General features: G+C 39.0%; 2 protein-coding genes across 4 annotated transcripts; one reads left to right on the forward strand and one right to left on the reverse strand.

Moving 5' to 3' along the window:
* Positions 1-17,122: 17,122 nt before the first annotated feature.
* LOC133814821 (uncharacterized) lies at positions 17,123-41,838 on the reverse strand. Its single transcript, XM_062247735.1, has 4 exons — positions 41,165-41,838; positions 40,059-40,824; positions 39,002-39,253; positions 17,123-17,179 (listed from the first exon to the last, which is right to left on the reverse strand). The coding sequence occupies exons 1-4, from the start codon at positions 41,836-41,838 to the stop codon at positions 17,123-17,125; spliced, it is 1,749 nt and encodes a 582-aa protein (XP_062103719.1).
* A 17,366-nt stretch (positions 41,839-59,204) lies between these two features.
* On the forward strand, positions 59,205-63,316 carry LOC133792577 (pentatricopeptide repeat-containing protein At2g30780). Of its 3 annotated transcripts, none has more exons than XM_062230496.1 (3): positions 59,205-59,844; positions 60,298-61,547; positions 62,453-63,072. In XM_062230496.1, exons 1-2 carry the CDS (start codon positions 59,410-59,412, stop codon positions 61,429-61,431), a joined length of 1,569 nt encoding a protein of 522 aa, XP_062086480.1. In that variant the 5' UTR covers positions 59,205-59,409; the 3' UTR covers positions 61,432-61,547; positions 62,453-63,072. The 3 variants fall into 3 exon arrangements, with proteins under 3 accessions (XP_062086480.1, XP_062086472.1, XP_062086483.1); XM_062230488.1 differs by having other exon boundaries at positions 59,206-59,844; positions 63,045-63,316; XM_062230499.1 differs by having other exon boundaries at positions 59,209-59,844; positions 60,307-61,547; positions 63,045-63,316.
* Positions 63,317-72,089: the final 8,773 nt, after the last annotated feature.

Genomic DNA, 72,089 nt, shown 5'->3' on the forward strand with positions numbered 1-72,089 from the left:
TCGAGGTAGGAAGGACTTTACCTTCATCCGAATCCGAGCTCGAGGCTTCATCATTAGCCTCATTCCCAGACAGCGGACTCCTCGGGCAAACTGGAAGTGGCAGCCTCGTTTCTCTCCTCGGAGGAAGGGTGCCTGTGGGCAGTGGCACCTGCTCCCAGTGTTCGTAATTTTTATTGGACCAGTCAAAGGTGGACTGGCCCTCCCCCAAAAGTCCGCACTTTCAGAGCTTATCCTCGTGTAGAAGGTATAAGAGGGACCTCCTGCCATGTGGGAGTTGGAGCAGGGTCTCTCTATGCTCCTTCATTGTATCGTCGGGAGTGGGACACTGAAAATTGGCTGAAAGACAACATATTTCTACTAAGTACGGATCTGAGAGCTAAAGTCACGAGCACAGAAATAAAGATAACAAGAATACTTACAAATCCGCCTGAACGAATAGTGTCGAGACGGGGACAGACCGTCTGTCCAGAAGAAGGCCCTTTTGAAATCGGGCGGATGATTGGGAAGATCTTCAAAGACCTTCTTCTCCTTGGGATAGCTCGAGAGGTAATAAAAGCCATCCCCTCCCCGAGCTTGGGAGGGGTTACTTTTCAGACAAAAGAGATACAAGATCTCTTGAGGCGAAGGTCTTTTCCACCCCATCTCGTGGTATAAGGACCTCAGGGCAGACAGTACCCTGTAAGAGTTGGTGTTGAGTTGGAACGGGGTCAACCCAATGAAATCCGTGAAGTCCTTGAAAAAAGACTTCAAGGGCAACAGAGCTCCTGCCCTCATATGTTCCTGGCTCCAGGCCGCGTATTTCACACTGGCGTCGCGGCCCCCAGGGGTGAAACAGCTTCGTTCATGGGCGACCGGAGGTCGAAACTTCAAGGAGCCTGACAGGCTAAGGCCGTGGAAAGCTAGGATGTCAGTTATCTGACTAGTTATGGTAACCGAGCTCCAGTAGTGCTCGGCCTCAAACATTTCTCTCCTCGGCTGCGAGGAAGAAGGCTCCCCCATTAGTGAAAATTTGAGCTCTCCTGGATGGTATGCGACAGTAACCTTTAATGCAGGATCGAGAGGAATCGGCCTAGGTCCTGAATAGGGTTCCGGATAGAGGGCCTCCCGAAGAACTCTCCTCTTCCCCTCTATGACCTCGTTTATCTGGCGGCGGTAGTGAGCTCGAATGTCCTCTTGCTCGCGCGCAAGCTCGTATTCTCTTATCCGACATTGATTCCAGGCGAACAGCGATTCTGGGCTCGGAGATTTTGGCTCGTAAGGGATTGCCAGCAACGACCCCCACCGTCTTTCCAGATTCTGTGACATCTAGCGAGAAAGAAAAAATGGTGAGGGCCATGCATGCAAGAGTCCCGAGCTCGAACTTATGAGCTCGGGGTTTTAGGAGCAAAACAAGCTAAATATTAAGACCCTTATTGAAGAGTCAGGGCGTGTGTTCCACGAAAAAGAAAGGAGCGTGGATAGTTTTTTGAAAATCCCAAAAATCAAGGGAAAAGAAAGTGTGACGGTACAGTTCTCAAAGAAAGTAGTTCAAAAGTTTCCTTCTCTTAGGATTCGAACAAATTTCAAGATGTTACACCCAGATTTCGAGCTATGTTAAGTATGACCTCGAAAGTTGGTTTCGCAAATAAGTGGACTCATAAGGTTGGAAACATGCTCCAGGATTGAATGTCGAGCTTGCAGGACATAGACGACCTCGAGTATGGTGACCTCGAAGTATTCATGATCTCGAAAGATAGCTCCGGGGACGCTCTCATCTTCAGGGATGACCTCGGATCAGGGGTCCCGAGCTCGACGCACACACGATCTCGAAAGCCATGTGGCCTCGGGAGATGTTTCTAGCTCGATAGATGACGGGAAACCTGGGAAGCTAAAGCCTTAGAGATACGTGATAACCACCTTGGATATCTACAAGTGTTATAAATACGAGATGTAATCCTCATTTATTATTTTAAATCCCCTAGAATCGCGGGATATTATTTGGTCAGTTATACGTCCCCTGGTCTTCAGGGGACGTTTCCTTTTATATCTGATTATAGGCATTTAAAGCCATTTATTTTATTTATACAAAAAGAGTAACTACCCAAAATATGTGGGATAGTATTCTGCAACCTTCTCTATAAATAGAGAGGCCATGCACCATTGTAAAGGACCGAAATTCTGATCCTGGAGAGAAAACTCTGAAGAATTCATGCTTAAAGAATTTTCAGAGATAATCTTGAGTTTAATAACAGAGACTCGTGCACTAGGCAGATTTAACTGCTGAACCACGTAAAAATCGTGTGTTTGTATTGTCTTATTTCAATTGGCCATCATCAATTATTGTTTATGTGCTCTTCTTTCACTGTTTGACGAAAAACGGCGTCAACAATCTTAGAGCAAGACTATCCTCTACCCAAGTTGTAAACTCTAAAAGGCTTGTGATTCTGGCAAGCCTTCTTCAATACAAATGACTCATGGACTAGGCCACGTTAACGGCCGAACCACGTAAAAATCTTATCAATTCTTTTATTATTTTCTGCAAGCACTCCTTTTAATTTTGTATTTGACAAAAATTTGGGTGAACACTATATACAATTCACAAATCTGACACAATCCACCAAGAACATCCATGGGAGGAAGGAGTGCCAAACCTTTCCATGAGGGGGGACAGCAACAACAACAATACTACCACTAAGGGGGGCCAACACCACTACCAATGGAGGATCAAATACTTGTGTATATATATACAAATGCACATGTCGGGCTTCAAACCATGCACCTCTTTGATAAAGAAGGGGTGCCCCCACCACCACACTAGCCAAGCGATGGTAACATTAAAATATATTTATGTCCACCAATTACTCTTGTTAATTAATTATATGTGGGTCTCACATATTTATAATAGAGGGAACTCTAAACCTCATATGTTTAAATGAGTTTAATGAGATAAAGTAAATCACATATTTTTAGGGTTAAAATAAAAAACTAAAATTTGTAACAAACAAAATAATATTTTGAGCTTCTGGGCAGAGAAGTAAAATGCACATCCCTTCTTGGCAAAAGGTCTGCCTCCCTAAAGCCTATGGTGGACTGGGATTCAGAGATGGAGCTAATTGGAACCAAGTTGTTTTAGCAAAGTATGTTTGGGCTTTATCTGCTAAACCAGATTTGCTTTGGGTTAAATGGATCAATTCCATTTATTTGAAAGGAGTCAATATCTGGAATTATGAATTGAAAGGAGATTGTAGCTAGTATTGGAGGAAGCTTTTTCGTCTCAAGGACCATTTTAGACCTGCTGCAATCTTATATGCTGGTGTTCAAGGGAAGTTTCAGACTTCTCGTTTGTATAATAGCCTTCTGGTCCAGCAAAGGGTTAAGTATTATAGGCTTGTTTGGAGTAAACTAATACTCCCTACACACAGATTTATGCTATGGCAGGTGGTTAACTCTCAGCTGTTAATAAGGGACAATCTCAGTAGGCTGCATGTTCATATGATTTCAGTGTTATGTCCGGTTTGTGAGAGATGTCTTGAGAGTCATTCTCATCTGTTTTTTGATTGCAGTCTCTCTACTCGGTTGGTTAATAGCATATTTAATTGGTTGGGGTTCGTTGCTTGGCCTCTGGATTTTAATAGCTGGATGGTGTGGCTGGCTAGAGCTCGAAGTGGAGTTAAATCTAATATTGTTAATATGGTTTTTGCTGCTGTCATTTACAGTATATGGAGAAACAGGAATAGATGCTTTCATGATTGCTATTCCTCAACTGTTATGAATCTAGTTCAGGAAGTTAAAAATACAACTAAATATAGGCTATACATAGTGTCCAATAGTTAGAAATCGGTTCAAGACCAAATGTATATTCGGCAACTACATTGTAATTAGCTGCTTCTGGTCTGTTTTGTGTTTGGCAGGTGCCCCTGCTTGTGTTTGAGTCCTTGACTTCTATTTGTATTGTTCATTTGTTCAATGAAGTTCTTTTATTCTTCTTGATAAAAATATATATATATTTTGAGATTTTCATTCACATATCAAAATTACTCCATACTAAACGAGAAATGATAAATATTTATTTTGATAAAACATATAATATATATTTTTGAAATATCATTTTATCTATATATATTATATTTAGGTCATTTACATGAGATGAAATAATGACCAGCAACACGTTTCGTATTTTATTATTATTATTTTTTTATGGAAGATACTTCTCATGCTTTTATTTTGATAAGAAGATGGCATTTTCATATCAACATGTCCTTAACTATGTTGTTGCTCACTACATGTTAAAACCACATTGTCAACATATTTTTGGTTTGACTACTTTTGCATGCCACTACTAGTAACAACAATACAATGTGTTATGTAAGTGCATCTGTTTTGTCATGCACTGAACATCATTTTTAGATATGCATATGCATGTTAACGTTCTAGAAGCTCATTTTATCAATCTCGTGTTTTTCATATTTTGAATATCAGGTTAAGACATGCTTTTGAATGATGAGATATCGAAAACACTAAAAACGTGATTTTAATTTAGCACGTATCCTGATGAGCTGCCTTTCCATAATTATGCCCTAGTATATATATATTATTTTTGTGCGTGTTTACCCTACCTTTTTTAGCAGCTAAAAATTTATTTCATCAAGAAACATTATCTACAAAGGTCTGAAGCATTCATTACTTTATTGTTCATTGGCCCATGGCATTTTGGTGAAACTTCACCATTCATTTCAGGTTTTCTGATTTAAAGCTTGAAATGAGTTCAAGCTGAGTCTCAAGGGCAACTCGAGCTAAAGCTGGAGGGAGTCTAGCAATCCATTATATCAGCGGGAGGTTGGTTGCTTGAAGATTTTCATTAAAATAGGAAGTTGAATGCTTGTGTTGTAAAGCAATTTGAAAGGGAGTTTTAAATTGTGTTTATTGCATTGTCACTTGTAATAACTCTGAGTTTTGTTAGTGGATTTGCTTAACCTCTCGACAAGGTCTCATGGAGTAGGTTGTGAGAAATCATGGCTGAACCATATAAAAATGAGTGTGTCATTTTTTATTTTCTGCACAATAATTTTTACTTAAATCTTAATGTTAGTGTTTAATACTTATGAGTAATTAGTAGGAGTAGTTAATCAATCTTTCAAATGGTATCAGAGCTTGTGTGGTGATCCTTGCTTCTTCTTGGTTGATTTTGTTGCTTTTATTATTAGTTTTTTGTTCTTGGGTTGGTTCCTTAAGAGTTGTTAGTATTTGTTTTTTTTTCCGCATTTTTTTTCTTGCTACCTTGTGTGTGTTTGATGGATTGCTTTAAAGAATGTGGGTCTACTTCTAGACCTCTCATGCTTAATGGAACCAACTATGCTTGTTGGAAAGCTCGAATGAGAGTTTTTCTCAAAGACATTGATGAACGTGTGTGGAGTGTCGTAGTTGATGGTTGGACTCCTCCTACCTTAAAAGATGGTAAGGAGACAAAAAGAAGCTCGTGTTTGACTGGATTACGGCTGAGATAGAAAAAGCTAATTGGAATTCCAAAGGATTTCATGCCATCTTTAATACAGTTTCTATGAGTCAAATGAAGGTTATAACCAATTGTGAAATAGCCAAATATGCTTGGGATAAGTTACAAATTAAAAATGAAGAAACTAAAAATGTCAAAAAAATCTAGATTGAGATCTCTCATTACTGAGTTTGAAAATATGACTATGAGTGATGATGAATCCATTACTGAATTTCATGCTAGATTATATGATATCACTAATGAATGCTTTGCTCTAGGTGAAACTTATTCGGACTCCAAGATTGTGAGAAAGGTTCTCGGAACTCTCCCTTGGAAGTCCAAATCTAAAGCTATCTCCATTGACGAATGCCATGATGTTGATACCCTTAATTTGGATGAGCTTATTGGTTCATTTCAGAACTATGAACTCACTATGAAAATGTGGTCCAAAGAAAAGAAGGAAAAGAAAGTTTCGAATGGATCTGTCTTATCACACAAAGTTGCCAAAATTCTTTTTGTGGGAGAAACTCTTGAGAATTTAAATGAAGAAAAAGTAGCACTACTCATAAAAAAATTATGCCAAGTTTCTGATAAATAATATGAGAAAGGACAGTAGTGATTTCAGAGGTGAAAACTCAAGGAAACCACCTAACTTTCCTCGAAAGCCTACTAATATGGGTGAAAAGAAGAATCCCAAGGGTATCCAATGTCGTGAGTGTGAAGGCTTCGGGCACATATAGGCTAAGTGTGCAAACAACTTGAAGAAAAAGGAGAGAGCTCTGGCTGCAACCTAGAGTAACAGCAAAGAGGATCAAAATGCTACTGAAGAAGATATTTCTGACTTAGAAGAAAACTACGTTGCTTTCACTTTCAAGACATCAAAAACACCAAGTTTAGACACTGTCACTGATAAAGAGTATAGTGATGAAGATGACTTGGACCAGCAAGCTGCCTATGAACAAATGTAAAATCAGTGGCTCAATAAAGAAGGCAAAAAGGCTGAAGGTTAAAGTGGGATAACTTGAAGAAGAAGAAAGGAGAAACTTGCTAGGTAAAGTGGAATTTCTCACGTTGGACATTGAAGAAAAACGGATTTTTCTAGAAGAGATGCAAGTGAAGCTAGACTATGCTAATAAACCATTGAGACTTGTATTGTAGGTCAGGCTTTGTTTGACAACATGATGGGGATTGGACATTATGCTAGAGAAAAACCAGGTGTTGGTTTTAATCAGCCATTGGTGATCAAAAGGAAAGAAGAGCTTCCAAGTACATCTCAAGATGTGGCTACCTCTTGTCCCTCTCAGCTTGTTGCTTCTACAATACCTTCCGTGACTAAGAAATTCATTCCAATCTGTCATTTATGTGGAAAGAAGGGTTATATATGCCCAAGATGCTACAAACTAAATTTCTACTTGTCTAAGCTTATGAAAGCCTCCAAAGACAAACCACGTGTCTCTTTTGCAAGAAGAAAACAATGGAGGCCAAAAAAGCTCAAACCAATGCCTTAGTTTTCCATACCACATTGTTGGCTTGTAATAACAATCAATGGTACTTTGACAATGGATTTTCTTGCCACATGATGGGGAATAAATATCTTCTAACAAACCTCATGTCTTATGTTAAGGGATATGTTACTTTTGGTGATGGAAGCAAAGGAATGATAATGGGAAGAGGAAAGTTGTGTTTACAGGATCTTCCTCCTCTGGAAAATGTTCTATGTGTTGAAGGCCTGAAGGCTAACTTGATAAGTGTTAGTCAAATATGTGACGAAGGGTGCATAGTTCTATTCTCCAAGACTGACTATATTGTTGGTTCAACATCTGGAACACATATCTTAACAGGGATGAGGTCCGGTGACAATTGTTATCTCTTGAGCACTAACTTAGTATGCAATGCTGCAAAGACTGATGATATTGAATTATGGCAATACAAGTTCGGTAATTTTAACTATAGAGATTTTAGTAAACTTGTGAAATTAAAGGTTGTTCGAGGTGTTCCTAATTTGTCTCCCTTTAAAGACAAGGGTGGTCCTTGCCAACTTGGAAAACAAGTCAAAAGTAGCCACCCTCCTTTGAAGTTTTTGTTTACTTCCTAAGTTCTAGAGTTGCTACATGTTGACTTAATGGGGCCTATGCAAACTGAAAGTCTCAGTGGTAAACAATATGTTATGGTGTGCGTGGATGATTACTCTCAATTCTCTTGGGTTAGATTTCTTAAAGAAAAATCTTATTCTTTTAAAAAATATAAGGTTATGTGTCTCTTTCTTCAAGTTGAAAAATAAGAAAAAGTTAAAAAGGTGATTCGTCTTTGTAGCGATCATGGTAAGAAATTTGAAAATAATGCCTTTGCTGATTTTTACAACCAAGAAGATATAGCCCATGAGTTCTCATATCTGGAACACATATCTTAACAGGGATGAGGCCTAGTGACAATTGTTATCTCTTGAGCACTAACTTAGTATGCAATGTTGCAAAGACTGATGATATTGAATTCTAGCACTACAACTTAGGTCATTTGAACTATAGAGATCTTAGTAAACTTGTGAAATTAAAGGTTGTTTGAGGCGTTCCTAATTTGTCTCCCTTGAAAGACAAGGTTTGTGGTCCTTGGCAACTTGGAAAACAAGTTAAAAGTAGCCACCCTTCTTTGAAGTTTCAGTTTACTTCCTAAGTTCTGGAGTTGTTGCATGTTGACTTGATGGGGACTATGCAAACTCAAAGTCTCAGTGGTAAACGATGTGTTATGGTGTGCGTGGATGATTACTCTCAATTCTCTTGGGTTAGATTTCTTAAAGAAAAATCTGATTCTTATAAAAAAAAAAAAAATTAAGGGTACGTGTCTCTCTCTTCAAGCTGAAAAATGAGAAAAAGTTAAAAAGGTGATTTGTCTTTGTAGCGATCATGGTAAGACATTTGAAAATAATGTCTTTGCTGATTTTTACAACCAACAAGGTATAGCCCATGAGCTCTCAGCCACCAAAGCTGGTCAACCAAATGGAGTTGTGGAAAGAAAAAATTGAATTCTTCAAGAGATGGCCTTAGTTATGTTGAATAAAAAGAAATTGTCAAAGAGACTTTGGGCTGAAGCAGTCAACACTGTTTTCTACATAAGCAACCGTGTGCATCTCCGTCCTAGCACCACAAAAATAGCATATGAATTGTAGAAAGGTAGAACACCAAACTTGGCTCATCACCATGTGTTTGGTTGCAAGTGTTATGTTCTAAATGATAGAGAAAAACTTGGTAAATTTGATGCCAAGAGCGATGAATGAGTCTTCTTGGGGTACTCTATCGACAGATGTTCTTACATAATTTACAACATTAGGACTCAAGCAATTATGGAATCAATCAATGTTGTATTTAGTGACTTGGAAGACTTTTCCAATTATTCAGAAGATTAAGAAATTCACACGCTTGTTGACACATCAGTTATGCCTGTTGCATCACAAACTAGAGATGAACCTAGCTCGTCCAAAATCCAAGAAATTGATGCTGCCACTGAAACCTTTGAGGCTTCTAATGTATCTTCCATCCCAGAAAATGTTGTTCCAGCTAATATTGAAATTCATCAGGAAAAAGGGGCCACCCACTTGGATTCCCAATGATCATCCTCCATCCTCCCTTATTGGAAATCCAAATGATGTAACGGTGACTAAGTGGAAACTTGCGAATGAGATTACTAATGCATGTTATTTGTCATCAGTGGAACCAAAATCAGTCAAGGAAGTGTTAGGTTTTATGCCCTAAAAGCATGTAAAAAGACATTTTATTGATTTAAATAAAAGTATAATATTATTATATTTGAATGTTATAATTATTATTTGAATAATTTATATAAATATCAAGAAAAATTCTTATTCATTTATGAGGATATGATCTTGTATTAGTACGAGAGATTTAAGATCATATACAATGAATAAAATAGTCACTAACATATTAAATTATGAAAACTTTAATGAATGGTTACTAGTACAATTTACTAAGCATACAGGATGCAAGTAGTTTTGATTCGGATTACTAATGTGGATAGACATCTTGGTAAAGGTGTTGTACATAATAATGATTATATATGACAAGACTGATATGAATTAACTATCTTTATAAACTAACATGTTTGCCATAAGATTTAATTCTTATCATAATAGATGATAATTTGTAGATCAGTCTAAATTCAAAGTGACCATGAAAATTGTGTGTGCTTATTGGATATTTTGATTCAGTCGTTAAGGTCTCTTGATGTAATGAGGCTAGTGACTTTTGTTTTGGAGATTCAATATCATAAATGGATGGGAACATGATTTTACAATAATGAAATCCATGCTTTCCTAGCGGAACGAATATTGGTTCTCTTAAGGGTTAATTCTGGAATTGAAAAGTTATTGAGCTCAAATCTATAATTTGATTATAGATTAATTATTTTCTAGTGAATTAATGGTACTTAAGGAATACAAGGTAATTATTAGGGTAAAACGGTAATTTTGACCAGCTCTAATTAATAAACCAATAAATGGAGGGCATAACTACATTGATTGATTATATCACAAGAGAAAACTCTGTAAATATAGTTCTATAAATACTTAGAATGCAATTCCATATTTATAATGGAGTAATCATGGAATTAATAAATAATCTTATTGAATTAAAGAGTTTAATTAATAATGTGGTTTATTGGAGCTTCTTATTATAGGTCCATGGTCCCCAGGTCGCCTATGTCTTACACTATCAAGGGTAAGGATGTCACAAGGAAGATTCATAGAGAGAATGACTAAATTGCAAAGGAATTAATTTTCCAGGGCAAATAAATAATGATGGGCAATTAATTAATTAACTATATAGTTTTTATTTTGAAAAACTTTATGTTTAAATAAATATTAATCATGTTTGGATTAATATTTGGGAGAGTTTAATTATTATCTTATTATAAGATAGTTTATTTAAAACAAATAGTTTTTTAAGATAAAGTTAATTTTGAAATACTTGATATTTATTTTGGGATAAATATCTTGTCTTAAAATTAATTAAACAAACAAATTAAAAAATCAGGGATATACCCTTGTGGCTCACGCCACTCACATGTAGATATTTTCTATCATTGGAATTTGAATTTTGAATATCAAATTAATTTGTTTATTTAATTATTTAATTATTCCTTTTTAAATATTATTTAAATTAAATAATTAAAAAGGTTGCAACTGATCAGTTTTTATTTTAATTAAATTAGTTAAGTATCTTTATAAACTTGAAAAGAATCGATTCTTTTCTAAGTCAGTTGTTTCTAAGGTTATTAGACTCTCTCAAAAGAAAGAAACGATAGAATTCTCGATACTTGAAATTCTAGAAGTTTCTATAGCCTCTCTCTTCTCAAACCTCTCTAGATCTCATGTGTTGAGTACATCTAGAGAGCCTAAAATCAACATGTGAATCATAGGATATATATTCTTTTTGTGCGTGTTTACCCTACCTTTTTAAGCAGCTAAAAAGTTATTTCATCAAGAAACATTCTCTACAAAGGTCTAAAGCATTCATTGCTTCATTGTTCATTGGCCCATGGAATTTTTGGTGAAACTTCACCATTCATTTCGGGTTTTGTGATTTAAAGCTTGAAGTGAGTTCAAGCTGAGTCTCGAGGGGAGCTCGAGTTGAAGTTGGAGGGAGTCCAACAATCTATTATACCAGCGCGAGGCCGGTTGCTTGAAGATTTTCACTAAAATAGGGAGTTAATTGATGTGTTGTAAAGCAATTTGAAAGGGAGTTTTAAATTGTGTTTACTACATTGTAACTTGTAATAATTCTGAGTTTTGTTAGTGGATTTGCTTCACCTCTAAACAAGGTCTCGTGGAGTAGGTTGTGAGAAATCATGGCTGAACCATGCAAAAATGAATGTGTCATTTTTTTTATTTTCTGTACTATAATTTTCACTTAAATTTGAATGTTAGTGTTTAGTTCTTGTGGATAATTAGTAGGAGTGGTTAATCAATATTTCATCATGTTCATTACAAGTTAGCCCCGTGATTGTTTATTTATTTATAAACATAAAAAATGAAAACTTGGACCTCTCGTAAAATTGTATGTTTTATGAGAAATATCCAGAAAATATTGATTTTAATATCACTTTTATATTTTTACAATTAGGTTTAAAAATTTCTCATATTCTTGTATTGTTAACTTTCTAAATATACAACTAATTCAAAAATACAAAATCAAAAGTGAACAACTATTAGGAATAATGTCCTTAAAGTATATGTAACGGACAATATTTTTAAGAATTATTAAAAGATGAATTTTTACATATAATAATTTTTTTATATCATTGTTCGAATAATATTATATAAATCTAAAAAAAATCATAAATTTATTAATGTGATTACAGTCTTGTATTGTTACGAGATGATTAAGATTGTAGGGAACAAATTTAAATAGTTTATAAAGAATCTTTAGACTATATACTGTTAGTACGATATACTAATATAATGAATACATGTAATCTAGATTCAGATCACTAATGTAGTAGGATATCTTAGTGGAGGTGCTATGTATAATGAGATTATATAGAACTGAATCCGACATGTTATTAATATTTTAGTAAATACCATTTTTTCATAAAAAAATTAATTAAATATGTCAACTGAAGATCATATACATATCGATATGAATCATGAAGTTATTTTGAATTCCTGTGTAGCGCACCAAATTTTTTTTTATATTTATTAATTTTGTGCTTTGTTTTTTTTTTTAAATAATTGTTATGTATTAGGAATTATTTTAATTGTTTGAATTGTTTGGTAGGAATTGTGTGAATTTAATTGTTAGTTGTTTTATTTATTTATTAATTTAATTAATAAAGAAAATGAGCTTTGATTGAATGCACCAAGGTGCATGGTAGGTAGTGATGCACATTAACACTTGTGTGTGTGCATGTGCATGATTGCATGGTGAGCATGCAATAGATTTCCTACACACTATTTTCTTTTATTTGATTTAATTAAAAATAAAATAAAAGAAGAGGAAAGAGAGGAGTAGGCGTGTGGACTATAGTGGGAAATAGAGGATTTTTTTTCCTTTTTGATTTGGAAATTTAGTTAATTGATTGGATGATTTTAGCAAAAATAGGAAGAAGAGTTGTCATCTTTTATGCACTCTTTATTTCCTCTAATTAATAAAATCAAATAAAAATAAAGTGAATGAAATAAAGACAAAGAGGAAACTTACCATTTTTCCATTAAGACTAGTTATTGCATTAGATTAGATAAAAGGGAAAGAAAGAAAAGAAGAGGCCATTTTATGCTTGGGTGTCGTTGGCTAGGAGGAGAGTGTAATGACCCAACTACTCTAGACTTTTGGACCATTAGCGAAAACTATACATAAACACTAATCCTTAGTAAAACTTACAAGTGAAAAGACCTTAACTTTATTTAAGAAACTTGTAAAAATAAAAGTTAAACTTACATAAAATTCAAGTTAGGATATGGGATCCCATTATTTTAAAATCAAAACATGACATAATTAAAAAGAGATTTACATAACAAAATGCGGAAAGATACATGTAAAAACCATAAGAAACAAAACTACATCCTCGAATCGAAACGCTCGGCTCTTGAATCCATTCCGCCTCAATACACATTCTCTAAGCTTCCAAGAACCTTCCCCGCCACTAAGACCTATTTTCCTGCACATATAAACAAAAAGGAATGAGCCTAATGCCCAGCAAGGAAAATCTAACATATAGCCATATACATAAAAATTCATAGTGCAACATAAAAAAAAACATACCATAACACATATATCACATACTATAATGGCCATTATTACTTGGGGTCCCATAGACTAAACAAGTCATATGCCCATTAGATTAGTGGGGTCCTACTAGCTAAGCAGGTCATATGTCCATAATCTATTTGGGGTCCTACTAGCTAAGCAGGTCATATGCCCATAATCTATTTGAGGCTTGTTAGTCATATGGGTCATATGTCCAAGCCTACAAACATACATAGCATAACATATTTCATAACATAAAAACCATAAGATAACATATAAAGCATATAGCACATAAATCCTATCCTATTTTCCTTACCAATATACCGGGATGATGAGAACAAAGTCGGGATTTTGGAACACTCCTAAAAACCATAATATAGAGGTGAGTATACTAAAGAAAAGAGATGGAAAGAATAAACTACACCATCGAAACGATACTTACCAATGAAAACCTTGAATGCTTCTATGACCGAACTATACCTCGAAACCGAAATGCACTATAACCTTACTTCCCAAGTGTTTATTAAGCTTATAATGATTAAGCTTATAATTCCCAACCCAAGTGTTTACACTCTCACAATAACCTAGCAACTTGCAGCCTCTGAACTTAGCTTGATGAATGAATGAAAAATGCTTGGTGCTAGGTCCTATTTATAGAGTTCTAGGAATAAAAATCTTCTTTTTGGCTTTGAATAAAAATAATAAATTTAATTGAAAATATTTGAATATCCTTCAGCCAAAGGCTTAGGAATTGTTAAAAAAATTTAGAGAGATTTAAGGATTCAAAGCTAGATTTTTAAAATAATAAAAACAAATAGAATCCTAACTTCTAACTCCCTAAATCTCGTAACTCTAAAATCCCCTTCAGTAAAATCAATATATCTGGAGCTGTAAAACTCCGATTTGGATTCTCTTTATACCGTTAGAAAGCTCATTAAATTATCTACAACTTTTAAGAAATACTATTTTTCGAAATTCCTAATATAACTGGGTCAAAAACAGGTCGGAAGTTACAATACCCTAAAGTTACGAAAAATCTATTTACAACCTTATTCACAAATAAATAAAATTGTGACAAATGTCATACTCCTATCAGATTTTGGTGAAGACTAAGTCTTATATTTATCTTATTTTATCATTAAAATAATAATTTGTTGATAATCATACATATGATAAGTGTTACTATCTTATTGGGTCTATCTAAACCTTATAATATAATAAATATCACCATCAATATCAGTCATATTAATCAAAACTTAGGTTAAAATTAATATAAACTATAGGTTAAACTTAGAAAATCTACAAGTGTTACTATGAGTGTCCAATTAAATCCCGGTCTGAACCAAAATCTACTAGTAGTACTACTACTACTACTACTACTGCTGCTGCTTCTTCTGCTGCTGCTGCTACTGCTGCTACTAGCTACTAGCTACTGCTACTACTGCTGCTGCTGCTACTACTACTGCTACTGCTACTGCTACTACTGCTACTACTAGCTTCTAGCTACTACTACTACTACTAGCTAAGTAAATTATGGGACTCTACAGAGAGAGAGAGAGAGAGCGTGTGTCGGGGCTAGAGAGAGAAAGAGAGAAAAGAAGAAAGAAAGAAGAAGAAGGTTTCGAAAAAGGCATAGGTTGGTGTTCTTGATTCTTAAATTATTTAAATCCTCTAATCCATATCCTCATCTTTTTTATTTCTAAGCTTTCATGTTAATATTTTGTTCTTTCTTTATGTGGGTTTCGAAACCCTAGGCTTGAACAAGTGGTGGCCATAGAATGGATCCACTTTTATTTTTCTTGTGTTTGATTTGGTGTTAATGATGGTGTGTGGTTTTGAGTATGGATTGATATTGATAAGGAAACTATGTTGATCTCTTGTTATAGGTATTGTTTGATCTTAGACGCGTGAGCATAGTGATATTCAATGTTATGACACCTAGGGGTTTTCCCTAAGATATGATGCTATGGCGTGTTTGATTTAAAGGTTCTATGTAAAAGCATGCAAGGTTTTTGGTTTTGATCCACTAAATATGATGGTTTTGGTATTTTATGTTTATGACCATGAAAGTTTAGGCCAAGGCAAGGATTTCATGTTGGGTTTTGTATATGTATCTATTGATGTTCTCTGAACTTGGTCATGTTATTTGAGAAATAGGAATATGCTTAGGGTTTGTGATGTTTTCTTTCATGTTCTTGTAAAATGCAAAGAGAAACATGGGATGATGATGAGGATTTCGGCTTATAGGGTGTTGATGCATGTTGTGTTGTTTTTATTTTGTATCACCTATACTCATTAGGAACATGCTAGGTTAATTGGTTAAATTGAGAATTTGTCTTGAGTCTTTTATATAAATGATAATTTAGTGATACATGAAGGTTATGGTTTGAACATCTTTTTAGAAAAGCATGAATCAAAGATGAATTTCATGTTAATTATGCTTGCTGATATTTTTATATAATTGGTGAGTAAATTGGTGAAACAATGTTTTAAAATGCACATGTGATGCCTCTAGTGATATTTGATTTTAAATAAATAAAAGAGTATTTTATTTCACATTTAAATGGTGTTTTTATTATATTAACACATGCTGATTTTTACGAAGAAAATATGATTTTAATCCAAGTTTGTGATTTTGAATGAATTATTAATTGTTGGAATTTTTTATTAAAAATAAGAAATGTCTTTTTAAATGAGATAAATAATGTTAGTGCATCAAATGAATTATACCCTAAGTTATGTATTTGTAAAAGTGATATTTTTAAAATATAAATATGAATTTTCACATTATTATTTAGGTGCAGTTTTTCTTTAATGAGAAAATATTTTGGTTTAAATTCATTTATGATTTTTAAACAAAATAAATAGTTGCTGAAACTTTGAGTTATTAAACTAAAATAATTATTTTGTTTAAAATTAATGGGTTTTACACCTACATAATTCAAGTTTCAAATAATATAAGTGAAAATATAGGTTGCGTTTGGTAAAATTTTTGTTTTTAAATTTTTTAAACTCAAAAATAAAAATATATTTTTGTTTTATGTTTTTTTATTTTTATAAAATAAAAATGTGTTTGATAACCATTTTTGTTTTCTGTTTTTTTAAAATAAAAATAAAAATGTGTTTGGTAACTTTTATTTTTATTTTTTGTTTAAAAAAATAAAAAATAAAAAACATGTTTGGTAAATATATTTTTTTTTAAATTTATTTTTTATTTTTATTTTCTAAACTAAAAAATAAAAATATTTTTTGTGATCACTATTTATTATTTTAAAATAAAAAATAATAAAATTATAGTAAAAAAAGATCATATTAATAATATTCAAATAATCTCAAATTTCAAAACTTAATATCTATCCACGAGATAATACAAAATCAAGAAAGTTTACATAGTAAAATAAAGATCATATTTCCAAGATTGCTTGGTGAAGGTTGTGGTATTCTTATTTTCCTTTAAGACTTCTTCTTCCATAAGTTCAATGAAAATTTCTTCATGCTTTTGAGTCTAAACAGAAGTCTCATCGGTATTCTCAATAATAAGAACTTCATTATCAACACCTGCCATCTAGGTAAGACCTAAGGATTCAATAAGAATTCTAAATGCAAATACAAGACTATTCCTAAAGAAACAACCATTTCAAGAACAATAATAAAAAAACAACTCAAAGCCTCTCATAAAAAAACACAACTCCATAACATCGATACATACAACTCAAAGCCTAAGGAATGAAACACACAAATTGCCAAACTAGATATTCATCAAAGTCAAAAGTATAAATCATATACTAAATATACAACAAAATTAACCAAACAAAAGGTCTCAAAACAATGGATCATAATTAATCCTTCAGATTAGTGGGAATTTAATCAACATAATTTATAATAATATACCTCAAAGTCACCAAGCCAAACTGTCTGAAACACTCAAAGCCACCAATCCACCAAGCCAATCAATCTGAAACAATCAATACATAAATTGGTTAATTAAATCCCATAACATTTTAATATCACATATAAAATATGTAGCTAATAGTTTTCAGTACACAAATAATGTTTTACTTTCAAGACATGGTAGTTTTGAACTAATATATATATATATAGATAAATCCAATCATAACATAGTTGCTGGAAAAGAAAAAAATGTTTACACCAAATTGAAGGGACAATATCTAGCAAGATAAAACAAATAATCAAATTTGTCCGTATTTAAACTATGAAAGTAACAATGAAGTGAATATATAATATATGTACCATAAAGTAGTATATAGACCACAATACATAGGGCCTACATAGGGCCTAGAAAAGTATTGGTTTCCTACATGTTCAATTTACACAAATTCAACAAACAAATAAGAAGCTACAAATATGATTCATTTTAAAAACACATTCAAATAACAGATATATAACTTAACCAAACCCTCAACTTGTTCTAGAAAAATCTTGAAAAGAATGTTCACTATCAGTTATTGATAAGATCTATTGAACAAAAAAAAAAACGTCACCTAGAAGGAAAGTCGGCCATAATTCAACTTTTATGCAACTGTCAATAAAATGCAGCATAATCATATACAAATATTATATAGAACTAAAAGATTTCAATCCCAAGTATCAAGCTACACACGATTGAACCACATGAAGACTAGAAAACTATATTGTTCAGGTTACAAACAAAACCCATAAATGAAAACAAGGATTTGGTAAGTAAATAAACTTAAAATCTTAAATTTATCTATGTTTAATATTTAGATTTCATCAATTACAGTTTTTTTATCTATATAAATTAAATTATAATTGCAGCACTTGTATGTGCATCAACCACTAGTATTATATAGAACTAGAAGATTTAAAGCCAAGTATCAAGCAACACACAACTGAACCACATCAAGTCTGAGAAACTATGCTGTTCTGTTACAAACAAAAATCATAAATGAAAACAAGGATTTTGTAGGTCAACTTCATAAATGAAAACAAAAGCACAACGTTTAATATATAAGAGCAAAACAACTTGATGAGCAGCTTAGCTACAGCGTTTCCCGGGTTCTTCCCCAACAAGAATTAATGAATGAGTCCTGCTTCGTCACCACTATGAATCTTTCAGGTATTTGGTCAACAAAAGGGTTTTTTTTTTCAAATGAGAAGTTTATTCTACACTACATGTTGTGAAAAATGAGATCAAAACTTTGGTATAAAAAATAATATACAAGTAGAGAGGGAGTGGAGTTTTCTTTGGCTCTCAAAACACAGGCTTAAAGCAACAAAACTTGAAATGCACTCTGTTTTTTCCCTATAACTCCCATTACTCCACATGTTATTTATATACACAGAAAAATGTCAAATCTTTGTCTTAGCTTGTTCAAATATGTCATGCATTCATACAAAGAAATTTCCATAACCATAGCATACATTATATACAAACATATATATATATAACAACTGTACAACAGAACTAATTTGGCTTAAAGCAACAAAACTTGAAATGCACTCTGTTTTTTCCCTATAACTCCCATTACTCCACATGTTATTTATATACACAGAAAAATGTCAAATCTTTGTCTTAGCTTGTTCAAATATGTCATGCATTCATACAAAGAAATTTCCATAACCATAGCATACATTATATACAAACATATATATATATATAACAACTGTACAACAGAACTAATTTGGCTTAAAGCAACAAAACTTGAAATGCACTCTGTTTTTTCCCTATAACTCCCATTACTCCACATGTTATTTATATACACAGAAAATGTCAAATCTTTGTCTTAGCTTGTTCAAATATGCCATGCATTCATACAAAGAAATTTCCATAACCATAGCATACATTATATACAAACATATATATATATATAATAATCTGTACAACAGAACTAATTTGAGTCAAGCAACGTTTAGTAGCATTTGCAATAACAATTTGTTCTGTCTCAACATCTTTAGCTACTCTACCCTTCTCATTCATACCAAAATCTATAAACAAATAGTATCTGAGGGTTTGCAGTACTAATAATGGCATAAGCTATAAGATTTCAGCAATTTTCCCTTGTTCATTTTCAAATTCTAAAATTTTCACACTATAGAGATTGAACCCTAAAAAAACAAATACGTGGAACTCAAAAAGAAGAAAAACCCCAGATTTTCTGCAAAACTCTAGCACTAAATAAATGACACATTACAAATTGACAAGAGATAGAGAGAAAGAGCATACAAAAATAATTATTAATAGCATAAATATGAGAAATAGATCTTAGAGAGTGAGAAATAGATCTTAGAGACACGAGAGAGGGAGAGAAAGAGAGTGAGAAATAGATCACAGAGATAAGAGAATGAGTTGATAATTTTACCTGAAGAAATCAGAGTGGAGAGTGGAAGCTAGAGGAAGAAATCGCCATTACTAGGTCTGTTGCGTTGCTTGAGGAAGGTGAGGAAGAAGAGAACCAAATGAAAATACGTTTCAGTTTTTTTTAAAAGCTTCAAAATTATGTTTTCAAAATTTAATTAATTTTGATTTTAAATTAAAAAAATAAAAAACACAATTGTATTACCGAACGTGTTTCCTGAATATATTTTGATATTTTTAATTAAAAAAATAAAAAGTTGTTTTTTTAAAGGTTACCTAACAGGCCCATAGTTTTCTCACGCTTTAAATTATAAATTATCACATTTAATCATGTAATTTTTATTAATTTAGAAAAAAGTTATTTTCTAATGGAAACAATAAATTTATTAAATATTTCTAAATGACTACAAGTTTTGTTATTTCTATGCTATTTAAAATAATAAATTGGACTATTATTTTATGAAAAATTAAGAAAAAGCTAAATGAATTATTTTTTTATAAAAAAAAATAATGTATTAAATGGTTTAATCTAATTTTGGGACTTAAAGAGACAAATAATTGTAAAGTAATAATGTTGCTGAATTTTTGTTAAAAAAACAAGAAATAAGCATGTAGGAATTATCGTTTAAAAACGTTACATTTTAACAACGCTCCTACATATGCATGTCGCATGCAAAGACATAACGTTCAAATATATGCCTATTGTTCAAACAAATAGTTTTACTTTGTAACCATGAATGGTTAATAGGTAGAATTGGCATTCTTCTTTTATGATTTTATGTGAAAATGTGTATGTTTGGAATTATGGGGCAACTTGTACCACTGTGCATGGCCCATGCACATGTGGGGTATTTGTGTTGGGCAAGAGTATTGACATATGATTCCAAAAGACGATACTTTGATTATGATTATAGGCTTGTTGTGAAGTTTTTCTCATTTTTGCTTTGCTCGGACCTGAGGTAAGGAAGTTAGATAGAATTTCTATGTTTAAGCTATGAAATGGTAAGATTGGTTTGTTATGAGGAAAATGGTGTGCTATGTATGATAATGGACCATGTAATATAAGATATGAAATTCTATCTTGAAATGTTATGATGAGTATGATTCAACATGTGTTTCTTTTGTTTTGATATCAAATGGATTGTTACGACCCTCAAAACATACAAGACCAAACACATGCGGAAATCTAAACTTTTATTTTAATTCATTGTACTGAAAATCCATATAAAAAAAACTTTTAAAAAGATCGTGTGCGCACACTTTTAGTTTTACCAAACGGAGTTACAACTTCTCTTTTTCACAGTTAAGCAAAATAAATGTCATAAAAGAAATAACATGCACCCAACATTTCTTTTCAAAATGATGTTCCATCAAAAACCTCCTCGGGTCGGGCCACATGTACATATCCACAAGCAGACTCCGACGCTCACTGGTCCACTTTTTTTTTTGTACTTACCTACAACATGAAACAACTAGGTAAGCGAAAACGCTTAGTAAGAATAGCCTTGCACACAAATATACTAAACTGAGTAACGGGTTGCCCTAAGGTAGATATCACTAACGATCACTAGGGTATTGGATGAGATTCCAACCCTATCATACAATTCTTAATAATATCCATACAGAAATCAAGCACATTGGTTGCGCCCAACAACCCATTTCATACATATCATATCAATCTGCACTCAAAAATCCCAGAACATTCAAGATATAAAATTATACAATTTAATCAATTCAAACAAACACAAAGGATCCTGGCTCCAACCCGGATTCACTCTTAGCATCTTGGCTCCAACCTGGACTATATTACCATGTCCTGGCTCCAACCTGAACTTTATCTTACCATGTCCTTGCTCCAACCCGGACTAAAATTTTACCATGTCCTAGGTACAACCCAGACTACAATCTCACCATCCTGGCTATAACCTGGACTATAATCTCACCATGTCCTGGCTCTAACCCGGACTATAATTTCACCATGTCCTGGCTCCAATCCGGACTATAATTTCACCATCCTGGCTATAACCTGGACTATAATCTCACCATGTCCTGGCTCCAACCCGGACTATAATTTCACCATGTCCTAGCTCCAACCCGGACTATAATTTCACCCTGTCTTGCTCCAACCCGGACTATAATCTCACTATGTCCTGGCTCCAACTCGAACAGTATTATAATAAGGTTTTGGCTCCAACCCGAACTCACTTACCATTAAGCCCAAGAATGCATCAGCATTACAAAGGTAGGCATTAAGCGTACCCTGGTCTTAACGACCCAAACAAAACTAGTGCAATATACTACTACAAGCAAAGACTAGTATATTCATGTTGTAGCCAAGAAAGAGAAAGGCTAACTTACTTGGAGTCCTTAGTTCCTAGCTGGATCTTTAACACCGCTATTCATTTTCCCTTTTTGCCATTATTGTAATTAATACAGTGTACTCGGATTAAACTATGGCATACTCTTATTGGTAATATTCTATGATAGCTACATGCAATAACGTTCTCTTAGAGACTTTATACTATAGCCTCTTATACACCTTACAGTGTCTAAGGTCGGATTTCATTTCAGTCTTTACAGTAATATGAGAAAATCGGCCTCACCGCAACATGCTCTCCATGTCGTGCATCTTAGTATTCATTAACTAGAGAACTCTCTTATCGGATAACTCATATTTTTTTTTTTTTTTAGAAAAAGGAGTTCTACTCAACTCCTATCTTAAAAAAATACCAACTTGTCGTCATATCTCAAAAGTTTACAGTTTTCTATCATTTACCAAAATACTGCTTTTAGGCCCCTTACAAATAATATATGACAATGGTATCCCGTTCTTTTAATGATTCCACAAAAACCCAACTCCCACTCTTACCATTTTTATCCATAATCTAGGATCTCTTTTACGTCGTTTTCGAAAATAAGGGGCAATTGGACCCCGTGTTTAGAAAATGGTAAACTATGAATTCTCATAACCTGAAGCTAATTTGAGGTTGGTTAGTGTTAACCGAGATTTTCGGTAACTATATTAATAAATATCATTTAAGGGTAATTGTAGAGAAAGCAGAAGATTAACGCGGGGTTTTTACGTGGTTGGGGCGTTAACTAGCCTTAGTCCACGAGTCTATAGTATTAGAGCTTGAGAGACCTTTTACCATGGCGTTTTTCTCTGTATTTTGACAGAGTTACTGTATCTTAGTTGAAGGGAGATCCTTTTACAGTGTTCTATAGCCTGTATTTATAGGCTTATGGGAATGTCGGGCTTGGGCCGGGTATGACCCAGGCCCATCAGAGATACGGATATTCTTGGCCTTTCTAGTGGAAGCCCAATACAAACAATGCAACATACATGAATTCCAGACCAGCTAAAGCCCAATAAGTTGGCTCAAGAGCTATATCTCGCCCGACAAAACAGTGCTTTTGGTCTGGACACTTCGAGTTACAAGGAAGATTCAGGAGACAAGACCAGTCAGAATACTTGGCAGCGCAGACCTGAAACAACGGCGTGCAATCCCGAGGTGGCCTTTTCTGCAGGTGAAAAGTGGGGACAACGCCCACGCGGAGTGGGGCGGCTTCAGGTTCCTGGACGCTTGACCCCTCCAACCGGGGACGGGGTGATCCGGGTCCGTTTACCTTTGTCCCTCTTCATTTACCACAGGCCCGGACCGTACCAGGGTCCGGGACCAGGACGCGCAGGTCGTGGGGGATTCGAATGATCTGCACATCACCTGGACAACCGTCCCGGAGGAAGGAACCCGGAGGGCCATGTCGGACCCCTCAAATGGGCCCAGACATGCACCCTCGATCCATACCCCTCCTCTCGGATATTTCCGTACCAAGAGGCCTTGGGCCGGGCCCGCATGCTTACACGGCCCCTGACAATGGGCCTGGATGAAGGCCCCGAATCCATGCAGGAAATGGGGATAACATTTACCCCCCAAGCCTTCGCCTGGGTCTGCCAGGAGGAGGGTTGCATCGTTCCCAGGACGTTCGCATGGTCGCCTCCCCAGTTCCTGCCCGGGACCGCGGGTCCGTGACAGCGGGCCGTGGCACTGGCCGTATGTTTGGCCCGGACCGTTTACCAATATCTGGGGATGTTTACCTTTGTCCCGCTTCGTGGCAAGTATACACGTGTCACCAGGCGATTGCTGCACAGGTCTTGAAAGGTCGCCTAGCCCTTCCAAGGGTTGCTAGGTCTAGACTAGTGTGTCAGCGCACGTCACGAAGCGTCCCATCTGCACGGGGGTCCGTCATTAATGTCCCTGGGATGAGGCGGACCGTAGGATGGGGAGACCTTTGGCATCCGCCCCTTCTGGGACATTAGATCTGAGATGACGAGGATCCAACCTGAAAGGACTCATAAATGTTCCTGCGCGACTCCTGACCATCTGATGAAGAGACGCCTGTACATTGGATCGGAGGCCAGGACTTGGGGCCATTATAAATACCCCACAAAAGCCAATTTGGCACTTTTACACCTTCGAACCAGTCTAAGAACCGATAAGCCTTGCTCGAGCCTCGCATGTCCGACATTGCCGACGGCATATATCACCATCTGTTGACTCTGCGCCGCCGCCTATTCCCCAGAACCCCAACTTCTATGCTTCTACCTGAAGACGCGACTCAGGCCTGTCTTGTCAACGAACTGCTAGACCGGCTACACCACTTCAAGAATGAGGTTCTTCCGTCCTTACAGTCGGACCACCACCATCTTCTGCGGCCGACAACTCACAGTAAGTCCTCCTGACTCTCTTGACGACTTTGTGAACTTATGATGTTCTTTTTAATGCGTGCGTTTAGGCTTTATATTTAGGAGTTGTTAGGAAGGCCGCCTAGTTCGGGTTGCTCTGTATCCAAATGCTTCCCGGACAGAGGGCGGGTCTTAGTAGTTTCCTTCTTTCCCAATCAGGGTCCTATGGCTCTTCGGAGTCCTGGACCAGATCCGAAGGGGCTCCAAGCAGTCCTTAGGAGACCCCCCGTACCTTGACCGACTTTCTTGGGTTTAGGTACTAACTACTTGGCTTTCTTTCTTTGTTCCCAGATCGTCAGCTATGGCAACGGGCGTTACGCTCCATTCTGAAGAAGAGGTCAATAGGGCCCTCGTCACCGTTGCTGGATCCCGGACGCCCAAGGGCAACAGGTGGGAAATGGACGTGATGCCCAACCTGTTCCGGAACTACCGAATGATGCTGCTCCTAGAGCAGCGTCTGGGCATCGAGTCAACTCCTGGACTCTTTCACAACCGCATGGCCAGGATCGAGGAGCGGGCGCATACGTCCGTGGAAGGATTCGGGGCTTGGAGCGCCGGTCACATCAGCGCGGGAGCCACGCTCCCACTTCATGACTATTTCGTGCGGTTCTTGACGTACGTGGGAATTGCGTCATTCTAGCTTCTGCCTCAAGCGTACCGGCTACTTGCTGGATGGCGGGTGTTTTGCATCGCGAAGGAGGTCGCGGAGCCCACCCCGGCGGAGATCCTGTACTTCTACAAGCTGGAGCCGCAGGTCAATGTCAAGGACAAGACCCTCGACGGCTTTTATAGACTAAAGCCGCGGAGTGGCTACCCCGCTCCTACCAGCTCCTGGAGGCATCCCCCGGACGCCAGGCATTACTGGTTCCTGACGTCCGGGTTCCTCGTGGACAAGAACCCCACACTACTGCTGGACTTCCAGCGAGTGGGTAAGTATTTTCCTGGTCCTCTCCTTTATTCCTTATCCTTTTTAGTCGTTTCTTATCATATCTTCCGGGTGGCAGGGCCTTTCGCTCAAACTCCCCTTACCGAGTTCATCATGGAAAGGAGGAGATTTTATTCCGAGTTGAGCGCGGAGGATCTGGACGTGGGCGGCTACGTCACAAACGACAATCTCCGACTGGTCGGATGCTCGCGGCCACCCAGACCATTGTTATCCTGAACCTTCGGGGCATCCCCTGCAAGAAGAACGTCCACGTCCGGGAGCAGTTGGCCCTGGATCATATTGCCAGTGTGGAAAGAGCGGCGTGAGCCGACGCGGCCCGGCGCAAGAAGGACCAGGCCCCGACAGAGGCGGCCACCTCAGAGAAGCTCTTCGAAGATGCCCTACCAAACATTGGGACTCCCGGGGCCAGCGTATCAGGGCGAGGTAACTCCCCTTTAATCTTAACTTATGCTCCCCGAGTCGGGGACTTAGCTAGGGATAAGCTAGCACCCTCGGGCCCCACGTTCGGGGCCAATGGGGAGATGAGACCTTCACTTCCCGTCCCCGTAGGCTCAGAGGTCCTCATGTTCTTATCCGGGTTCCTCCAGTACAGGGGCTTCCTGGGCCCGGACGACATAGGGGATCGGGTCCATTCATTTGCTTTAGAGGAATTGTGTCACGCCCGGGGCATAGATGAGGGTTTGTCCCGGGTCATTTCTAACTGTGATTTGCGTGTTTGTTTGATTGGTTCATCGCCCTAACTCCTTTTTCTGTACTTTTGCAGGAGATTCTGATATGTCAACCCCTGCCAGTGAAATGAGACGGCTCATCAAGGACAGGGCGGCCAAGAAGACGGCCAGGAAGAACAACGAGGTGACGGGCCCGGAGCCCCACCTTACCAAGGAACTGTCCGGGGCGGGGCTCCGTCCCGGTGAAGGAGTCCTAGCCGTGGTCCCCCTCCAGGCCGTGGAACCTGCTGCACTCTCCGCCTCTACCCAGCCCCCCGTGATTGACTTGGAGGCGGGCACGGCGGTCAGCCGGAGCTCAGGGAAGAGGGGCCCGGATGCTGGCGCCGTGGAGGGCAACACCGGGAAGAGGCCCCGGATGAGGCGAGCTGGCTCGGCTGAAGAGTCACACGGTGAGAGTCGGCTGGCCGCGAAGGAAATCCCTGCACTGCCTGTTCTCCCCATACGCCCGACTCTTCTCGAGGAGGGGGAGTCAGCCTTGCGGGATGAGCAGTCCCGGCTGATCAACCGGACCTGGGAAAATGGTCGGTGCTGGAGGGACGAAACTTACAAGGCCCTGACGATCCGTCGTTAGGTTGAATTCGCAGAGCGTCCTGCCAAGTTCAGCGCTCCTCAGCCGATCGTGGATCGGCCAGCCGCCGAAGCGGGCTTCCGCCCTAAACTCGGCCAGGACACGGCCCCCCTGGCGGCTGACCTGCTAGATCAGGTTGGGAACACCATATCCAACCTCCAGCTCAAGAAGTATGCCACGATAGCCAACCCGGACGTACTGTTCATCTCCCAAGCTCTCCGCCACCAGGCCACCGCGGTAACTTTCACTTCTCTTACATTCCTTCCCTTACTTGTTGACGAGGGTTTTATTTTCTAACTTTTCTTTGTTCCAGGTTGACCTGTTGTCCCAAAGGAGTGCCGATCTGGTGGTCGAGATGGGTATAAAGATGGAGACGGCCAAGATAGAGTTGGAGGCGGCCGTGAATCAGAGGGAGGCCGCCAAGGAGGCTCTTGGCCGGGAGGTGGCCCGTGCCCAGACAGAGCGCGAGGAGCTCGACCGCGCCAAGGCCGGGTTGGAAGAGGAGTTGTCTCGGAAATCAAAGGAGGCCGATGAGCGGGCGACACTTTTGGAGACGGCCGCGGCTCAGTCCATCTTGGATAAGGAGGAGATCCAGGCCTTGAAGGTCCGAGTCTGCGAATTGGGAGAGTCTCTGCTTCAAGAGAAGGCGGTGCACGAAACAACCCGCCGCGAAAAGGAGGAGGCCGAGGGCCTGCTAGATGTCACTTTTGACGAGGCCATCTACATGGCCTGGTGCAAGGACAAGAGCATGAACCTCCTTGTCTTCCCTGATCCGGAGTCGAAGCGGGCCGAGTTCGAGGCCAAGGAGAAGGAGGACGCAGACCTCCGGGCGGATGAGTAGTAGGCCCGAACCCGGCCTTGTAATTTTATTAGTGTTTTTGGCTTGTACTTAAATTTAAAACACTGCTACTTTTTCTGGTTTTTATGTAGGCTTCCTTTCGCTGTTCTGAGTAGAAATTTCATTCTGTTGTCGCGATTAATTGATTGTGAGGGTTTAGTTCCGGTTCCAACGGCCTGGACTAGACCCAACAACTTAACTCTCCAAGTTTTTAATCCTGGCACCAAGTCCAGGGCCGTCGGGGCTTAGTTTAACTTGGAGCTTTGTTCTCCTTTTATCAGTTTTAGGCCATGGCTTTGCCCTGGGGCCAACCGGATGCTTCTATCTCTCGGGCATCAATTGCCCGAAATGGACGAGCCTTGGGCTCAGTCCTTTTTGTTTTACACCCCCGGACACCGTTCGTCCAGGGTGGGACCGGCCTTGGGCCCGGTCCTTCGTTTTATACCCCCGGACATCGTTCGTCCGGGCTGGGACCGGCCTCCGGCTCGGTCCTCTTTACTTTATACCTCCGGACATCGTTCGTCCGGGCTGGGACCGGCCTTGGGCTCGGTCCTTCGTTTTATACCCCCGGACGTCGTTCGTCCGGGGTGGGACAGGCCTCCGGCTCGGTCCTCTTTACTTTATAACCCCAGACATCATTCGTCCGGGGTGGGACCGGCCTTGGGCTCGGTCCTTCGTATTTTACCCCCGGACGACGTTCGTCCGGGGTGGGACCGGCCTTGGGCTCGGTCCTTCGTTTTATACCCCCAGACGTCGTTCGTCCGGGGTGGGACCGGCCTCCGGCTCGGTCCTCTTTACTTTATACCCCCGGACATCGTTCGTCCGGGGTGGGACCGGCCTTGGGCTCAGTCCTTCGTTTTTTACCCCCGGACGACGTTCGTCCGGGGTGGGACCGGCCTCCGACTCGATCCTCTTTACTTTATACCCCCGGACATCGTTCGTCCGGGGTGAGACTGGCCTCCGGCTCGGTTCTCTTTACTTTATACCCCCGGACATCGTTTGTCCGGGGTGGGACCGGCCTTGGGCTCGGTCCTTCGTTTTATACCCCCGGACGTCGTTCGTCCGGGGTGGGACAGGCCTCCGGCTCGGTCCTCTTTACTTTATACCCCCAGACATCGTTCGTCCGGGGTGGGACTGGCCTTGGGCTCGGTCCTCTTTATTTTACACCCTGGACGTCGTTCGTCCGGGGTGGGACCGTGGGGTTTGAGTCGCCCGAACCTTGGTGGTCCGAGCCAGGACTAGCCTAAGCTTGCGCCCCGCAGGTGTTTGCTTACACCCGGGATACCCCCCGCAAGTGAGTGGAGATGGGTCTAGGGTCACTTGAGAAAGATTAGCATGGTTTCACAATATTTCTTTATGACGTTTTGCACACGCCATTTTCATTGTTTGAAAAAGGTTCGCCTTGAGGCATACATTGTTTACAATGAAAATATTAAACTGGGAAAGGCTCTCTGACTACTGATAGTATTTACGGAGATGCTCCGCATTCCAGGCTCGCGGGACTTCTGAGCCATCGAGCCGCTTTAAGCGGTATGTTCCGGGGCACACCTCGTGTTGGATCTCATATGGCCCCTCCCAATTTGGGCCCAGAACCCCCACTCCCGGATCTTGAGTAGCAGGGAAGACTCTTCGCAAGACCAAGTCGCCAGTTCCAAACTTACGGCTCTTGCCTTTGGAGTTGAAGTGACGCGCGATCTTGCCTTGGTACATCTTCAGCTGCACCTGCGACTCTTCCCGGATCTCTTCGATGAGATCTAGTGATTCTTGGAGTAAGGCGTGGTTCTGGGCGGGATCGTACGTGTCACGTCGGTGGGATGGGACAGTCATTTCAATTGGGATGACGGCTTCGCATCCGTAGACCATAGAGTAGGGGGTGTGTCCAGTTGACGTCCTCTCGGTCGTTCGGTAAGCCCATAGTACGCGGGGCAGTTCCTCGGGCCATTTGCTCTTACAGGCCTGGAGTTTTTTCTTCAGCGTCCCCTTTAGGATTTTGTTCACGGCTTCTGCCTACCTGTTTTCCTGGGGCCTGGCAACCACGGAGAAGCTCTGCACTATACCGTGCCTTTGGCAGAAATCCGTGAAGTGGGCGCTGTCGAACTGCTTCCCGTTGTCGGACACGATTTTGTAGGGGAGGCCATATCGACACACTATGTTATTGACGACAAAGTCTAAGGCCTTTTTGGAAGTGATTGTGCTCATGGGCTCTGCCTCGACCCACTTTGTGTAGAAGTCCAGGGCCACGATGGCATACTTTACCCCTCCTCTCCCAGTCGGGAGAGATCCGACGAGATCGATCCCCCACACTGCGAAGGGCCAGGGGCTGTTCATCAAGGTTATCTCTGTCGGGGGGGCCCGGGGGACCTTCGCGTACCTCTGGCATTGTTCGCACTTGCGGACGTATTCAATACAGTCTTTCTTCATGGTTGGCCAGAAGTACCCTTGGTGCAGGATCTTTTTGGACAGGCTGGGCCCACCCCGACGATAGAGTTTTCCGTCCATCATGACATATCGGTGGACTTGGTATTGGAGTTTCCGTGCTGCGGCCCGGTCGTTTGGAACTTCCCTGGCAGACAGGTAGTGGATGAGCGGTCCCATCCAGGAAGTGGAGTGATCGACGGTGTGGACCGCGGGGGCCCTGATGCTTGGGACGGGAAGATGGTTGACGGGGACCAGTCCGGCTAGCTCTGCCTCGGCGTCGGTGGCCAACTTTGCTAGTGTATCTACGAAGACATTTTGCTCCCAGGGGATTTGGCGGATGGAATGTGCTGCGAATGCCTGTAGTATTTCCCTCGTTTGAGTCACGTAGGCCGCCATTCTCTCTCCTTTAGTCTGATATTCCCCCGAGATTTGTCTGACAACTAGCTGGGAATCGCTGTAAATTTCCAGGTTTGCTGCCTTGACCTCCCGGGCCAAGCGCAGGCCGGCTAGAATAGCTTCATGCTCCGCTTCGTTATTTGACGCCTTGAACTGGAAACGGAGGGCATTTTGTAACTGGTGCCCTTGCGGGGACACCAAGATGATCCTGGCCCCGGCCCCGTTCTCATTCGAGGCTCCGTCCACGAAGACTTTCCACACGGGCGCTGTGAGGGCTTCGGGAATATTGTCTTCTGGAGAAATCCCAAAACATTCAACGATGAAATCGGCTAGGGCCTGTCCCTTGATGGACACCCTAGGGACGTAGGATATATCGAACTGGCTCAGCTCCATGGCCCACTTCAAAATTCTTCCCGATGACTCAGGCTTCTGTAACACCTGCCGCAGGGGATAGTTGGTTAAGACCTTTATGGCGTGGGCCTGAAAGTAAGGTCGAAGCTTTCAGGACGCCATCAGCAGACAGAAGGTCAGCTTTTCAATCAGTGGGTATCGAGACTCAGCGTCCAGCAACCGCTTGCTTACATAGTATACTGGGAGTTGTGTCCTTTCTTCCTCTCGTACCAACGCGGCGCTGATTGCGTGCTCAGTCACGGACAGGTACAGATACAGGGGATCCCCTTCTACCGGTTTTGCCAGGATTAGGGCTTGGGCCAGGTGTTCTTTCAGCTTTAGAAAGGCCTCTTCACATTCGGGTGACCATTCGAAGCGCTGGCTTCCCCGAAGGACGTTGAAGAACGGGACGCACTTGTCTGTGGATTTGGAAACGAAGCGGCTCAAAGCGGCTACTCGTCCCGTCAGGCTTTGCACGTCCTTGTGTTTCCGGGGAGAGGCCATGTCTACCAGTGCCTTGATCTTATCTGGATTGGCTTCTATTCCCCGGAAACTCACTATGAAGCCCAGGAACTTCCCGGAGGCCACGCGGAAAGTGCACTTTTTGGGATTCAGCTTCATCCCATACTTCCGTATGACTGGGAAAGCCTCCGCCAGGTCATCTGAATGGATCCGGGATGTCTTGGACTTGATCAGCATATCATCGATGTATACCTCCATGTTTCGCCCTAACTAGGCCCGAAACATTCGATTGACGAGCCTTTGGTAAATTGCTCCGGCATTCTTCAGCCCGAAAGGCATGACTATGTAGCAGTAGATTCCCTTGTCGGTTTGGAAACTGGTGTGCTCCTGATCTGCCACGTGCATAGAGATCTGATTGTAGCCGGAGTAAGCGTCCATGAAGCTCAAGTTCTCGTACCCGGACGTAGCATCCACCATTTGGTCGATCCGGGGGAGTGGGAAACAGTCCTTCGGACAAGCTTTGTTGAGGTCCGTGAAGTCGATGCATGTTCTCCACATCCTGTTCGGTTTCGGCACCAAGATGGGATTGGCCAGCCACACGGGGTACACATCCTCACGTATGAAGTTGATGGAAGACAGCTTCTCAACCTCCAGCTTAAGGGCCTCCGCCCTCTCCGTCCCCAAAGGCCTGCGTTTCTAGCGGACCGGGGTGGCGTTTGGGTCAATACTTAACGCGTGGCAAATGATATTGTGATCGATCCCAGTCATGTCTGAGTGGGACCAGGCTAGAAGGTCCTGGTTTCCCTTAACTTGGGCGATGATGGCGGCCCGGACGTCTACCGGCAGACTTTTCCCGACTTGGACGATCCGGGTCGGATCGGTTTTGCTGATGCACACCTCTTCTATCTCGTCCATTGGTTCCAGGACGCGGTCGTCCCCTATCCGTGGGTCCAGGTCATCCTCGTCCGAGACCATCCTCTCAGCAGGCAGGAGGGGAATTGGTTCGATGAAGTCCTCAACAGGCTCTTCCCGGATCATGTATATGGGCCCGGTCGACACATGGTAGCACTTCCGGGCGCTCTTCTGGTCTCCCCGGACAGTCCCTACCCCTCCGTTGTGGCATGGGAACTTCATGCAAAGATGGCGGATGGAGGTGATGGCTCCGAACTCGACCAATGCGGGTCGGCCAAAGATGACGTTGTAAGCGGTGGGGCAGTCCACCACTACAAAGGTGCACAACTTGAACGATTGCTGCAATTCACTCCCCAGCGTAACCGGCAGCTGGATCTTTCCCATGGGGAGAAGTGCATCTCCGTTGAAGCCGTAAATCTGGGTCGGGCACGATGCCAGATCCGCTTCGGTTAAGCCAATGGCGGTGAAGGCGGGCTTGAACAACAGGTTGACGGAGCTCCCGTCGTCCACCAACACGCGGGACACCAACTTATTGGCGATTTGAGCATCTATGACCAGCGGGTCATGGTGCGGAAAGTGGACATTGCGGGCGTCGTCCTCCGTGAAGGTGATGGGGAGGTCCATCAACTTAGGGCGCTGAGCCGGAGACTATACAAGGGCGCACACCTCCTGATCGTGGTCCAGCTCGCTCAGGTAGCGCTTTTGGTCACTCCTGGATGGCCCCCCAGGTGAGGTCCGCCCAAGATGGTCGCCACGTGCCCGTCAACTCGAGGGGGTGCTACCTCAGAGGGATAAGGCATTCCGGGGCTAGGAACCTGCGCGACGGGGGCCCCCTGAGGGGCCTGCGCTGGGGGTCCCTGCGCATACCCTCCCTGGGGGGGTACGCTCGAGTCGTTCCCGGGACCGCGGGTTGTCCAGGGCTTGCTGACAGGCCCGGGACTCCCACGGGCATCCTTACCCACTGGTGGAGGTGCCCCAGCTTGATGAGATTTTCAATCTCATCCTTGAGCTGCCGGCACTTATCGGTGGTGTGGCCCACATCCTTGTGATAAGCGCACCTTTTGTTGGTGTCTCTTGGATTCCTTCCTCCTTTGAACATGGGGCTAAGCTTCCGGTAGTGGACTGCCCTTTCTGTTGCCAGGTAGATGTTCTCCCTGGTGTCCACCAGGTTGGTGTATTCTGAATATTGGGGCTCGTAGCCCCTCTTCCCTTTCTTGATCGGCTCGGGCCGATTCTGGCCTTTGCCCGATCTCTTCCCCCGGGAAGGGTTCACGCTCGCCTCAGTCACTCCTATTTGTGACTGCTGGGCCACGACAGGGGCCATGCTTTGCCCTGCCGGCGCGACGCCATAACCGGAGAAGTGGGTGGATTGGGCCGGGGCGTACCCTGAAGTGGCAGGACTGTACACCGTAGGGGTGTAGCTGACTCCAAGCGCGACGGCCGGTCCTGGGGCAGCGGGGGGTGCGGTGTAGGACGGCGCTGGGAACTGTCCTGCGTATCCCGGGAACGTCTGGGGGATGGAATGCGGAGCCGGGGGCCACCCGAAGGCCTGGATCTGGGCTTCTTCCCAGTTGATGAATCCTTGGGCCCTCCTGATGAACTCTTCCAGGGTAGCGGCCTTGCTACGCTGGATGTCATCCCATAGGGGGGACCCGGCCCGGATTCCAGACTGCAGGGCCACCAGGCACTGTCCGTCATCTACTTTCGTCTTGGAGGCTTCTTCAGTAAAGCGCTGGATGTAGGCCCTCAGTGTCTCCGCGGGGAGTTGCTTGATATTTGCGAGAGCGCTGATCTGCATATCCATCCTCATTGCGGCCATGAACTGCTTGCGAAACGCTGACTGCAGCCCGGACCAAGATTGGATGGATCCTGGCTTAAGTCTCTTCCACCACTCTTCGGCAGGACCGCCCAAAGTGATCGAGAAGCAGAGGCACTTGCCGTCGTCACTGACATGGGCCACTGTCATGAGCCAGTTGTATTGGGACAGATGGTCACTGGGGTCGGTGTTTCCGGTATAGGCAGTGAGGCTTGGCATCTTGAACCCCTTGGGGAGTACGACGTCCAGGATGTGCCTTGCGCAGGGCTCTTTATCCTCCTCGTCGGAGTTGGTGTCCGTGCCTTCTTGCTTGCGGACCAGGCGATCCGTGACCTTTTTCAATGCGGCCATCTGCTCCATGAGCTGCCTGGCCGTGCCATCTTCTAGGGGGATTCTCTCGCTCCTCTTGTCGTTGATGTTGTTCCTGAGGTCGCCATCTCGGGGGAGGATCCTTTCCTTGCGGGCTCGCTCCTTCCGAGCATTCAGTCCATCGCGCAAGTCTATCCGGGAAGTGTCGTCCCCTGAACTGAGGGCATGACGTTCCTCACGGCGAGGTCGCTCCCGACGGTTCTTATTGACCGAGGCACTTGGGTGCAAAGATCTTTCCCGCCCGTCTCGCCCTGGGGCGTGCCGGGGCTGTACGTTCCGCGGCCGTGTCCCCTGCGGTTCGATCGGGTGGCCTCGTCCGGGGACGGGGCGCACCTTCTCTTGCCTAGGGAGCGGCCGGGAGTGGGTCCCGGCTTTTGCAACGAGGGCGGTCTTTTCCCGGGTCTTTCCACCGGCCTTCTTTCTCTCTCTATCCGGGTTTCCTGGAGCTGGCTCAGGAAAAGGCTCTGGGGGAGGGACCGGGCTGGCTCCTTCGGGAACCCCGGCTCGCTCTTGTGGAGCAGGCTGCTGCGCTTCTGGAAGTGGGCCAGTTGCGGGATCGGCTGCCGGACCCTGCGCGGCCATGAGTGCCTGCAGGGCTTGGAGAGACTCTTGCATCCGTCGATGTGCCTCCGATTGCTCAGCGATCCTGGCTTCCTGATCCAGGACTTGCTGCCTTAGTCTGGTCACCTCCAAGTCTTGCTGGTCGGGCTCTCCTTCGGGGGCCTCGGGATCTGCAGCTTCGTCGTGGTACTCCTCCTCATTTTCCTCTTCATAGTATTCCTCCTCTTTTTCCTCTTCGTACTCTATCCCACCCTCGTAGTCTTGTGACTCGTCCTGGTGAGATGTCTGAGGAGGCACATTCTCGGGCAAATCTTGAGGGATATGCTGCGAAGGCAACGGGTCTCTATTACCCTGCTCCAGATTGGTAAGGTCGAAGGTTGTGTGTTGTGTGTTCACCATTGTAGTAAAGGCATGATGTTAGCACTAGCTTCCTTCAGCTCTCAATGAAAGCACCAAACTGTTAACCGAGATTTTCGGTAACTATATTAATAAATATTATATAAGGGTAATTGTAGAGAAAGCAGAAGATTAACACAGGGTTTTTACGTGGTTGGGGCGTTAACTAGCCTTAGTCCACGAGTCTATAGTATTAGAGCTTGAGAGACCTTTTACAATGGCGTTTTTCTCTGTATTTTGATAGAGTTACTGTATCTTAGTTGAAGGGAGATCCTTTTACAGTGTTCTATAGCCTGTATTTATAGGCTTATGGGAACGCCGGGCTTGGGCCGGGTATGACCCAGGCCCATCAGAGATATGGATATTCTTGGCCTTTCTAGTGGAAGCCCAATACAAACAATGCAACATACATGAATTCCAGACTAGCTAAAGCCCAATAAGTTGGCTCAAGAGCTATATCTCGCCCGACAAAACGGTGCTTTTGGTCTGGACACTTCGAGTTACGAGGCAGATTCAGGAGACAAGACCAGTCAGAATACTTGGCAGCGCAGACCTGAAACAATGGCGTGCAATCCCGAGGTGGCCTTTTCTGCAGGTGAAAAGTGGGGACAACGCCCACGCAAAGTGGGGCGGCTTCAGGATCCTGGACGCTTGACCCCTCCAACCGGGGACGGGGTGATCCGGGTCCGTTTACCTTTGTCCCTCTTCATTTACCACAGGCTCGGACCGTATCAGGGTCCGGGACCAGGACGCGTAGGTCGTGGGGGATTCGAATGATCTGCACATCACATGTACGACCGTCCCGGAGGAAGGAACCCGGAGGGCCATGCCGGACCCCTCAAATGGGCCCAGACATGCACCCTCGGTCCATACCCCTCCTCTCGGATATTTCTATACCAAGAGGCCTTGGGTCGGGCCCGCATGCTTACACGGCCCCTGACAATGGGCCTGGACGAAGGCCCCGAATCCATGCAGGAAATGGGGATAACAGTTAGATATCCAAAACTTTAGCTTTTTTTTTTTTTTTTTTTAAATAACTTCATTTCCAATTTCAAACCTAACTTTTTCATTATTCATTTTAAAGTGATAAAAATCTCGCTTTTAAGCTTATATTCAAGGTTAGGTTATCTAACCACAACCCTTTAAAATCATGTTCACGTATTATGCATCCTAATGACGGGAACTAGGTGAAAGCTCACGTCAAAAATTCAATTTAGGTTAGAAGAACTAACCTCCCAAAACTCGTTTTTTGTTAAGATTCGAAATGACTATTTTTCCCTGTTTTTAGGTAACTTAGAAAAATTACTACTCATAAACCGTGATCTATTTTAATCTAAAATTTTACCAGGTCCTTAGAACCTATCTTAAAAAAATTCTCACCAAGTTTCATAATTTTTGGGAAGGTAAAACCCATTAAACTATTTAAAGAAATCTGGGCAGTGCCTACTGCCCAGGAGTTTTTCTCAGATTTTTAGGGTTCTTTCAAAAATTATTTCTCTTACACTGTAGCCATTTTTTCCTAAAATTTTACCATAATATTTATTCATATCTAATTTAATTTCTCTCAAAATTTCATGATTTTAAGGATAGGGAAACGCATTAAAAAATGTAAGACAATCTAGGCAGTGTTTGCTGCCTAGAAATTTCATTTTCATATTAATAGGGCAAACTTTGAAAAACCATTACTCTTTAACCATTTTTCATTTTCCTCTAAAAATCTTGTGTAATCCTTATACATATTTAAACTAACATTTTACCAAATTTCATAGATTTTAGCTCAGTAAAACGTGTTCAAATTTCAAAACAATCTGGACAGTGCAAGCTGCCCATAAATTTTCTAGATTGCATCAAGATGCCAAAAAGTTCATAACTTAGGTTTGAAAACACATTTTTTCGATTTTCCAAAGCCTAAACTCAAGTAATCAACTATAACTATGAAACCACACAAATTATTTCCACAAACAGAGGTAGTAGAATATGATCTAATCCGTTGGAAGTCAGACAACAAAAACTTGGCAGCATGCATTTTTACACATTCTAGCAAAAATAAACACAACTAGCAAAACCCTAGCCACATGCATGCATGCAAAACAAAAAATCAACCATTCTAACCCTCAAGCATAAAATAAACTCCAAATACCATTAAAATAGTCTATACAACAAAATCTACTAATATAAACCAAAAATACTCAAGAACCAACCAAAAATTCTACCTTTGATGGTTCTAGCTTGGAGAATAGGTTCCCATAGCCTTTCAAACTTCCTCCTTGTGCTCTATACACTCAAACCGAACTCCAAGGTTCCACATGCAGATTCTTTTAAAAGAGTGTTAGGGTAGAAGATGGAGATGAGTGGGAAAACATAAAAATTCTAGAACCCTTACCTTTGTTTTCACTAGATCACCAAAAATCTTCAAACTTTGAGATCTTCTTAGAACAACTTCCCTTTAGACCTAGAACAAAAAATCCATGCCATGCATGGATATTAGAATCTCATGCATGTATAGTAAAACCCCTTAGGATTTCAGGTTTGAAAGAAAAAGAGAAGGAAAAAGAGTGTACTAGGGTTCGAAACTTACACTTGCCTATATATCTCTTGAATTTTCTTCCTTCTTCTATGGGGAGAGAGTGCTCTTGCCCTTGGAGAGAAAATGGCAGCCATGGAGGGTAGAGAGAGACCAAGCTTTGGTTTTGGGGAGAGAAATGGAGAGAGTTCTTTTTGTTTACTTGAAAAAAAAATTAAAAGAAATAATGATTGGATGTGTAAGAGGGAAATCATTGGAGGTTTAGCCAATGGGTGAGGTAGCCTCTTACTCTTCCTCGGGTAGGAGTCATAGACACTTGAGTACACTAGGGTATAGCCTAGCTGCTCATCACACCCTCTCTCCACTTTTGGAAATTACTAAAATGCCCTTGCCCCTTTTAACTCACTTCTAATGCACTCAAGGGCCCTTTGGTAATTTCACTCTCCAAATTTAACCAAATTTTTACCTTGTAGATTTTAAATATCTCCAAGCTAAAATAAAATAAATGTGACCAAAAATAAATTTTGTCACATAACACATAATTTTGGTAATTTACTCAAATTTACCAAAATGCCCTTAGAGGCTCAGGCAAGAATTTCCATTCTTAAGCCCGGTAGATTGGAATTAAATCCTCAATAATTTTTTGTTAAATTTACTGGCTCGACTATACAGTCTCAATTGCCAAATATTTTTATGCCGTAATATTCCTCATTTTACCTAATCCGAGATTTTTCCGTTATTAGGGTTTGCCCCTCGGTCCAAGACCAATTTTCTTTGCATAGGCCTAACCCTTTTATCAAATTAGCACAACTGCTATAAAATTCATGAAATAACATAATTTCACATAATATTATTTATCGAAATAATATTTCACAAAATTCTTCACCGGCTCCAACCGACTACTAACGGTGTTCAAAATACACGATGTTACAATATCTACAATTTATAGAAGTTTCATCCCCGAAAATCAAAATAGATGGGAGTACCACTCCCGCATCTCGGCTTCCGTCTCCCAGGTTGCCTCTTCAATGTCGTGGTTACACCACTGCACCTTTACCAAAGGTATTGTTTTGTTCCTTAACACATTGTCTTTCCGATCAAAAATAGCAACCGGTTTTTCCTCATAGCTTAGCTGAGGATCTATGCTAAGTTCATCATAACTTAGCACATGAGTGGGGTCATTCACGTACTTCCGTAATGTTGACACATGGAATACATTGTGAACTCTAGAGAATGCGGGCGGAAGGGCTAGTCGGTAAGCTGCCTTTCCAATGCGTTCTAGAACCTCAAACGGTCCTATGTACCTAGGGCTCAACTTGCCCTTTTTCCCGAACCTCATAACTCCTCTCAATGGAGCTATTTTTAACAGTACCTTGTCCTGAACTTTAAATTCTAATGGTCTCCGACAATGATCAGCATATTTGTGTTGTTGAACTATAAAGGTCTGCAACCTTTGACGGATTGATCTAATGTCTTCCGTAGCTTGGTCTACCTCTTCTAATCCCAAGTATTTCCTCTCACCGGTCTCATCACTTTCCCGTATTGCATCAATACTCCTCGAGCCCCTGACCTGATGCATCACTGTAAATGACATAACCCTCTGTGCCTTTTGGGATAGTGAGCACTGGAGCAATTGTTAATTTGGGTTTTAAATCTTGAAAACTCTGTTCGCACTTGTCTACCCACTCAAACTTGATGTTCTTTTGAGTTTGTTTGGTCATAGGCGTAGCTATTTTGGAGAAACCCTCCAAAAAGCGCCTGTAATACCCTACCAGACCCATGAAACTGCGAACCTCTTGTGCGTTCTTTGGGGCTTTCCATTGTTTCACCGCCTCGATATTGGTTGGATCAACTGCAATCCCGTCTCCTAACACCATGTGTCCTAGAAAAATCACTTGAGTCAACCAGAATTCGCACTTGGAAAACTTGGCACACAACTTTTTCTTACGCAATCACTGTAAGATTAGTTCTAGGTGTTGAGCGTGTTCTTCCTGGTTTCGTGAGTATACGAGTATATCGTCTATAAGCACGATCATGAATTTGTCTATATACTCACCCAATACCCTATGCATAAGATCCATGAATGTCGCGGGCGCATTGGTGAGTCCAAAAGACATCATCACGAACTCGTAGTGGCCATACCTAGTTCGGAATGCGGTCTTGGGAATATCTGATTCCTTGACCTTCAACTGGTGGTATCCGAATCGCAAGTTGATCTTCGAGAATACCAATGCGCCCTGTGGTTGATCGAATAGATCATCAATTATGGGCAACGGGTATCAGTCCTTTATTGTCACTTTTTTGAGTTCGCAGTAGTCTATACACATTCTCATGGAGTTGTATTTCTTTTTCACGAATAGTACTGGGGCTCCCCAAGGAGAATGACTTGGTCGTATAAATCCTTTATCTAGGTATTCTTGTAATTGCACTTGCAGTTCTTTAAGCTCTGCCAGTGCAATCTGGTATGGTGCCTTTGAAATACATGCGGTGCTTGGAATCAACTCAATCTCAAACTCAACTTCTCGGTCCGGGGGTATCCCTGGAAGATCCTCAGGAAACACTTCTGGGAATTTGCATACCACTGCTACCTCAGTTGGTTGTAGCTTAGACTCCCTATCCTTGTTTATTACGTTTGCCAGGTAGCTGATACATCCATCGTCCAATAATTTCCTAGCCTTCATCGTGGAGATTATAGCGAAATTCTTCTCGCGGGCTGTGCCTTGGAACACGAACGGTTCTTCCCCAGGTGGGTTAAAAGTCACATTTCTTTGTTTGCAATTTATCATTGCCACGTACTTGGTTAGCCAATCCATACCAAAAATAACATCGTACTCATGCAAATCTAAAACTAGCAAATCCACGGTCAATTCCTGACCTGCTACCCAAACTAGTACGACTTTAACCCAAGACCGTACCATCATATCCTCCCCCGAAGGTAAGGATACACCACATATATTTGCCATAGGCTCAGGCTTCCTATCTATCTTATCAACATAAGATGCAACAATAAAAGAATGGGATGCACCATGGTTCATTAATGCATATGCTGAGTTATTAGCCACAGGAAGCTGATCTGACACCATGTCGAAAGTCCCAGCTCCGTTATCACCCTGGGTGAGTGCATAGACTCGTGGAGCAGTTCCTACTGGCTTTGGTTGGTCGTTTCCTCCCTTCTGACTATGAGTAGGGCAGTACCTAAAGAAATGACCCAGCTTTCCACAGGTGAAGCAGTTGTTGTTGTTGCACTCGCCTAGGTGGCGCCAATTGCATTTGTTGCACTACGGCCAATAGTTGTGTTTCTCTCCTTGGCTACTTGTTGAAGTTTGAACTTCGGCTTGGTGGCTCCATTCATAGTTTATTATTTCCACCATTGGAAAACTGAGAGTTTCCTGGAGTATTGGTCTTCCCTATAATTCAATTGCCTCTGAATGTAAACCTCTCATAAGATTCGCTCTGGTTTTTAGAGTATCTTCCTCAGTCATTTGGAACATATGCTCGTTCTTCAACCCTGTGGGACTCCTTTTCTTGTACTAACCAGGATTCTTGGCAGATTGCTCGCTCTATGGCTTCATCATAAGTATCTAGGCTAGTCTTCCCAATGTCCACGAACTGAGCTTTCTCTCTTTTCAACCCCGTCATGAATTTGCATACCCAGTTGGCTTTAGTGTCTACTAGATCTGGAGCAAATCTTGAGAGTTGGTCAAACTTGTGTACATACTCATGTATGCTAGATGACCCTTGGACTAGGTTGGAAAACTCAACCACCTTCTGATCTATCACTGTTTGGTTGTAGTACTTGGCATTGAACATGGTCAGGAATTCTGCCCATTCCATCTGTCCAATGTCATGCCCCTTCCTAGCAATATCCCACCAGATGCGGGCGTCCTTCCTCAACATATACACCACACAGATTACCTTTTCCCTTTTGGTAGCCGCCACAAAGTCAAAGATTCTCTCTAGTACACTGACCCATTCTTCTGCCATCAGGGGGTCCAAAGTTCCTTCGAACACAAGTGGATTTTTCCTGCTAAACCGTTCCGAGATTGGTTTTGGCTGTTCTGCTCTAGATGCATCAACTGGTGGGTTTGCTTCCACCAGTGGGTCTTCTTGCACTGGGAATTCATGTTGTTTGAGAATGTCTTCCCAAGGTGCTGGGGGTGCGGGGTTGTGTGGCACTTCCGGAAATCTTCGCATCAATGCCTCGAACATCTGAGCGTTTGCCGCATTTTGCTCATGCACAGTCCTTCTCAAATCATCTATCTAATTTTCCAGATTTGGTTTCGGCTGTTCTCTTTGTCCACGGCCTCTCCCTCGGCCTCGAACCCTTCCTCTGCCTCGGCCACGACCTGCCTCTTGGTCAAAGGCCGCTCTCTCGACTAGGTCTGGTAGGCTAACAGCTCGACCTCGCCTAGCTCGGGTGTTAGGCACCATCGTGAATTTCTATACAACAATGTATAGTAGGGAAGAATACTAGCCTAGCATTAAATGAGCATACAAGTTTTGCTCATACACAAGAAAGAATAACCATAACAATTCAACTCAGAGGAGGTAGTCATAACATTCAAGGCGATAACCTAGCAATACAAAAAGATCATGACAAATCATGCCATAAAATTTTAGTTAGCAGAACAATAAATGTAGCAGAACCTTAGCTACACGTGGGGTTTCTACATTCGCCTGCTACCATTATACAAAAGTCCTACAACCTAGTAGGTTTGCCAAGTCTTTACCAAAAAGTATCAACAAGACCTTCACAGCATAACCTAATCTAGGTTATCCATCAACATATCCAGCTCTACATCAGAATCCTCATCCGGCTACTCAGAATACTCCTCGAGCTCTACCGTCCAGCCTCGAGATATGCCATCAACCATGGAGATAGGCCAATCCATGGCCCAAATTCCAGCTCAAGCACCATACAAAAGTCATCCCACGTGATGCGAACCATCTTCCAACGTTGGCAGTGGAACCACACCTGGGTCGCACCTCTCAGACAAATGCTTGCAAACCGCGCTCTCTGCGCTAAGGTGTGTTGACCCTATTGAAAACCTCGTTCATGTACTACATCCATCGCCAAACGTCACATCGATGTCACTGATCGTACTCAAAGTGTCGAGGATTCTTGTTGTGAAATAACCTATAATAGGCAACCCTAGGTGTAGGGATCATAGGTAGGTTCTCTATCACAAGGTCATTTATCTCAGGTATATCAACCATAACCTACAATTTATAGGATTGAGGTAAAAAAAAGAAAGTAAAGGAAACAGATATGAAAAGATAGTACTTACAGTAAGTGTCGGTCTATCTTGCAGAATGTACATGTGGGTTTGTCTACAGAATCGGCTTAACTCAAGCTCTGATACCACTTGTTACGACCCTCAAAACATACAAGACCAAAACATGTGGAAATATAAACTTTTACTTTCATTTATTGTACTAAAAATCTATATAAAAAAAAACTTTTAAGAAGATCATGTGCACACACTTTTAGTTTTAGCAAACGGGGTTACAACTTCTCCTTTTTAGAGTTAAAGCAAAATAAATGTCATAAAAGAAATAACATTCTCCCAGTGTTTCTTTTCTAAATGATTTTCCATCAAAAATCTCCCCAGGTCGGGCCACACGTATATATCCACAAGAAAACTCCGACGCTCACTGGTCCACTTTGCTTTTACACTTACCTACAACATGAAACAACTAGGTAAGCGAAAACGCATAGTAAGAATAGCCTTGCACAAAAATATACTAAACCCAGTAGCGGGTTGCCCTAAGGTAGATATCACTAACGATCACTAGGGTATTGGATAAAATTTCAACCCTATCATACAATTCTTAATAATATCCATACAGAAATCAAGCACATTGGTTGAACCCAACAACCCATTTCATACATATCATATCAACCTGAACTCAGAAAATCCTAGAACATTCAAGATATATAATTTTACAATTTAATCAATTCAAACAAACACAAAGGATCCTCGCTCCAACCTGGATTCACTCTTAGCCTCCTGGCTCCAACTTGGACTATATTACCATGTCCTCGCTCCAACCTGGACTTTATCTTACCATGTCCTCGCTCCAACTCGGACTATAATCTCATCATGTCCTGGCTCCAACCCAGACTATAATCTCACCATGTCCTGGCTCTAACCCAAACTATAATTTCACCATGTCCGCTCAAACCCGAACTATAATTTCACCATGTCCTGGCTCTAACCCAGACTATAATTTCACCAAGTTCTGGCTCCAACCCAGACTATAATCTCACCATGTCCTGGCTCCAACCCAGACAATATTATAATAAGGTTATGGCTCCAACCCGAACTCACTTACCATTAAGCCGCATAATGCATAAGCATTGCAAAGGTAGGCATTAAGCATACCCTGGTCTTAACGACCCAAACAAAACTAGTGTAATCTACTACTACAAGCACACACTAGTATATTCATGTTGTAGCTAAGAAAGAGAAAGGCTAACTTACTTGGAGTCCTTAGCTCCTAGCTGGATTTTTAACACCGCTATTCGTTTTCCCTTTTTGCAATTATTGTAATTAATACAGTGTACTCGAATTAAACTATGACATACTCTTATAGCTAATATTCTATGATAGCTACATGCAATAACATTCTCTTAGAGACTTTATACTATAGCCTCTTATACACCTTACAGTGTATAGGGCCGGATTTCATTTCAGTATTTACAGTAATATGAGAAAATTGGCCTCACCGCAACACGCTTTTCGTGCCGTGCATCTTAATATTCATTAACTAGAGAATTCTCTTATCTATTAACTCATATTTTGTTTTTTTAGAAAAAGGAGTTCTACTCAACTCCTATCTTGGAAAAATACCAACTTGTCGTCCTCTCACGAAAATTTACCATTTTCTATCATTTACCAAAATACCGCTTTTTTACCCCTTACAAATAATATATGACAAGGTTATCCCGTTCTCTTAATAATTCCATAAAATCCCAACTCCCATTCTTACCATTTTTATCCATAACCTAGGATCTCTTTTACGTCGTTTTCCAAAAGAATTGGACATTGGACCCCATGTTTAGAAAATGGTAAAAAATGAACTCTCATAACCTTAAGCTAATTTGGGGTTAGTTAGATATCCAAAACTTTAACTATTTTTTTTTAAAACAACTTCATTTCCAATTCCGAACCTAGCTTTTTTACTATTCATTTTAACGTGATAAAAATCTCGCTTTTAAGCTCATATTCGATGTTAGGTTCTCTAACCACAACCCTTTAAAATTTTGTTCATGTATTATGCGTCCTAATGACGGGAGCTAGGCGAAAGCTCACGTCAAAAATTTAATTTAGGTTAGGAGAACTAACCTCCCAAAACTCATTTTTTTGTTAAGGTTCGAAATTACTATTTTTCCCCATTTTTTGGTAACTTAGAAAAATTACTACTCTTAAACCGTGAAATAATTTAATCTAAAATTTTACCAGAGCCTTAATACCTTTCTTAAAAAATTTCTCACCAAGTTTCATAATTTTTTAGAAGGAAAAACCCATTAAACCATTTAAAGAAATATGGGCAGTGCCTGCTGCCCAGGGGTTTTCCTCAGACTTTTAGGGTTTTTTGAAAAATTATTTCTCTTATACTGTAGCCTAGTTTTTTCTAAAATTTTACCAGGGTCTTTAATCATATCTAATTTAGTTTTTCTCAAAATTTCATAATTTTTAGGATAGAAAAACTCATTCATAAATGTAAGACAATATGGGCAGTGTTTGCAGCCCAGACATTTCGTTTTCAGATTATTAAGGAAAACTTTGAAAAACCATTACTCTTTAACCATTTTTTATTTTCGTCTAAACATTTTATGTGATCCTTATACATATTTAAACTAATAGTTTACCAAATTTCATGGCTTTTGGCTCAGTAAAACGTGTTCAATATTCAAAACAATCTGGGCAGTGCATGCTGCCCATAAATTTTCCAGATTGCATCAAGATTCTATAAAGTTCATAACTTAGGTTTGAAAATACCTTTTTTCGATTTTCCAAAGCTTAAACTCAAGTACTCAACTAGAAATATGCAACCATATAATTATTTCTACAAACAGAGATAGTAGGATAGATCTGACCCATTGGAAGTCAGACCATGAAAACTTGGCAACATGCATTTTTACACATTCTAGCAAAAATAAACACAATTAGCAAAACCCTAGCCACATGCATGCATGCAAATAAAAAAATCAACCAATCTAACCCCGCAGCATAAAATAAACTCCAAAGACCAATAAAATAGTCTATACAACCAGATCTACAAATATAAACAAAAAATACTCAAGAACCAACTAAAAATTCTACCTTTGATGGTTCTAGCTTGGAGATGAGGTTCCCTTAGCCTTTCAAACTTCCTCCTTGTGTTCTATACACTTAAATCGAACCCCAAGGTTTCACATGGAGATTTTTTTAAAAGAGTGTTAGGGTAGAAGATGGAGATGAGTGGAAAAACATAAAAACTGTAGAAACCTTACCTTTGTTTTCGCTAGATCACTAAAAAGCTTCAAACTTTGAGATCATCTTAGAACAACTTCCTATTAGACCTAGAACACAAGATCCATGCCATGCATGGCTATTAAAATATCATGCAAGCATAGTAAAACCCCTTAGGATTTCAGGTTTGAAAGAAAAAGAGAAGGAAAAAGAGTGTACTAGGGTTCGAAACTTACACTTGCCTATATATCTCTTGAATTTTCTTCCTTCTTCTATGGGGAGAGAGTGCTCTTGCCCTTGGAGAGAAAATGGCAGCCATGGAGGGTAGAGAGAGACCAAGCTTTGGTTTTGGGGAGAGAAATGGAGAGAGTTCTTTTTGTTTACTTGAAAAAAAAAATTAAAAGAAATAATGATTGGATGTGTAAGAGGGAAATGATTGGAGGTTTAGCCAATGGGTGAGGTAGCCTCTTACTCTTCCTAGGGTAGGAGTCATAGACACTTGAGTACACTAGGGCATAGCCTAGCTGCCCATCACACCCTCTCTCTCCATCTTTGGAAATGACTAAAATGCCCTTGCCCCTTTTAACTCACTTCTAATGTACTCAAGGGCCCTTTGGCTCCCTTTGGTAATTTCTCTCTCCAAATTTTTACCTTGTAGTTTTTAAATATCTCCAAGCTAAAATAAAATAAATGTGACCAAAAATATATTTTGTCACATAACACATTATTTTGGTAATTTACTCAAATTGACCAAAATGCCCTAAGAGGCTCGGGCAAGAATTTCCATTCTTAAGCCCAGTAGATTGGAATTAAATCTTCAATCAATTTTTTTTAAATTTACTGGCTCGACTATACAGTCTCAGTTGCCAAATATTTTTATGCCATAATATTCCTCATTTAACCTAATTCGAGATTTTTCCGTTATTAGGGTTCGCCCCTCGGTCCAAGAGCAATTTTCTTTGCATAAGCCTAACCCCTTTTTCAAATCAGCACAATGGCTATAAAATTCACGAAATAACGTAATTTCACATAATATTATTTATCGAAATAATATTTCATAAAATTCTTCATCGGCTCCAACTGGCTACTAACGTTGTTCAAACTACAGGATGTTACATGGATTACATGTGTTTGTATGATGTATGAAAAAGCAAAGGGTTGCTAGCGTGTTGAACGCGACACAACAAATGAGTTACTAAGGATATGACGTAACTCATAGGGCGGACGCGCCGAGGTTATTCAAGGGAAGTCTTTCAGTTTTATGTTTTACTGGTTACCTCAAGATGTGACATAGACAATAGTGGTGTCATGATCACAAAGAGTATGATTATGATGTATGGTTATGATGTGTGATTATGATTATGAAGAAGATATGATATGATTATGAAAGGAATATGATATGATATGGCTATGGTATGATATGTTATGAGTTTTACGATATGAATATGTTCTTATTGTGTTTCCTTGAATATTGTTGTATTGGTTTGTACTTCCTTACTGGGTTTTTAGCTCACCCCCTTACTTTCCCCCTTTCAAGTAATAAATAGGGTTTCTCTTTGGCACGCGCTGTGATGTGGGGAGTTCTGACGTCTGGGTGTGTATGGCATAGGGTATCCTATGAACGAATAAACGATCAACATAAGCCCCGAGTTTTAAAGAATCATGTTATGGACTTTAGTTTTAAAAATATCAGCGGGAGTTAAATTTTATTTTCTTTAAATGATGCATAAGAACTCTTTGTTTTTACTTTAAACTATTGGGTCCAACTTGCATGTGTTTATCAAGGCCCCACTGAATTTCATATGTTAAGTAGTATTTTCTAATTATTTATGAGTTGTGAGATGTTTTACAAAGTTATAGAATAGGGCGCTTTACAAATGGTATCAAAGACGATCGTTCATGTTTCCAAGGACCCTCCCTCTACACACTAAAGACGGGAAAATCTTACCTCACCGCGTCGTAAGTATTTGTTCTATATGTTATCTTTATTCTTTCTGTGTTTAAATTTTGTAGTTTTGTAATTGTTGTATAGAAAGATGCCTCCTATTATTAGAACCATTAGGAAACAGTTACTCAGGAGATTCGCGCGATACCTATGGTTCAACTCAACGAGTATCACAACGATTGGAGGATTGTTGTACTGAAAACAACAGCGGTGGTCTGCGATTGTATTCAACGAATGATGAACAAAAGAGGGTCGTTGCTATGGCCCATAGATCAATACTGGGTGTTAAGGGAAGCATTGTCAATACATCCTGAGGCCCTCCTCCACTTGACTATAGCATGGCACGATGTCATTCAGAATGAGCTGGATTTTAGCACCATCGAGTACACGATCTACGATCTTATAGATAATTATGATTTTAGTCGTTTGGAGTCGGTCATGGTAAAGAAGGATGACGGAGAGATGGATGAACGATACGAGACAGTGCATGATTTGGAAGGGGAGATTGTGTGTCAAGAGGGGAGATGGAGGAACCATCGAGTGCACAATTTACAGCGCTCCAGATTACTTCCACATTTCGGAGGACGTCTTCGACTACAGCTCAGGGGACAAGTCCATGATTGAGGACTAGAGTCCGTCACATATTTCCTTCAATAAAATGTTAACGAATAAGATGAGACTTTTCTTAAGAACCCTTAAGAACTTATGGTTTCAATTATGGTTATTAAACACTTTATGGGATGTTTAAAAATTTGGGAATAATTTTGTAACAAACTTTGAATGTTATGGTTTAATAATTTTTCTCTTGCAAACTCTAAGTGGTGTGGATATGGAATATGTGACAATTTTTGTGAATATCTATAAGAACCAAACCATTATGTGATTTATCCTCTCTTATGATTTTCTTTTGGTGTCTTAGAATCTCATAATGTCAACAAGAGGAAGAGGAGGCAAGGGAAGAGGGAGAGACCGAGGAAAGGGTGTCTCCAGAAGATCTAACGCCACGGCAATTCCTGATTTGGGAATGTTGCCAACCCAACCAACAGCCCCAGCTGCACTGATTGTGGATTTGGTTGCAGATATAGCAAGGTTGAGGGACCAACTAAGACAGAGAGATGAGGAGCTGGCTCAAGCCAGGCAAGTACTCCAAGTGCCCCAAGTACCGGTGGCACATCTTGAGCCTCCAGTACCACCACCTGCACCACTGCTTATGGCTTATGGATTTGAGCTAGTCTATGAGTGCTTCAGGAAGCAAGCCCCACCTAGCTTCGAAGGGAAAGCTGACCCTATAGTGGCAGAGGATTGGTTGAGATCAGTAGAGGCCATCTTTGATCACATAGAGTTGAACGATCACCATAGAATTTCATGTGCAACCCACCTAATTAAGTGGGATGCAAGGATATAGTGGGATGTGGTCAAGCAAACTCGTGACCTAAATACTATGACCTGGGTAGACTTTGTTCAGACATTTGGCAAGAAGTACTACAGTGCGGCTATATTGGCAGCTAGTGTAGACGAGTTTGTGACTTTGGTTCAGGTGAACCTCTCTGTTACAGACTAGGTTGGCTAGATTTGCACCTAAAGTAGTACCAACTAAAGCCATGCGAGTCCAAAGGTTTATGATAGGACTCAAGCCTATGATTTCTAAGGATGTTAAGATGATCAGTGCTAAGGTGGTCAGTTATGCTGAGGTATTAGATAGTCACTCAAAGCGGAATACTTGGAGGATCGTATATGGAAGGACAGAGCTGCCAGAAGGGAGGCCAACAGAAACAAGGGCTTCCATGAAGGCAATAAGAGGAAGACTAATGAAGGGCAGAACAATGGCACTAACAGGAGGCCTAGCAAACCTCACGTTACAATCATCTCTACTAGAATAGATTAGAGAATGACAAAAAGTGGATGAAGCCTTAATAAAGCAAGAGGCGTTGGTACAAGAAGGTGATAGCGGGGACTTCACTATGTCTACCGGTGGATTGCTGCGATATAAGGATAGGATCTGTGTGCCTAACAATGATGAGATTAAGGAGGGTATTATGAAGGAGGCACATACAACACCCTATTCCTTACATCCAGGGTCGACAAAGATGTACCAAGATCTTAAGGCATTGTATTGGTGGTCTGGAATGAAGAAGGAATTTGTTGAGTTTGTTGCCAGATGTTTAACATGTCAGAAAGTTAAGGCAAAACACCAAAGGCCAGCAGGGCTACTTCAACCACTTTGCGCCCCAAAATGGAAATGGAAAGATATAACAATGGATTTTGTGGTGGGGCTACCTAGGACCACAAAACAACATGATTATGCTTGGGTAATAGTGGATAGGCTCACTAAGTTCGCCCATTTTATACCAGTTAAGACCACCTACTCGGCGGACCAGTATGCTGAATTGTATGTGAGCGAGATAGTGAGACTTCATGGGGTTCCAAAGTCGATTATTTCTGATCGAGGGTCCATTTTAATAATCGACCCGAGGCTTCTGGCTTTGCCAAGACTTTCCGTAGTGGTTGGTCAGTCAACACATGGATGGGGTGTGCTTGGAAGTAAGGTCAGAGCTTTCGAGATGAGTGAATTAGGCTGAGAGCTAACTTCTCCATTAACGGGTATCTCGATTCTGCCCCCAGTAACCTTTTGCTGACATAGTACACAGGTTTTTGTACCTTCTGATCTTATCGGACGAGCACGGCGCTGATGGCGTGCTCGGTTGTAGCGAGATATAGGTACAAGATTTCTCCTGTGATAGGTTTCGACAAGATGGGAGGTTCCGCAAGGTGCTTCTTGAGTTCCTGAAATACAAGCTCGCATTCCTCTGTCCACTCGAATTTTCTGCCCCCCCCCCCCCCTTAAAAGGTTGAAAAATGGAAGACAACGGTCTGTAGATTTTGAGATAAACCTACTTAATGCTGCCATCCGTCCAGTTAAGCTTTGGACGTCTTTATGCTTTCGAGGTGAGGGCATGTCGATTAACGCCTGGATCTTGTCAGGATAAGCCTCTATTCCCCGCGCGTTTACAATGAAGCCCAGAAACTTCCCCGACAATACTCCAAAGGAACATTTCTGGGGGTTGAGCTTCAAGTTGTATTTTCGGAGCACGGCGAAGCATTCTTTGAGGTCATCCACATGGTTGTTGTTATGTTTAGATTTGACCAACATATCATCAACATATACTTCCATGTTATTACCTATCTGCTCGGAGAACATCATGTTTATGAGCCTTTGATACGTGGCTCCAGCATTCTTAAGCCCGAAAAGCAAGACATTATAACAGTACAACCCTTTATCTGTCACAAAACTCGTATGCTCTTGGTCCGGGGCATGCATGGCAATCTGGTTATATCCAAAATAAGCATCCATGAATGACATAAGTCCATGCCCGACTGTGGTATCTACGAGCTGATCGATCCGAGGTAAGGGAAAGCAGTCCTTGGGGCATGCCTTGTTGAGATCGGAGTAGTCGATGCAAGTCTGCCATGTTCCGTTAGGTTTTGGAACCAAGACCGGGTTTGTGACCCAATCAGGGTAGAAGGCGTCTCATATAAACCGGTTTGCCTTTAATCTGTCGACTTCTTCCTTCAAGGCTTTCTTCCTATCATCGTCCAGGAGCCTTCACTTTTGTTATTTCGGGGGGGAAGCTCTTGTCAATGTTAAGTGCATGGCTTATTACATTAGGACTTATCCCTACCATGTCTGAATGCGACCATGCAAAAACATCCTGGTTCTTCTTTAAAAAGCCAATGAATTGCTATTTTGTTTCTTCTGAAAGGTTTTTCCCCACCTTCACAGTTTTTGGAGGATCAGCTTCTTCGAGCTTGACCTCTTCGAGCTCCTCTAGAGGCTCGAGGTCAGCCTTTTCTTCTATTCTTGGATCGATCTCTTCGTCTATTTAAAAAATCGTCCCATTCTTATCTTTAATTACAACAAGTGTTTGTGCACTTGTCTACTTCTTCCCTCTAACGAAAATGTTGTAGCATTCCTTCCCTGCAAGTTGGTCCCCTTTCAGAGTCCCGATGCCACTAGAAGTCGGGAACTTGATGGCCAGATGCCTGACGGACGAAATTACCCCCAGCCCTACTATGGCGGGTCTCCCGAGCAGAACGTTATAGGAAGATGGGAGATCCACCACTACGAACTCCATCATCTTGGTTATCGAGACTGAGTAGTCTCCCAAGGTTACAAGGAGTTCGATGGATCCCATGCAGGCAATCCTTTCTCCTGAAAATCCGTACAACGTAGCTGCACAGGTTTTTAGGTCGCGAAGCGCGAGTCCCATCTTTTCTAAAGTGGCTTTATAAAGGATATTTACCGAGCTCCCGTTATCAACCAGGACTCGGTGTACCCTCTTGTTCGCGAGCTGAAGGGTGATGACCAGCGGGTCATTATGAGGGAACTGTACATGGGACGCTTCATCTTCAATAAAAGTTATGGGTTGAGATTCAACCCTTTGTTGTTTCAGAGCCTTGGGTTCGGGTTCGTAGGGAGACCCCTCACCAGTTTTCTGCTCATTCACATATCTTTTCTGGGCATTCCTGGGCGATCCTGCAATATGTGGTCCCCCCGAGATGGTTATGACATCTTCTCCATCAATCGGAGGGGGTCGTTCATCTTCCCGTGCTCGGGAGTTGTTGTTCTGGGCAGGCGGTGCAACTGCTGCCCTCTGGCTGGTGGAAGCCTGGTTGGGGTTTTGATTTCTCACATACTGCCTAAAATATCCTCTCGAGATCAGACCTTCGATCTCATCTTTTAACTGTCTGCATTCATCAGTTGTATGTCCGATATCTCTGTGGGATCTACAGTGCTTGTTGGAGTCTATTTTCGCCTTTTGGTTTCTCATGGGGTCGAGCCGTCTAAAAGGGACCTGGTTTTCATTAGCCAAGTAGATATTCTCCCAAGACTCATTGAGCTCAGTATACACCTTGTATACGGAGAAATATCTTTCCCCTTTCTTCTTCTTTCCTCCTTCCGCCTCGGGATTATTCCCTTCATTTTTCTTTCTTTTAGAAGGGTTGTCCCCGGGGGGTTTTGAGGTCATAGGGTCCGCCGAGGTTGAGGCAGAGTTTATGTTTGTTGTTGTAGTTATGGGCTAAGAGGTCATGTTCAGAGCTGACCTCACCTCCTCTACATTAACAAACCTCTGAGCTCGTCGATTGAACTCGGTTAAGGATTGTATGAGCTTTCTTTGCATATCCTCCTAGAGAGGACTTCCAGGCATTACACCAGCTCGAACAGCCATTAAATGGCCACTATCGTCGACATCACAAGCTCGGGCGACTTCCAAGTTAAATCTTGTGAGATAGCTTTTCAGTGTCTCATTTGGCTGCTATCGGATGTTGGTCAAGGCAGATGCCTCGGGCCTACTGCCGACCGTGGCCTTGAATTACTTCTTGAAATCTCTTAATAATTGATCCCAAGAAGCAATCGAATGCCTCTTATATTTTTCAAACTAGTTCTTCACTGGTCCCATGAGCGAGGCTGGGAACAGCATGCACCTGAGCTCGTAGCCCACATTACTGGCTCACATGATTGTGTTAAACGTGCTTAAATGACTGTATGGATCCAAATTCCCATCAAATGGTGGGACATGAGGAATTCTGAACCCTTGAGGAAACGGGGTGCTAGAAATATGCGGGGCGAAGGGCTCGAGTTCTTCATCGAACTCTTTGTCCCGTTCCTGGCCTCGTTCGTTTTGCAAGAGCCTGAATGCTCTTTCCAACTGTTCAATCCTTTCTTAGACTGGATCTACGGGGGGTCTAACTTGGAGCAGTGGGAACTGGTTATCGTTGATTACAACTCCAGTTCCCCGCCTCGGTGCAGGATGCTTGCGCCCATTGAGATGGTCTCTCAGGTCAGAATTCGGGGGATTATCGCGCCCCCAATTATGGTTTAAATGCTCCCGTAAATTTGGGTGATCACCTCGATTTCCAGTGTTTCTATGTTCCTGGTTGTATACACTTACAGACCTGGTGTTACCCGAGCCTTCACTGACATGGCTCATTGCACGGTTATTTCAAGATGGGTTTCTTGCTAGTTGTCTCATATCAATAGTGTGAGATCGAGACATTTGGCTTCTCGTGGGATAGGGACTCATATGCTCCCTAGCAGTTTCCCCATTTCCAAGCCTCCGTCCAGCTCGCCTTTCCTTATCACCATGGGTTGGTTGTACATTCCTCCGAGTTGGTGAGGGATGCCTTATTGGCGATGGTGGCTGCCATCCATTACGGGGCCTAGAAGGCCCTGAGTTTACTCGATCAGGTTCTGCAACATTCTGTGCAGTACCAGGATTTTGGGTCCAAGCCTCCAAGGGGGCTCGGTTATTCCTTACTCTGGCTGGTGCCTCCGCAGTTGGGTTGGCAGGACCTCCAACCCGGTTACTTCTCTGGGGTCTCGGCGGAGCAGGCTGTTCTGCTGGTGGTGAAGGTTGCTCCGCTCTTCGGGTGGCAGCATTTTTGCGTAGCCGCCCTCGAGGCCTACGCGGTGGGACGTGAACGTCCAACGAAGGCGGATCTTGGGCCTCTTACAGAGGTGGGGCCTAAGCCGCATGCGCTTCAGCAGCTAGTCTGGCTAGCACTTTGTTGCGTTTCTTAGCTTCTACCAACTGCTTTCGCAGTTGACGATTTTCAAGTTCCACTATTAGGACATATCGTTCAGGATTGTAGTACATGTCCTCGTCGTCCCTGGGGGCAGGTGGTCCCCGAGAGTCGGAAGAACCACTCCTCTCATCGGGGTCAGAATTCACCATGGGCTGCTTTCCAGGGCGCCGGGTGTACTCAGCTTCATCTAAAATTTCCTCCTCAGAAATGTTGGGATCATTTGCAGCCATCGCTAATTTGAGAGGCTTTCTGACTAAACAGATCACGCACGCATTGTTTAATGGCTCTCAATGAAAGCACCAAACTATTGACGTCATTTTTCGCCAACTTAAATAGGAGAGCAATTAAACAAGATATTGGAGCAAATGAACACAAAAGAACACATGAGGGTTTTTACGTGGTTCAGCAGTTAACTCTGCCTAGTCCACGAGTCTATATTATTAAGACTTGGAAGTTTTCTGGAAACTTTTCAGAGAATAGTTGTCCAGAGTGTTTTCCTCAAGAATCAGTATATCCGTCCCTTACAAATGGTGCTTCCTTCTCTATTTATAGAGAAGGTTGCAGAATTCATTCCCACATATCTCAAGAAGATATTCTATAAATCAATTAACATAATGCTATTTAATGCATTATTTCCTTCATACACGAAAACGTCCCATGAAAAATAGGATCGAATAACAGATTAAATGATATCCTTTAAATATTGGGATTGTACAACAATAAACGTATTCACACGTAACCGATTAACTCGGATACAGGATTCATCAAATCTTCGAGATTAACAGTTGATAATGAACTCGCTGAGACTATCAGTAGGTCAAGAGCTTGCCTCCTAGCTCCGCCTATGCTTGGAACAAGTAGATGTTGACGATGTTGCCACATTCAAACTTACACTTCCCGAGCTCGAGCCATCTTGCCTGAAGGCAATCAGGGAGAAATATATACAAGTGTCAGACCATTCTTTGCGAGCTCAGAAAACACTCGAGGCTACATATCATCGATGTCGTTGTTTACTTCAAAGAGGTCCGACTGTAGGATCATATGACGACCGCATATATTTCGAGCTCACACCTGACGAGCCCAGTTTTTTGGGGTCATAACTTCTCATCTCGAAATCTTGGTGTAACAAATTAAACTATGTGTGTTTTTATGTGTGATTTTTTTAGTTAATTTTGTACTTTTAGTGTATTTTAGATAAATATAATTTATTTTTTATTTTTTATTGTTGTTGTGCAAGTTAATTTTTTATATATATAAATATATATATTTAATTTTCTTATAATTTTGGTTGATGTCTAGTTGATTTCAAATTGAGTAAAATTTTGATAATTTTTTCTAGGCCAGTTTAGTTTTTTTTTTTTTAGATTTATGTATAGATGTGTTCATGTTGTTTTTTAGTTGTTTAAGTTTATATATAGTTATTCTGTTGTTGTGTTGGTATCTAATTATTGTTTAGTTGTTTTCAGATATATTTTGATTTTTTGTAAAAAAAAAAAAATATGTTAGTATGCTATGAGTTGACTTCTAGTTGTTGTCCAATTATTGCTTTTTAGTTATTTTTTAATGTGTTAGTGTGTAGTTGGTTAATGTTTAGTTGTTTTTCAATTTTTATTTTTTAGTTTATTTTGGATATATGTTTAGTTGTTTTGAGATATATTTTTAGTTCATTTTTTACACATTTAAAAGTGCAGGGAAAAATTGTTTTGATGTTGCTTTTTTGATGTTTTTTAGTTTATTTTGAGTTAATGCAATGAATTGATGTCTAATTGCCTTTTTAACAGTGTATTTGTAACGCCTTACTTCCTTAGAGTTGTTACTAAGTGAGTTTAAAACGTGCTTTTAACTCGCTAATCGAGGTTTTAAGGTAAACGTGTAATTAAATCATAAATAGAGACATAAACCTTGAAAATATTTCCATTTACTGAAAATCGTAAAACATTTAACATTTGGGATCCCAAAATATTGTTTATAAATATTTATAACTCAAAATATACGCAAATTTGGCTAAACGACAAAATAGGGTTCTTTACAAACAACTTCCAAAAATACCCTGGCCGTGGCAGCCAGGAAGACCAGACAAGTACGCGCCGCGTCACACTCTCCATACTCATGGTTGGTTGACTTTCTCCTTGCCCTTACCTGCACCACAGTGCACCCGTGAGCCGAAGCCCAGCAAGAAAACTCCACATAAGCAGACAACATATACATATGAACCACTTAGCATATAACCAATTTGTCAACAAGCAAAACACATACGGCCATGCCGTCTCAAGCGCTCTATCAGGCCCTGAGTTGCGGTCTACACCGTAAGGATATCCCAGGTATCGGTCTTACCCTGGCATCTCGCACTCCACGTGCTAAACGTTGCTCCCGGCCCCTTGCCGTTCTCGGCCTTCGCCGTACCCGGCCCTTGCCAATCACTCACATATATGCATACACAGCATAATTAAAACATAACTTAAGCATATACTAGCATAATCAATGGGCTACGCCCAACATATAATCACATAGGGCCGTGCCCTGCAACACAACTATGGGGCCTCGCCCTGCTCTATGGGTACAACAGCTTTCTTACATGTGTCCCGAGCTTCTTGAGCACAGAACCCTCGAGCACGGTCCTCTAATCCGAGCCTCTCCGAGAACCTAGTCACAACACATAAATAGCACCCCCATTACTAACCAATTCAAAAGCGTCTCCCGGAACCAAACCTGAGCTCTCGGGACCTCCCGGATCCCCACACAAGGTGGCGGAAGCGTCCCCCGAGCCCCCTAGGCAAAAGCCTAAAAACTGAAATTTCCCCCTGCCAAGAAATGGCCTAGCGCCGCAGCGCCACCCTATGAGGGCCGCGGCGCCCAAAAGGGCCCCCCGTCCACTGATGCAGCCTAGCGCCGCGGCGCCCCTTCGCAAACCCAAAAATCTGGGTTTCTCCAAATGTTTTCCCCGAGCCAAAACACTCCCAAATCATTACCAAGACTTACCTAAGTCCCAAATTCAATTCAAAACCCCACATAGACCATCTAACAACTCAAAAACATCAACAATAAGCTCAAACACACAATCAAACCTACAATTCACAATTTGGTTTAAAACTTCAGAAACTTAAAACCAAGCCTTTCAAAACTTAAACCAGAGCTTGTAAAACTTAAACCATCCCTCAGAATTCTTAAACCACACCAGCAATCGACCAAACAGAGATGCATGAAACCCTTACCTTAAGTCGAGATTCGACCTTGAGCTGCTTTCCCAATCAAATTCCAAGCTTAATTCAACAAAATTCAAGCTGAACCTAACCACAATCCATCCCAAGAATTCACCAAACAAAACACACAATTCAATTATCAAACCATGATATTCTTAGTTGAATTCTACAACAAAATTACACAGAATTCCCTTACCTCAATATGCAGAACAATCCTCTAAGTTCTCTAGCCTTAACTCCCTTCTTGATCCCACAAAATTCAAAGTTTCCCCTTCCTTCCTTCTTGCTTCTTAGCTTCTCCTTAACTTTCAGCAAGAATTGAATTTTGTCTAAGTGTAGAAAACGTGAATGACCTTCTCTCAGCCATAGTTATCTAAATCCCAGCCAAAGGACCCATTTGCCCTTCCATCTAACTCTCTTTCTAGCTAAACCTCAAGGGCAGCCTAGACCTTTCCTATTCTTTTACAAAAATATCACTTTCTCACTCAAAGTAACTATCCTCAATGGTTACCTATAGTTACCCAAGTTACTAAAATACCATTAACCTTTAATTAAAAGTTCCCAACTAAATTTATAATATTCCCGGAATACCCCTAGGCTTCTCCTGAGCCGGGTATTTAATCCCGTTGTGACTTTTAGCGAAATAGCTCTCTAGGACCGTCTCGGAACGTGCATCACAAATATATCACCATTATATCAAGAATATCACATATATTACATTTATGCCCTCAACGAGCTATAATTACCAATTTGCCCCTAATAACCGAGTGGGCCCACATGCATATTTATTTCACCTAAACATGCATTCTAACCACGTATTCATTAAATTCACATAAATTAATACAGTATAACAATTATTGCCCTCAAGGCACACTAATCAAGGCCCCAAGCCTTATTAGCAAATTTGGGTCGCTACAGTATTGTTGCGAGGTTGTTGTCGTGTTACATTTAAGTTATTTTTTTGAAATTGTATTGTAGTGTGTTGTAATTCTAAAATGTAAGAATGAGTTTTTTGATATTGTTTTTTGGTTTTTTTTAGCTGCAATAAGTTGTATTGTGTTGTGAGGTTGTTGTCGTGAGGTTGTTGTCATGTTGCTTTCTTGTTGTTTGTTTAACGTTATGTTTTGTGGGTTGATGTTTAGTGTAAATTGTATTTTTGTAATTTTGAAACAATAAAATTATATTTTTCAACGTAACAAAAAATGAAAAAAAAAATGTAAAAATGAAGGACCGTAAAAATGTAAAAAAAAAAAATCATTAAAAAGTAGGTATTTTTGAAAAAAATCCCTACATTTAATGGACTTTTCAAACCGGATATTGGGTCTAATTTCCAGTAACTGTAAAATTGGGGCAAACCCATGGAGATCTGAGATTTGGATATTTTGTGGCATCCTTAATGGGCTGTGTACACCATGGGGCCCAATTCGAGAGAGATGAAGTCGAAGTAAGCGTCGTTCTGGCTGGTCCAGATTGCACCGCCGCCTTCACCTGACTGGTCCCTACTTTCTATCTTCTTCAGCTCTTTGATTTAGCCAAACCCAAAACCCTTCAAAACCCCTCAAAGGATGTAAGCTTTCGTTATCACCAGCCAATGAAGCGGGTCTGGAAGATCTCCCAGTCGGCCCAAGCGCAGCTACTCTGCCACCATGGATGCTCCTCCTCGGCCGCTAAGCCCAAAACCCTAATGCCTTTTGCTTTCCCTACCAACGAATTCCCTAATTACGGCTTCATTCGCGACCTCAATGCCGAGACTCACCCTCCTCCTCCTTCTTCCCCCGGCTTTCCGCCGGAGATTATTGGCTTGTTTTCATTGAATCAGTGGCACCAGGACTCGAGGCACTGGGAGGATCTGACCAGGAAGGTGACTCAGCTTAGGGATGAGCTTTTTCTGATCGATGACGACTCTGACAATTCTATTAGGTTACTCGAAGAGAAGGGTGATACGCTACTTCGGAGCTGTACTGTTGGATACCCAGTCCTTGAGCTGCTCAAGCAATTGGATTCGCGGCCTCGATTAGCCTTAAAGGTTTTGTTTAACTCTTTTAAATTCCTTTTGTGTTTCTGTTGTTTAATTCTTATTACTATTTTCCTTGTCCAATTGGCTGTGGGTTTGAACGATGGGAATTCGATTTACGTTTTTAGTGCTTTATATTTTGAATTGGGTTTTGGTTATTGTTGCGTGGAATTATGTTATATCGAGGCATTTTGTGTAGTTTTGGTCCATTTGGATCTATTTGTTTTTGGTGGAGATTGCAAGAACTTATACAGATTGCTAGTTAGATGAGTAGATCTTTATCGTAGTGCCAAGTGCCAACTAACTTTATTTGGTTTGGAAGAGTTTTCTTAACAATTGCATTAGTTTGATATGTAAAAAAAAAATATCATATGCATATAGAGAAAGAAATCCATTACACAGAAGATTGTAGGGAAGCATAATCTTCATGTTGGCTTACATTCGTTGCTTTCTCTAAATTTTTAGATGTTTCAGGTCTTTGATTGGAGAAGAAGGCTGTCAAAATCAGGAGTTCCAATGCTAGCAGAAGAGTACACCAAGGGTATTAAACTTGCTGGTAAAGTAAAAAATGTTGGTCTTGCTGTTGAGTTGTTTGCTGAGGCTATAAACAAGCGTATCAAGACAACGGCTATATATAATGCCTTGATGAGTGCTTATATGTTCAATGGTTTTGCTGATAAGTGCCAGTCACTGTTTCGGGACATGAAGAGGGAAAAAAACTGCAGTCCTAATATTGTTACATACAACATTCTTATCTCAATTTTCGGTCGATTGATGCTACTTGATCACATGGAAGCAACTTTTAGGGAAATAAAGGAATTAAATATCTCCCCTAATATAAAAACATACAATTTTTTAATTGCTGGATATCTCACAGCTTGGATGTGGGATAGTGTGGAAATAACATTTGAACAGATGAAAGAGAGTTCAATTAAGCCTAATACTCGGACATACATGTTACTGCTACGAGGATATGCACATTCTGGGAATTTGGAGAAGATGGAGGAGACATATGAATCAATAAAACATTATGTAATGGAAAAGGAAATCCCATTGATTAGAACTATGATATGTGCATACTGCAAGAGTTCCGACAAAGAAAGAGTGAAAAAGATCGAGGAACTAATGAAGCTTATTCCAGAAAAGGATTATCGACCTTGGTTGAATGTACTGCTGATTAGGGTTTATGCTGAAGAAGATTGGTTAGAAGCAATGGAAAGATCAATAAATGAGGCATTTAAGCATAACACAGCTGTACATACGATAAGTGTGATGCGGTCCATTATTAGTAGTTACTTCCGATGCAATGCTGTGGACAAACTAGAAAATTTTATTAAGAGTGCAGAAGCTGCAGAATGGAGAATATGTCGGTCCCTGTATCACTGTAAGATGGTTATGTATGCATCAGAAAAGCGCTTGGAAGAAATGGAGAGCGTTATTGAAGAGATGAAGAACTCTAATCTGTTTATTACGAAGAAAACATTGTGGATTTTGTATAAGGCGTATTTGCTTTGTGGTCAAAGGTACAAGGCTGAACAAGTTATAGGATTAATGTGCAAGCATGGGTATGAAATTCCTTCGGATGTTCTTCCATCATGATGCAGCCACTATGTTGTCACGTAGGGAAAGCTATAGAGATTGAATGAAGTATTCAGCCAAATCTTTTGTATACCATAACATCTGACGGATGTAATTGGATTCAGTAATCGATAGAGGTATTTATCTAATCTCATGCTTTTCAACAACTGACAATAAAAATCTGAAGTGTCATCTTTTCATTGATTCTTACAAAATGCATTGTTGTTCTCTTCCTATATAATCAGCTTCTATTTTCTTGGATTTTAGACCCAATGCGAAAGATCTTAATTATTTTTGCTTGTATTGAAATTAATAATAAATTACATAGTATAAACTCTATAGAGCTGCAACTTTAATTTCACATTCAGTCTTTCATCATCTAGTCACAGTTGCATTCAGTCTTTCATCATCTAGTCACAGTTGCACCTCTGGATGCAAGTACGTCATCTCACCTAGTGCTGAGCGTTTTTAGTTGATGTCTCTTAATAACATGTACTCACAGTGATCTTAACTTGGGGAACAGAAGAGGATAATACTATTGAAGATAGTGATCTTGACTTATTTGGCTGAGAGTTGTGACCTTATTAATAGAAGCACTGTCAGTAATGGTTTTAGATTATTGGAACTTGCTCTTATTGCTTTCAACTATAGATGCCAATCACTTGATGTGGCCTTTATGCTATATTTGCCTTTTCCCCTATTTTCTCTCTCTACCAGAAATAGCAAAAAAATTGATAGCAGGAGAAAGGGTCTATGACAAATAGTCTTTTAGGATTGAAAATTGTTTACACTGAAGGACGAGTTTTTCTGTTTGAAATTATATTTTTGGGTTTTCATTTAATATAGGTGGTTTTGGATGATGGATAGAGTTATAAGAACGGAATTAAAAGGCACCCTTTGTTTAGATGCTTTTAATCTTGGTAGGAGGCAAAAGCAAGCCAACTGTTTTCTTGACTTCGGTTCATAAAACCCTATTTTTTTTAATGCTGTTATTGTTACTGTTCTGTACTTGTATACAATTTTTAATATATGAATCTGTCAGGGCGGTTTTGACTCATGTAATATCAAGACTTGTCAAATTGGCTGAATCTCATATGGAGGGGGGTCTAGATTACATTTGGGACATGTGTCCATCTTCTTTTTCTTTGAGCAAGATAGAAAGCCAGCACCTCCTTTTTCCTTTTGCTTGAGTGCGTCATTGAAAACCCATAATGAGTTTGAGAAGGCCCAGCTTATTGAGCAGAATACTTAGATGAACCTACCCGCACTTGTCCACCAAACCCCAAAATTAGTTTGACCAGGTTCATATTATCAAGCAGAATTCTTTCATGAACTTTCATTTCAATTGGATCAGCTAGTTATTGGTGTCATTGTAGTGGGCGAAGATTGCAGGCATATCATCTTAAGATTTTTAGCTATTATTTATGTTTTTTTAATGTCAGTTCATGGTATGCCAATGTTATAAGCAAATTCTTTTGTTGGCCCCATCTTTTTTTTTAGTTGAATTGATTGGTTCTCACACATACCAATTATGGAATAAAACTATTGTGTTTTTGGTGGGTTTATTTATATCATCCGTGTTTATAGATGGTTGCATATCTAAAACTCATTAATTTATCGACATTGTAATGCAGAACCTGTATATTAGGTGATTGACCAAGACAGGTGCTGATACCAAAAAGGTTGAATGCTGAGGCAAGTATTTAAAAAGGTTTTGTCAAAGCCAAGTTCAGATAGAACGATCTATTATTATTTTTTTCATGCTCATGAAATCTCACCTCACCTCGTGCATTGTTTACTAAATTGACTTTGTTGAATACTCATTTGGCAGATAAGATATCATACAGCTATTGAGATATTTAATTCTTGAAATACAGCTATGCAATAAAGATCCCATTGTTATTCATTTTTGTTAGCAGTAGAATCGGAAACAAAACAAGAATATATCAGAGTTGGAAACACGGTTTCTATTTCGAGCTCAGATTGCTTGAAGTTAACAATACATTACTTTTTCTTATTGCCTTTTGCTTCGTTTACCCCTTCTTTTTTTCCCTTTTGACTTCTTGTGTTACTCGTGATAGACAGAGTAGAGTGAATTTGGGTAGTTGTAATTAGTTGGAGAACTTTAGGGAAAACCTATTCCCCATTTATTTATTTATTTTTGTAGTTTTTGACAATTTTTACTATGAAAAAAGGTATTAACTACAAAATATAAAAAATAGATTTTGCTCTTTTAGTATCTTATTGTTTGCACAAGAAAACCTTATTGTTTGCTTTACTCTCTAGTTGGTTAAATTTATACTGATCAAATTTATTTTAAATGCTGCCAAAATATCACTATTAAAATTACTATTCAAATTTCAAAGTTTAAAAATAAAATATATATATATATAGTTTTATCTAGTTACAAACTTAAAGTTTTAATTAACTTTATTAATTTTTTCTTTCCTATTATGTTTTTAATTTTTGAAATAATAATAATTTGTAAAAAATTTCAAACCACTTTTCAGGTAGTTAACTGTTTTTTTGTGTCTATTTATTATTATTTCAATTAATTAAGAACCTAAGAAAAGTTAAAAAGAAAAGAAAAACTTAAAATTGCTTTAAAAAAATTAAGGCTTCTAAATAATTAAAATTATTCATTTTTTAAAAAAATATATCATATATGTTATGTAATTAAAATAAAGATATTTTGGTAATAGTGAAAATTAATTTGATTTAAATTGTTTTCAAAATATGTTTTTAATACTAATGAAACTATTGGTATTATTTTGGTATAAATTTAAGGAATTTTTTCTTATATACACATAAACGGTTCAATAATAATATTTATACGGGTACACGGGATTTTTTAACTTTTATACGGTACCAAATGAATTTTTATAAAAATACTACCTACTCCTAAACAGGGTCTCGCACGTGAAGGACTTTTCATACGTTAATTACCCACGACAGCCAATGAAGATCAATAGAAAAACTCCATGAACGTCGGTGATGAAGCTTCAGAAATAACAATAATTCAACCCATAACAAGATTTGGGTGAAAAATTGGAAAACAATTTCATAAAAGTACTACAAATTAAACAGACAAACAACGAGAACCAAACTTTCAATTTCAAAAATTTGAATTGTCAAAACCTTCAAGATACCTTCCAACCTATCAGTTTTATTTGTAGATATTTTGGCCGCTATCTAATTGTTTTGTAAATATTGATGGAAAACACTAACTTAAAATTTTTGGAAATATAATGAGAACAAGGTCATTTTGAAATTTTTATTTATCAAAACATTAATATTGTGTTGTTGTTATGTTGTGTTTACGTTGGTGACAAATAATAGATAGATAAAAACATTCTAGCAACAAAACAACAACATTAAATCAACTACATAACAACAACAAAACAAAACAAAATATGAAAGAAGGTAGAAAATAACTTATAAACAATCAACATAACCACTAACAACCTAGAGAAAAACTCCCGAGTCAGAAAGGAATTCACCACAGATACTAAGCTTGTAAAACTACTTCTTGTTACTCACATGCATGGTCTGACTCTGGCCCAAGTTTAAGAGTAGTCTTAATGATATTTGCATTCTTGAAATATCTATGTTCCCTAAACAAATTTAAACAAAACAATATTTTGTTCTTCATCAGGAGGATCGAAATATCCAAACTCAGACATAAAACAGAGACTTTAAAGTTTTTCCAGACTTGCCATTCTTCTTTTGAATGTAAGGAGTAGTTTCAACCTCAATAATTAGTTGGACAGCATCACGCATACCAGCATCAACCTTAGAGCAACTCGACTGCAACAATCCAACAACATATAAGAAAATAAGAAATTACACAAAAATCATACATAAACAACACAATAACATAAAAAAAATAGTCCAAACAACAAATAAGAAAATAAGAAATTACCTTTGCTCGCATTAGCTCTTGTGCTTCGTCAAAGCCTGTTTGGTTGCACACTAATACCTACACTACTTCAGTTCCGGGTATTTCTTTACAGAAACATCAACACTTGGGCTTAATACTACGACAAACATGAGTAATAGTATAAGTAAAGAGAGCTTGAAGGCCACAATTTTTAATTGCAAAAAAATATGATTCGAGGAAGAATGAGATGATTGATGACTAATAAAAGATTATGAATTTGAAGATTCGAATAGGTGGTCGATGGGAGAGCATGCACAAGGACAAGTTTCCATGTTACATGTATGTCATGCCAAGGACTTCATAGCCACGTAGTGAACAAAGATGAGAAAGACAATGAAAAACAACTTTTTTTTTGTCTCTTACCAATAATAAAAGACAATGAAAATAAACTTTTTTTTTTCTCGTACTAATAATAAAATATGGTGAAACATGTGTAGAAACTACAAATGAAATAAATGGAGTGATAGTAGAGTGTATAGGAAAATGAGTGAAGTGAAAGCAAAGTGTATAGGGAAATGAGTGAAGTGATAATGTATGAAAAAAAATTAATAATATGAACTGAAAAGACAAAAAAGATGGGAAAATGTAGAATTAGCTGGTAATGTGGGAGATTATGCAAAAAACTAAATGAGAAAAATGATGAAAAAGAATTGAAACTTGTACTAGATAACTATAAAATATATATGATTGCGTGTCTAGGGAATAATGGTATAAAAGAAAGTTAAAAATGATGTAAGCCATATAAAAGAAAAGGCAACACAGTAAAAAAGAAAAGAATACTGCTCAACCGTATTAATGTAAATATTAGGCTAATTTAGGTGCTCCATGTAAAAATCCCTAAAATAAACTAGAGGAGTTTAAGCTTATAATGAAGCAAACAAGAGGTTATTAAAATGGTATAATTCTTAGAAAAAATAAAACACAATATGCTACTTTATTAATTACATATTTATTATTGTGGTAGTTTTGTAAATAATAAAACTAAAATTGGTAATCTTTTTAACTATCGTGATATTTTTTTTAAAATAATATTTGTTGACGCAAGAATTTGTCAATGACAAAGAAATGAACGAGAACTAAAGAAATATAGACGACCAACGAGTTTTTACGTGGTTCAGCTTATTAATTAAGTATAATCTATGAATCTATTGTATTGATTAAGAACTTTCACGAGTTCAAGTCCTAATAGGGTTTGCGATTCGGTAGTGTTTTGGCATGCACAAGTTGTCTTATCTTTACAATGAGTCTTTAGCTCTATTTATAGGCAACTAAAAGAGATTAGTATCTCCTAATTGAGGTTTAATACAAGGGAATTACAATTGCTAGGTTAATCCCAAATTAAAGTTGAACTCTAGGTTAAAGTGCATTTAGGATAGTCCTCTAGCAGTACTGGTCTTCTTCATCAAGTAACACTTCTCCTTCGAGCAACTCCTCAGACACTTTTGGGACCACATGTGTATGACCACAATTGTGTTAGTGGTGTCAGTGCTAGGCAGCACACTACCTATTTCTGAGGGAAATTCTAATCTTCTGACATCCTTTTTTGATGGTTGTATGGAGGGGATAGCCAAGCCATCAGGCAACCGCTAGTAATATTAGAGGTAGGTGAGCAGACGCGTCATAGTGGTCCTCGTCTCTCTCAAGCGAATACGTGAATGAGTACGATCCTAAGCCAAGGATGGTCCACGATAAGTTCTTGCTGCTTGGGCACTGTCTCTTAGACTTTCGTGGAGGTCGGGCCTTCGAGGCCTTTGACAATCTTTTGGAGGTCATGCCCGTCACGATCCTCGAGACCCTATGCACAGCTCACTTACTAGCTCCTCACTAGGCGTCACAACCTAACACGTGTCTGCAACGGTCATGTGCCCCTCAAAAATTTATATATAAACCATATTCTATAAATTAATAAATGAAAATATTTATGATTATATCTCATATATTTTTTTATATTAGTTCTTGATTTGTACACCTTTTTATAAAAAATAAAATGATATCTCATATATTAAAATTTGGGAATTAAATATTTTTAAAAGAATTTACCATTTTAGTACCCTATTATTTAACTTATAACCAACTTAGCATTGAAAATTTATGGATCACAAACTTTAAATCAACAATGAATGAATAAAAACTTAGTAATACAAACCCTAGAGACTAATCAAGAATCATATGCATAATATGAAGACAAATCTTGAAAATTCAAATATTAAAACATAATATATAAAATGACATAAAATTGAGAGTAAAATTACGACACCTAGATAAATGGAATCAATACACAAAATATAATATAAATATCATAAAAGAAACAAACAAAATGTGATGGGAAACTCAAAACCGCAAAACCACAAAATGTAAAACCAAAGCTTATAGACCAGAAGTGTCCTATCCAAAATTTATATTCTAAGCTTTCCCAAAGTTGCTTGATGCTTCTATAAATATAGAATGAGAAGTGTGATTAAACAAGCCTTGAAACTCATGCAAGCAAGCAATTCTTGATGAGTTTCTTGGAGAAAATGAGTGTTATTGGAGAGCTAGAGAGAGAAAGGGGTTAAAGATAGTAAGTTGAAAAATGTGATAAAAGCTTCACAACTCTCAAAGACCAATTTTATAGTGCAAGCATCATCATTAAGTCTAACTAATAGAATGAAAAGTGCGATTAAACAAACCTTGAAACTCATGCAAGTCAAACAATTCTTGATGAGTTTCTTGGAGAAAATGAGTGTTCTTGAGAGCTAGAGAGAGAGTTGAAAAGTGTGATCAAAGCTTCACAACTCTAAAATACCCCGTTTATAGTGTAGACATCGTCATCAAGTCTAACCAATAAGATTAGAGCTTTCAAACACATCATTTGGAATTAAAATACGTAATTTTACAGAACATTCAAGCTACATGTTACACACGTGCTAGTCAACTTCCTCAAAATTAACCTTAATCAACTTCAGATGCTCCCAAACATTTTGGGGATATTTAGATACCACATTGTATTGCTTTAGACCCAAAATAAGTCAATTATAAATGCCTACAATAAAAAACTCATATTTTTACTTTAACTTAAGTGAAAATCGTTATATATTTTTTCTCCTCATTGTGTAAATAACTTAACTATGATATTTAACCAATCTCAACACTTAAGTACCCTATTGTTTTGATTAATACTATTTTAATACATTGTAAATGATAAATCAATTCAAGATTGTACATTTCCACCAATTTTATTGAATTATGTTCGATTATAGCCAAAATGACCCTCATTCATAGAATTAAAACACATTTATATATATGGAAAAAATAGTAGTAATACCTTGTATATGATAGATTAATCAATTTAAAGTAGTACATTTCAACTAATTTTGGTAATTTTTTTTTATTATAAAAAAACACCCCTAATTTATTTAATTAAAATTCTATTTAGATTTAAATTATATTTTTATATTTTTTGAATAAAAAATTATATTAATTAAGCAATAGAGTACTAATTATAAATATTTATAGTTTTTTTGTTCAAATATAATTTTTTTTATGAGGTTCTAGATTCAATTAAAATTTGATAATGCTAGTTTGATATTATAAGCTAGCTAATAAGGAATCAGTTCTAGAAAAAAGCAACATTTTACACACAAAATAAAATCATCTTGAATTTTCAATTGAAAATTTGGAAAGCTAGGTCATATTACAACAAAACAAAAAAGAACACATATTAATATTTCGTACCTTATTATTTAACTACTATAATGTTCTGTTTTATAAATATATTTTAATATTAACAAAAATTTATCAAATAAATTAGGCTAATCTATATGTATATATATAAGAGAACTTGAAGGAGACTATGATATTCTAAAATCTCTTTAATGCATTATTTCTATTTTCTCATTTAATTTAATTTTTTAATTCATTTACAAAATCAAAACATATACTAGTAAACAAAAAAAAAAAAAATGTTTAAATAATATATTTTTAGATATTTAATAATCTATATATATATTTATATATATACTAGATAGAAGCAACGTGCAATGCACGTTTGCTTAGTTTTAAAGTTGTAAACATTGTCTATAATTTTAATAAAAATCGGTTCACTGTTTTTAAAATATATATATATATATATAATAGAATGAATTATAATTCTATAGTATATATAAATATTTATATCAATAATTTCTACATATATGACATCTAAACACAACGTTGATATATATATATATATATGACTACATGACATATAATATTTAAAAAGAAATTAATAATAGAAAAAGTCATAATGTACGTAAACAGTAATATACATGCATAAACTATTTTTAGTTTATAATGTATCTCACAATTTCCTTTGGTGAATTTGATGAAAAAAAAAAGCTCAAATCACTTGATAAAAAACAAATTATCACACAAATTTATAAGATAAAAAAAATATGATGTATGCTTTTATTATTTTTAAATAAATATGATTTCATTATTTAAATTATCATAAAATATCTTAAAAATATCATTTTCAATTAATTAATTAATTTATTTATTTTTGTTTAAGTTTATATTTGTTCTAATTTTTAAATTTTGCAGTGACAACAAAATATTATATATTATATGTTTGATATAATATTAAGTTTAAGTTTAATTAAATTTTATTTAAGTTATAAAATATAAGGTTTTATTATTTTTAAATAATCATTATTGTAAAATATCTCCGAAATATCTTATTATAATTTGTTTAATTATTTATTTATTTAATTTGATTTAAGTTTAAGTTATGTTTACAATCTACCGTTAAATATAAGAATATTCCGTTAAAGTTAACGGAAAAAATAAATAAAAAACCGTTAAAACCAATAATTCCGTTATCTACACACTTATTATATAGAAGAGATATACTAGATACAAACAACGTGCAATATACACGTTTGCTTAATTTTATTTATAGAATTTATTAATTATTTTTATTAAATTTATATTAATGTTATATAAATTTTGAAATAAATATCTTATTTTAATTAAATAATTTTTTTTAAGTTTAAAGTTTTTGAATTTGGGAGTGGCGACAAGAAATTATATATTATATGTTTAATGTAATGTTAAATATTATATGTGGATTTTAAATTTAAGTTTCTTACTAGTTTTAAAAAAAAAAGCAATTTGTTGCTAATTCACAGTAGATTATATTATATGTTTAATATGATATTATTCTAATTAGTGAGTTTAAATTTAATTAAATTTTATTTAAGTTATAAAACGTATGATTTTATTATTTTTAAATAATTATCATTATAAAATATCTAAAAAATATCATATTTTAATTTGTTTAATTATTTATTATTTTAAAAATAATTATCATTGTAAAATATCTAAAAAATATCATATTTTAATTTTTTTTAATTATTTATTTTATTTTATTTAAGTTTAAGTGTTTACAAACTACCGTTAAATATATGAATATTCGGTTAAATATAAGAATATTATGTTAAAGTTAACATTAAAAAAAATAAAAAATCGTTAAAACCAAGAATTTTTGTTATCTGTGCACTTATTATATAGAAGATATATATATATATATAAATGAGAGCTTCAAGAAGATGATGTGACACTCTAAAATTTCTTCAGAGCATTTTTCTATTTTCTCATTTAATCTAATTTTTTTAAGATATATATTATGTTTAAATATATATATATATATATAATATCTTAAAGTATTTTTTTTTATTTTCTCCTTTAATCTAGTTTTTTTAAGATATATATTATGTTTATATAATTATGTAATTAGGATATATATTACGTTTAAATATATATATATAACTAATATATATGTAATTAATTTAATATAACTAATATGTGTAACGTTTACCTTTTTTAAATTAATTTAGTTATTATGTATACTTTAATTGTAGATCTTTATACATGTATATAAAAATTTAAGCGTGCGTTGTATTTATTTATTTTTTAATTAATATATATATATATTTATATATATAAATGAGAGCTTCAAGGAGATGATGTAGCACTCTAAAATCTCTTTAAATCATTCTTTTTATTTTCTCCTTTAATTTACTTTTTTTTATTCATTTTATAGATTATAATAATAATAAATGTAATTTTTTTAAATTTAAATGAGATATTTATAAGATATTATTATTTTAATATAGATAAATATCTCTTTGTGAATCTATATATATAAAATAATACCAATATTAAATAAAAGCACACGTACAACAAGTAGTTTGAATTTTATTTTTGGCACTTTAATTATTCAGAATTTCTCGAACACCTACATAAGGCTCGCTATATAATGAATATTATCATGAAAAAAAATTACGGTCAAGATGCACTTACGTATCTATATCTATAAATATATATATATATAAAGTAGAGCGTCAAGGAGATTGTGTGACACTTTAAAATTGTTCCAAAACACTATTTCTATATTCTAATTATTAGTTAATATATATATATATAAAATAACATCAAAGAGATGATGTGATACTCTAAAATTACTCCAAAATACTCTTTCTATTTTCTAAATTTTTCACATTTTTTAATTCCTCTTTTTCAAATTTATGATTATTAGTTAATTATTAAAAAAATTATAATATCTAAACTATCTAAATATCTATACATATATAAAATTAAAAACTCTCTACACGTTATTTTTTTGACGTACGTTTTCTCTTTTTTTTTCAAATTTATGATTATTTTTTAATTTTTAAAAAAGGAAAAAACTATAATATCTGAACTGTCTAAATATATATAA

The sequence above is a fragment of the Humulus lupulus genome, chromosome 1 (genome assembly GCF_963169125.1).
Source record: "Humulus lupulus chromosome 1, drHumLupu1.1, whole genome shotgun sequence".
Classification (NCBI taxonomy): Eukaryota; Viridiplantae; Streptophyta; class Magnoliopsida; order Rosales; family Cannabaceae; genus Humulus; species Humulus lupulus.

Coding starts and splice junctions, on each gene's coding strand:
- LOC133814821 (XM_062247735.1), bottom strand. CDS start 41,838: ATGTTCGAGGCATTGATGCGAAGATTTCCGGAAGTGCCACACAACCCC. Junction 40,825..41,164: donor GCAATCTGCCAAGAATCCTG/GTTAGTACAAGA, acceptor TCATTTCTTTAG/GTACTGCCCTACTCATAGTC. Junction 39,254..40,058: donor CAGAGCTTAAAGAACTGCAA/GTGCAATTACAA, acceptor CAATTGCTCCAG/TGCTCACTATCCCAAAAGGC.
- LOC133792577 (XM_062230496.1), top strand. CDS start 59,410: ATGAAGCGGGTCTGGAAGATCTCCCAGTCGGCCCAAGCGCAGCTACTC. Junction 59,845..60,297: donor GGCCTCGATTAGCCTTAAAG/GTTTTGTTTAAC, acceptor CTAAATTTTTAG/ATGTTTCAGGTCTTTGATTG.